The 72,089-nt window shown below is 27.0% G+C and overlaps 7 protein-coding genes across 7 annotated transcripts in view; 5 read left to right on the top strand and 2 right to left on the bottom strand.

The window, feature by feature from the left end:
* The first annotated feature begins 6,076 nt into the window (after positions 1 to 6,076).
* On the top strand, positions 6,077 to 6,724 carry LOC113373055 (U6 snRNA-associated Sm-like protein LSm7). Its single transcript, XM_026613390.1, has 3 exons — positions 6,077 to 6,218; positions 6,282 to 6,471; positions 6,545 to 6,724. Exons 1-3 carry the CDS (start codon positions 6,195 to 6,197, stop codon positions 6,682 to 6,684), a joined length of 354 nt encoding a protein of 117 aa, XP_026469175.1. The 5' UTR covers positions 6,077 to 6,194; the 3' UTR covers positions 6,685 to 6,724.
* A 209-nt stretch (positions 6,725 to 6,933) lies between these two features.
* LOC113373018 (platelet-activating factor acetylhydrolase IB subunit beta homolog) lies at positions 6,934 to 8,116 on the bottom strand. The gene is made up of 4 exons (XM_026613355.1): positions 7,994 to 8,116; positions 7,727 to 7,933; positions 7,546 to 7,668; positions 6,934 to 7,448 (listed from the first exon to the last, which is right to left on the bottom strand). The coding sequence occupies exons 1-4, from the start codon at positions 8,057 to 8,059 to the stop codon at positions 7,167 to 7,169; spliced, it is 678 nt and encodes a 225-aa protein (XP_026469140.1). The 5' UTR covers positions 8,060 to 8,116; the 3' UTR covers positions 6,934 to 7,166.
* A 2,021-nt stretch (positions 8,117 to 10,137) lies between these two features.
* On the bottom strand, positions 10,138 to 15,253 carry LOC113372595 (protein Mo25). The gene is made up of 7 exons (XM_026612953.1): positions 14,893 to 15,253; positions 14,705 to 14,821; positions 13,358 to 13,500; positions 13,066 to 13,234; positions 12,829 to 12,993; positions 12,613 to 12,717; positions 10,138 to 10,455 (listed from the first exon to the last, which is right to left on the bottom strand). The coding sequence occupies exons 1-7, from the start codon at positions 15,019 to 15,021 to the stop codon at positions 10,270 to 10,272; spliced, it is 1,014 nt and encodes a 337-aa protein (XP_026468738.1). The 5' UTR covers positions 15,022 to 15,253; the 3' UTR covers positions 10,138 to 10,269.
* Positions 15,254 to 16,330: 1,077 nt separating this feature from the next.
* Positions 16,331 to 19,166, top strand: LOC113373317 (transcription initiation factor IIB-like). The gene is given in 8 exon segments (XM_026613625.1): positions 16,331 to 16,408; positions 17,336 to 17,445; positions 17,507 to 17,628; positions 17,708 to 17,886; positions 18,536 to 18,634; positions 18,636 to 18,738; positions 18,741 to 18,892; positions 18,955 to 19,166. Coding segments are annotated over 8 exon segments (1,005 nt in total). The 3' UTR covers positions 19,117 to 19,166.
* Positions 19,167 to 19,441: 275 nt separating this feature from the next.
* Positions 19,442 to 23,602, top strand: LOC113372653 (2',5'-phosphodiesterase 12-like). The gene is made up of 8 exons (XM_026613007.1): positions 19,442 to 20,300; positions 20,361 to 20,500; positions 20,614 to 20,776; positions 20,847 to 20,979; positions 22,885 to 23,040; positions 23,097 to 23,217; positions 23,277 to 23,428; positions 23,495 to 23,602. The coding sequence occupies exons 1-8, from the start codon at positions 19,507 to 19,509 to the stop codon at positions 23,600 to 23,602; spliced, it is 1,767 nt and encodes a 588-aa protein (XP_026468792.1). The 5' UTR covers positions 19,442 to 19,506.
* A 14,441-nt stretch (positions 23,603 to 38,043) lies between these two features.
* Positions 38,044 to 40,503, top strand: LOC113373318 (insulin-like growth factor I). Its single transcript, XM_026613626.1, has 4 exons — positions 38,044 to 38,209; positions 38,267 to 38,396; positions 40,164 to 40,242; positions 40,354 to 40,503. The coding sequence occupies exons 1-4, from the start codon at positions 38,044 to 38,046 to the stop codon at positions 40,501 to 40,503; spliced, it is 525 nt and encodes a 174-aa protein (XP_026469411.1).
* An 11,446-nt stretch (positions 40,504 to 51,949) lies between these two features.
* LOC113373319 (torso-like protein) overlaps positions 51,950 to 72,089 on the top strand; it is a 49,373-nt gene continuing 29,233 nt past the window's right edge. Inside the window, exons 1-2 of the mRNA XM_026613627.1 lie at positions 51,950 to 52,060; positions 52,126 to 52,228. Coding sequence (XP_026469412.1) covers positions 51,950 to 52,060; positions 52,126 to 52,228 — 214 coding nt within the window. The remainder of the gene's footprint in view (positions 52,061 to 52,125; positions 52,229 to 72,089) is intronic.

Here is a 72,089-nt window from a genome sequence, read left to right on the forward strand (position 1 = left end):
AAAATTATTAAATTTTAGTGAAGTTAGGGTACATATAATGTCTTACATAATTATTTTTAAGACAGAAATGAAGATTTAGTCTAAATCCTTTATTCTAAAAATTTTTTTCTATCATTTGTAGTAAGATTTATTATTAAAATATAAAGAAAAATGATATAAATTTTATATAAACATATCAAGAATAAATAGTGTAAAAAATAGTGATGTTTGTTCATATTTCTAAATTAATATCTAACCACTCAGAATACATTTGTTATAATAGGAATAAGTAAACCAAAACAGTTAATTATCCAATTGTTTGAATTTTTTATTTATTCATGAATGAATAAAGTAAAGAGTATAGTAATAAATACTTTATTATATAAAAAGTACTATTTATTATAATAGGGTAATCATAATTTCAGTATGATTTTTATATAGATGAATTTTCAGAAGAAATTTATCATTGACTCTGACTATTAAAATTAACAGTTGTTGGTTGATATAAAGTTGAAATTGTTACATAATTGGAAATAATTATAATTTTTGCAGTTTACATATATCAAATTGAATTTACAAAAATCTTATTCTAAAAAAAATTACGTCACTTACAATTTTAGAATGTTGTAAAATTATTTTGTCATAAAAAGCATGGTTTATTTCTTTAAAAGTTTATGAAAATTATTTATTAAATCAGTTTAAAATTAATCAGAAATTTAAAATATACTTCACAACCAATTTTTGTAAATTGTAATTTGTTGATAAAGTATATAAATGTATTATGTAACTTTTAATTTATGACATTATTTTTTCTATAAACAAGTCTTTAAATTTGTGTAAATTTTTTCCTGGTTTGAATTTGTTATGTGCTCAATGATGACACACATACAGGGACGAAACGTACATAATAAATAGATGAATTATTTTTTGTTTTTTATTTCGACTGTGTCGATATTTTTAGAATATATTTTCAACAAAAAAAAATCTGAAGAAGAGAAAATTTACATCCCTGAAACACAAACTGAATGATGAAGATTTTTTTTTAGTGCCCAAAAGTACTTAATAAATAGTTCAATTATTTATTGCTTTTTATTTTTACTATTTAGCTAAAAATGATCATTTTTAGTTAACACAATTTACATGTTTTAACGTCGAATAAAAAAAAATCTGGAGGAATTATGAAGATTTTTTTTAAATGAAAATTATTTTTTCATTAAATAAAGAAGGCATGTAAAATAAAAGTCTGTATTAATTTTTAAGACGTTTTGTTTTATTAGCTGGTTTTTTTATTAGACAATGTCTTTTGCATTTAATTTCGACTATTTGAAGAAGTTTACTCGTATATCCCACATCCCCGAAAAGCCGAATAAAACTATGAAAACATAAAAAAGAAAATAATTAAAAAAAAAATTTAAGACAAAAAAGAGGTTGTAATATGTATGTATAAGAAATGTAAAAATTATAATATTTATATGTAAATTATCCTACATCCCTAAAGAGCCGAATAATTTTTTCTTAATTTTTAATTTTTTTTTAATCTTTTTTATTTTTATTATTTTGTCAATCAAGACTCAGTTTTATAATATAAAATTGTTAACATAGATAATAAAAAGAACAATCAAATACAAAATCAAAGTATACAATATTCATAATAAGTAACAAAAATTAAGAAACTAAAGGAAAATAATAGAATGAAGTAAAGAAATAAAAAATATAAATGAAAAAATTGGTCAATGAAATTATGAAGAAATTTAAAAAATATATATATATTTTTAAGACAAAAAAAGGATGTAAAAGTTATAATATATATATGTAAAATAACTCACATAGCTGAAAGGTGGAAAAAAATCATGAAAAAATTAAAATATAATAAAAATAAAATAAATATTTTAAGTCAAATTTTAATATGTATGTATAAAGATGTAAAAATTATAATATATATGTAAAATATCCCAAATCCCTAGAAGACCTAATAAAATTAAGAAAAAATAAAAAAGGACATAAAACGAAGCTGTAAAAGTTATAATATGTATTAATCAGGATGTAAAAATTGCAATATATATATATATATATATATATATATATATATATATGTAAATTATCCTACATCCCTAAAAGACTTAAATTATGAAAAAATTAAAAAAAAAAAAAAACATAAAAAGAAACTGTACATGTTATAACATGTAATAATGAGGATGTAAAAATTATAAAATATATATGTAAAATATCTCAAATCCTTGAATTTTTTTTTTTCAAAAAAGAAAGCATGCAGATCATATTAAATCATAAAATATATATGTAAAAATCAAAATATATATGTATAAAATAAAAGTCTGTACTACTCTTTAAAGCATTTAATACAAAATTAAATAACATAAATATAAATACAAAAGCATGCTTCTACAATGTACCTTTTATTTATAATAATCCAACAAAGTTAATCCTCAACAAACACAAAATTTCTTATCAACACAGCACATTAACATCATCGAACACTACACACACATTTCAAATTCAATATCACACAACACTCGAAAAATTCAAATCACACATTTAATTAATATATTATATATTTCCTTTTTTCTCAAACCGCGTTATTACCGGTGGTTTCCCTCCGCGTTATAGAAGAACAACCTCGTCGGCGATCGACGATTCACGATCTACTAACCGAACCGTAGACTGGAATGTGCCGGCAGAGTCGGCCCCATACGTTCGTACGAAGCCGAACTTAGTCGGCAGTCTACGTTTCCAGCCTGTGTCTGCTGGACAGTTATATAGGGCGGCTACGGTGCGGTGCGGTGCGGCCTGGGCGCCGCGGTATAGTAGAGTATTGTAGAGAGGTGATATAAGAGTTTGATTCGTTACTTAACCAGGTTGGTGTCTCGAATTATTTTTTTGATATATTGAAATGGGTTTATTGGAGTGTCGTTACTTAATTGGTGACTGCACTGTGGTTTGTGTTAGGTTTTTTGAATTATGAAAATTACTAATGGCATCGTGTCTTAAGGCAATTTACTGGAACCACCCGTACCAAAAATTATAATTTTTCAAAAAATCTTTGAAAGTTTTTAAAATTTTTGGAAAAATTAGATTTTTGAGAATTTTGAAATTTTTGAACAAAAATTGACTTTTGTAATTTTTCCCATAGCGTATGTTTTTGTAATTGTCCAAAAATCTAAAGCGAACATTTTTGCATTTATTCACGTTTTTAAGGTTTCTGAACATTTTGGCATACCTTAGAAAAAATGGATGTGTGTGTGTGCGGATACCTTTTTTCATCAAAATTTCAAAAGTTTTGACTTTCCGTAGGATAAGTTATAGTAATCGGAAAAAATAGGAAATGAAAATGTTTATATAATTTTACATTTCGGAGGTTTATGAACACTTTGGCTTACACTAGAAAAAATAGTTGAATGTGTTCGTGTCTGTATGTGTGTGTGTATGTATGTGCGGATACAATTTTTTACCTAAAATTTTTTATCACATCTTAGAAAAATGGATGTGTGAATATGTATGTATGTGTGTTCGTGTATGTATGTGTGTTCGTGTATGTATATGCGGATACATTTTTTCGTCGACGATTTTTTATCTTCACTGGGAAAAAATAGATTTATATATATGTACTTCCTTATCGTACCAAAAACTACACACTTTTAAACAAGCTTTGAATATTTTTCAATCAATAAAAAAATTGGATTTCTGAGAACTTTGAAATTTAAAAAAAAAATGACTTTTACAATTTTCAACTTCCCGTAGGTTAAGTTATAGTATTTTCCAAAAAATCGAAAATGCATCTTGTTGCATATTTTCATGTTTCAAAGGTTTCTGAACATTTTGGCATACCTTAGAAAAAAAATTATATAAGTGTGTGTGTCGGTATGTGTGCGAGTACATATGAGCGGATACAATTTTTCGTCGACAATTTTGTATGTATGTATGTATATATGTATGTATGTGTGAATACAATTTTTGTCGACGATATTACCTTACATTGGAAAAAATTTATGTATGTATGTGTGTGTGTGTATGTAGCTGCAGATACAATTTTTAGTCAACGACTTTTTATCATATCTTGGACAAATGGATGTATGTATGTGCGAATACAATTTTTTGTAGACGATTTTTTATCTTGACTTGGAAAAATTGATGTATGTTTGTGTGTGTATGTATGTGCGGATACAATTTTTTATCGATGATTTCTTGGCATACATTGAGAAAAATGTATTATGTATGTGTCTGTGTATTTATGTGCGGATACAATTTTTATAGATATTTTTATAGTAAACATTGGAAAAAAATGAATGTATGTATGTGTGTGAGTATGCATGTTTGTGTATGTATGTGAGGATACAACTTTGATTGGACACGACTTAGTATCATACCTTAAAAAATGGGATGCATGTATGTACGGATACAATTTTTATTGGACGACTTAGTATCATACCTTAAAAAAATGGATGTATGTATGTATGTTCGTATGTATGTGCGGATACGGTTTTTATCATATCTTAGAAAAAAATGTATGTATGTATGTGTGTGTGTATGTATGTACGGATACTATTTTTGTAGACGATTTTTTATCATACCTTGAAAAAAAAATGGATGTATGTCTGTGTGTGTATGTATGTGCAGGACTTGTGGTTTGGGAGATCTAGAGAAAAAAGATATAAAAAACAAGAATATTCAAAATTTTAAGAAACAAACAAAAATTTAAAAAAAAAACAGATTTCAAAAAAATTTGAACTTTTCCAACAAAATCATTATTCAAAAAAGAAATTTTTTTAAAAAAAATTAATATTAAAATTGTTCTGTTTTCAAAATTTTTAAAAATGTTAGAACCAATTCAAAATTTTCCGAAGAATTTTGTTCATTTCTGAATTCAATTCTTTTAATTACTTTAATGGAATTCCATGTCTAAATGTCTAATTACGACGTTTTGGATTTATATACGTTCCATCATCAGGTCTTTTTCAAGTCAAAACCAATTTTATATAGAGACCAACAATATTAAAGATGATGATTACAGAAAAGTCCAAAAATTATCTATTGAATATATATATATATATATATATATGCATGCCCCTATAATTTTAAGTTGAATGACTTCATGTATTCAATTTCAAGAATGTTTATTAAATAATAAAATGCTCTCCATTATATAAGGGCAATCGAATTAAATATATATAGAAATATATATAGAAATACATCATTTAGATTTAAGTTGAAATATTCATTTTCAGTCAGAAGTAAATCTATTAGTAAGTACGTTTCGACACTGTATGTGTGCCATCATCCAGCAACTTAACTAATTGTAATAAAACTAAACTTATTGACTGAAATGAAATATAAAATATACCAAATGCCTTGCAAATACCAAAAAACATTGTAATTTTGGTTTTTGAATCAAGTCACCAGAACCTTCTATTTTTTTGTATTTCTAAGAATTTCTTCTGAACTTCTGAGTTTTTTCCTGGTTTAGTAGTATGTATTGAGAAGAGTTATATTAAATTTGTTATAGGACTTGTTAACTTGCTGAATGATGACACACAGAAAGTGTCGAAACGTACAGGTTAAATAATTATTGGATCTTAACGCACGAGTTGTTTTATTATTTTCTCTACTTTGTCTTTATATATATAAATTAAAAAATAAGATTAAATTTAGTACTATAAGACACTACATTGAGATTTTTTTTGTTAGTTTTGAGAGGTGTAAGAACCTGGATATTAAAAATTAAAATTAAAAAATTTAAGAAGTGTGTTTCTGTAAGAATTTTTGTGAATTTAATATTTTGACTAAATTAAATTTCATAATAATATTACAGAATTAAATTAAAAATAAAATAAGATTAAATTTAGTACTATAAGACGCTACATCGAGATTTTTTTATTATTTTTGGAAAGGTGTAAAGAATCTGGATATTAAAATCAAAATTACAAAATTTAAGAAGTGTGTTTGGGTAATAAGTATAAACTTAATATTTCGATTAAATTAAATGTTATAATAAATTTATTTTATTAAATTCCGTTAACTAGTTTCATTAACGGATGGCAGATGCCATTACAAATTATACGCCGCAAAAACCACCATTTGTAGTCACGACTTGACACATAACCTCAAAATAAAAACACCGTCAAAAACTTTGTTTTGTTGAACATATTCGCAAATAAACGCTTGAAAGCGATAATACAAACTTATATTTGTTAAAAATAAATATGTCTAATCCTGCAGAAAAAAGGGTAAGGTTAAAATAGCTACTTGTAACATTTTTATTTATTATTCTAACCAATATATTTTTCCAGCCTGGTAAAGACCAAGGAGGCGGCGATGGTAAAGAAAAACGTCGCAAGGAATCTATTTTAGATCTTAGTAAATACTTAGAAAAAAGTATACGTGTTAAATTTGGTGGGGGACGTGAAGCTGCAGGTATTCTTAAGGGATACGATCCTTTGCTTAATTTGGTGCTGGATAACACTACAGAGTTCTTAAGAGGTAAAACATAATTTAAACTGAAAGTTTCATATTTGTTACATATATAAATTTAATACATATATTTTTACCTCAGATCCTGATGAGCCGTACAAACTTGTTGAAGACACGAGAACGTTAGGTTTAGTCGTGTGCAGAGGGACGTCCGTGGTTTTGATTTGTCCTCAAGATGGTATGGAGGCTATTCAGAATCCCTTTATTGCCCAAGACGGTTAAATTTAAGTCCATTTCTTTAATTTATAACTTTTGTTAAGTACTCGCTATGAATAAATAAATACATTTGATTTCGTAACAGTTGTTTTACATATATTTGTGAGGATGGGGGATTAAAATGTAATTAAGTATATATTATATGTTTATTGCAATAAATACAAAACTACATGAATATAAAATCACATTTTACAAAGGTACATCATTAAGTACACGTTTTGATAACTTATATACATATTTTTATTATAAGGGGACTAACTAATAAAGCATTTGTTTTATTTAAATAAATAAATTAATTTTTTTGCAAAGAGTGAATACTGTTAATTTATTTTGGCAATTTTGTTTAATAAATATAAATAAATATTGTTCTAAAAACAAGCACAAAAGCAACATGGAATGTCTAAAAATATTTTTCTTAATAAATGCAACTTATTTTAATTACCTAAGAATTTTAATAAGGCATTATAAAGCTTTACCTTTACCTTTACCTATTCGGATGGAGTTAAGTCTCTCTCAGGTTCCTGTTCATTTATAATTTGCGTTAGGAGTTCATAAACCGGTTCAAAGGCTTTCATAGAAGCTGAATTTGTTAGTAATAAATAATCGTGCATGTCGTGGTGGCTTATAGACCCATCATTTCTTACGAATCCGTGATGTATTGGAACCGTTTGCACTAATTCCATATCTGTAACTGCGGTTTTGACTAAACTATTCACTTGGTCATTTAGTTCTCTTAATTTGTTGGGGAATTGACCTCGGGGTAACAGAGTCTGGAAAATAAATTAAATATATACATATATATATATATATATATATATATATATATATATATATATATATGTAATAAAAATATCTACATATACTTACTGGTAGTACTATATAAGCATTGGGCAACTTATTCCTTATAACCTTAACAATTTCCAAAATACCTTCAGCAATATTTTCAGGCGTATCCTTTACATTATTATTGCCTACATGTAACACTATAGCCTACAAAAAAATACTAATAATTAACTATAAACTACATAAATACATCAACCCTTATTACCTTTGGTTCAACATGATCCAATTCCCCATTTTCTAGCCTCCACAAAACATTCTGCGTCAAATCTGAATGGATACTAAAATTTAAACAATGTAAAGGTGCAAAAAATTTATTCCACATCTCAGTATGCTCTAAAGCTTGCAAAATACAATCTCCTATAAATATTATTTCAGGATCTTTCTCACGAGTCTCTGATAGAAACCTTTTATGCTGCAATAGTAAATGAAATTTGTATATATTTATTTGTTTTTGTTAGATTTATTAGCTTACTATAGATATCCATCTGTTATCTCCGTCATTGTCTATTACTTCTGTAGGTATTGTACAAGGATTCATAATTGTTAATAAATAATAAATAAATAAGCTTTTATAAACAATTCGTGAACCAGAACTGTCAACAATCTGTCATTTAGAATTGCCGCCATAGAGACAAAATTTAAAGATGGTAGTAAAGGAACACAAGCGCCGTTAATAAGTAGCGGATAGTTTTGGAACAAATCGGGACGTTAATGTTTGAATTTATAACATTTATTTATAACAAAAGTCTTAAAATATTATTTTAAAGCTTAATTATATAATTTTATTAAAATTTGTGCATTATAGTAAATGAAATTACATATATTTAAAAGTCTGTTTGAAAGATATCGATTTAGAAATCGCTTTTATATGTTTTTAGTGAAAGCAAGAACTTTATTTTTAAAATAAACTAAGCTAAGTTTTAATTCTTATTTGTTCTTATTGTTTTTATTGATTGTTTATACACTCATCGTTATTATTTAAATTGCAATCACCGGTTTCGATTACAAATGCAGAATGAATGTCCATCCAAACGATTTAGCCAAAAGAATAAAAGTATATATATATATACGAGGTGTGTTCAAAAAGTACCCGGAATTACTAATAATTAAATTTCGCGGGTCTGGAGTGTCTGATTGTCAAAATTTTTTTTTATTGTGTTGGTATACATGCCCCTAAAGTATGATGAAATTTTCAGCTATATTCACTGTTTACTTTGTCTGTGGTAGTCGCTAAGGTTCGACGTGTTTTTCTGAGCTCGGCGATTTTTACAATGGAAGAATTGAAAAGTCAAAGAATTTGTATTAAATTTTGCGTAAAAAATGAAATAAAGTGTTGCAAAGTGCAAAAATTCACCAGATATGGCTCCGTGTGACTTTTTCCTATTCCCAAAGTTGAAGAGACCCAGAGACCCCCTTTGAATCTAGTTTTTGATGCCTTTAATATATATGATTTTTTTAAATTTATTATTTTTATATTCATTAATTTTTTATTTATAATAAAATTAATTTAAAAAATAAAATTATAGAAAAATTAATTATATTTTTTTCTAGTGATAATATGTAAAACATATTAATAATATGTTATAAATTACATACATGCTGTCTGTATGTATGTATATGTTATTATAAACCACAAAACTGATAAAGCTAAGTTTCACCGAATGGCTTTTAAATTTTTAAAATCGGTTCAGCCGTTCTTGAAAGCAAAAAGTCTACGTGAGGTAAAAAATTAGCTAAATTTTTGAAGATTGAATAGATATTCAAAGATAGATTAATTATAATAAATATTATATTAATGTATAAACAAATGATATGTAAATAGAAAATATGAAATTTGTTTTCATAATCTCTCACACCAGACACCCTTGACTGAGATTTGAAAATAATATATAAATAAATAAAAAAAATATTTAAAAAAAGTAATTTTACTGTAAAAAGTATGCAACATGTACATTACGTAATAATTACATAAGCTTTACGTTAATCGTCGGTAAAGAAAATATTACATAAAAAATAATGGATTCTATTCCACATATTTTTTCCAAAATTGGTATCAAACGATTCAGAATGACTTGAAACGTCAACTTAAAAGTAATTATCAAAAGAAAAATGAAACAAAAAGATTTAAATAATAATACTTTTGAAATGTAATTTATTTTCTTTTATATTACAATTACAGTATGCAAGTATCTTTTATTTACAAATATTTATATAAAAGCGAAAAGCAATTTCTCAGAAAAGCAATAACAATCGATAAATGATAATTTACACATGAGATGGATAACCAATAACAACATGAAAAATATCAAAAAGTCATATTCAACATTTGGAATAATGTAAAACTACATTTTTTTTAATATATCAATAAAAGTATTTTGATTTAAAAAGTGCTGATAATTACACTCCATTCAAAAACAATAATAATAATGACAAAGAAATGTTTTAATAATTTTTGATGCATCTAATACTAGGCATAAATAAAATGATCAGTGTTGGTTTTGTTTATTAATTTGCTTAAAAGTATAATCGATCCCTGTCTATTATTATATAGCACTAACTAATCGATCCTTTTCCGCGATTGCTTAAGAACTGTCTAAATTAGTCTATATCTTATCCTTTAATTTATTATTGGCATTACTAGAAGTATTTTAAAAACTCAAAAAATACTTTGATTATCTTTAGAAAAGAGTAATGCAAATTTCAATCCTCGTTTAGATCGAATGATAACGATCCTTTTATCGATGATTGCTATTGTGTCTCCGCAACTGGCTTCAGTTCCTTAATTTGTTTTATTAAATAGGCTTTTTCGTCGTTGAACTGTTCGTCCTCGGATCTGTCTGTGTGGAACTTTGTTAAGAAATCAACGAGCTTGTCTTGATTCCTTAAAAGTATGTCCAGGATTGGTTTTGGCTTATTTGGATTCGCTACAAACACCTAAAGGAGAAAAAATAAACTAGATTGTCCCAAAAAAAAAATACTAGTCCGCATTTCAACTATGAATTATTCAAAATTTCTATATACAAGTGTATATAACAGTTTTCTCTACGTTGTTAGTAAATTTTATCTGGTATTTACTAATGTAAACAAATTATTATGTCCAGAATAAAAATTAAAAGTTATTTGAAAAAATGTAAAAAATGTCTAGATGCATATAACGCAAATAATTAAAAGTCCCCATTTCAACTAAGAATTATTCAAAATTTTAGTATGCAAGTGTACATAACAATTTTTACTAGATTTAAGTAAATTTTGTCTGTAAACTACGTATGAATACGTTTCGACACGGTATGTGTGTCATCATCCAACAATTTTTTAAATATTTAATAACAGTATCTAAAATAAATGTAAATGTATTGTAAAATGATGTCCAGAATTAAATTTTATAGATATTTGAAGAAAAGCAAAAAAAATGTACCAAATCCATGTAGCGCAAACTATAAAAATACTAAAGTCCGCATTTCAACTACAAATTATTCAAAATTTTAATATACAAGCGAATATAATAATTTATACTAGATTTTAGTTAATTTTATCTAGCTTTTACTGATGTAAACAAATTATATTGTCGAGAATAAAAATTGAAAGCTATTTGAAAAAAAAAAGTAAAAAAATGTACCAACTCCATGTAGTGCAAACTAAACTGTATAAAAATACTGAAGTCCGTATTTCAACTACGAATTATTCAAAATTCCAATATACAAGTGTATATAACAATTTTTACCAGGTTTTAGCAAATTTTATCTAGTTTTCACTAATATAAACAATTTATAATATCCGCAATGAAAATCCAAAGTTATTTGAAGAAAAATAAAAAAAAATGTCCTAAATCCGTATATCGCAAATAGTCAAAATACTAAAATCAGCGTTTCAATTCCGAATTATTCGAAATTTCAATACTAAAGTGTATATAACAGTTTTTGTCTTATTTTTGTAAATTTTATCTAGTTTTCACTAATGTAAACAAATTATAATGTCCAGAATAACTAGCTGTAAGTGGAATTCTGTCTTGAGGCAATTATGGCATCGTGCCTTGAGACAAATTGCTGGAACTTCCCGTACCGTAACGAAATATTCGAGGAATACTGAATGTTTTCAAATAGATTATTATAAATATTGTAACATTGTCTAATATTTATAAGAATTATATAAACTGAATTGCAGAGTTGAAATTATTTATAAAGTATATTAGAACTATAGTCAGAATTAAAAATAAAATCTGGAATATTTTCGATATACAAAAAAAAAAAAAAGTTGGTACAAATTTTTGCAAAATCAATTATTTTGTTAAGACAAGCTGAAAGTTCTTTGAATCATTTAAATCGGACGCTTATTTCTCTCAAAAACTGCCATTTTTTACATTTTTAGCTCCGTATCTTCGAAATGACTGGGCCTGCCTTTGCCAAAAACTAATAAACACTTCTCCCAATCATTACTAATTGAATGTTTTTTAGATCATTCAAATCGGATACTCCGTTCTCTCAAAAATTCGATTTCTATTTTCTGCACTCTTTGCTCCGTATCTCGGAAACGGCTGGACCTGCCTTTGCCAAAAACTAATCAGCTCTTTTCCCTATCAATAGGAATCGAATGTTTTTTGAACCATTCAAATCGGTTGATCCGTGCGCCCTAAAACGTGACTGGAAATTTGTATCCACACATACATACACACACACACACACACATCCATTTTTTCTGAGGTATGCCAAAACGTTCAGAAACCTTCAAAACGTCGAGAAATGTAAAAATTTTCAATTCCGATTTTCGGCCCATTACAATAACTTACCCTACGGGAAGTTAAAAATTAAAAGTTATTTGAAGAAAACTGAAAAAATGTCCTAAATCCACATATTGCTAATGATCAAAATACTATAGTACGCATTTCAACTAAAAATTGTTCAAAATTTCAATATCCAAGTGTATATAACAGATTTTACTAGATTTTAGTCAATTTTATCTATTTTTTACTAATGTATACAACTTAAAATGTTCGGAATAAAATTTTTGAGCCATTTCAACAAATGTAAAAATATGTCCTAAATACACATAATGTTATACTAAATACCAAAATATATAAAATCATCAAAAATTTACCTTAAACACATGAAAAGCTTCAAACTGAATATTCCTTGATTTCTCCTTCAGCATATTCATCATTAATTTCAAATTATCAGGATTAGATATATATCTTGTCATAACCTGAAATTTAAAATAAATCATATGTATATATATATATATATATATATATAAATAATATATATATATATATATATATATATATATATGTATATAAATAATTTTTCTACTTACTGTGAAATTATGCCTATCCAAAAGCAGCTCACCCAATAGCTTTAAACTTTGACGCCTGGTGACATAATTTTCAGAATTTAATAATCTTTGATAATGATTAAATACTTTATCATAATTTGTTTCAAGAAATTCGGCACACAGCATTTTGTGACGTGTTAAAAGCTCCTAAAAGATAAAAAAAAAAAAAATAATACAGAAGACAAATATAGATGAGATAAAATAATTGGTTGTATTTACTTTAAATGTGGAAAATGCATCAGATGCAATATCAAAAGTTGAAACCTCAACATATCGAAAGAAGTTGAAGAAATCTTCAGAATGGAGCATTATTTTGGCAAGCGCTTCGTATCTTGCACACTCTCTTAACATTGTTCCACAATTCAAGGCGATTTCTTGGTGCTCATATCTAAAATAAAATAAATATAAATAATTGATATAAATATTTTTATAATATATATCAATATTATATATATATATATATATATATATATAATATATATAATATTGATATAATTATTTTATAACTTACCCGGTCATCAATGTGAATAAAATCTCTGGTTTGGTACAAATGTATTCCACTGTGGGTGATCTTGTACCAATTTGTCTGCGTAAGACATTATTAAAAACCTGAGCAACATCCTTTTTGCCTTCGAAGTCAATTCGGCTTAGATTCTGTAAAAGATACATACACCATAAATACTTACTGAATTATATATATTACATATATTATATATACATACATATATTGTAGAGCTTCAAACAAAGAATCCGAAAAGTAATAAAAAACAAAAAAGTTTTTTAAAAAACAATTTCATTATTTATTTACTTTGACTTAAAATCTGTGTGTATATGTGTGCGTGTTGCTTTTATATATCAGGATATAAATACTTATTATTAATCTCAAATGGACGTCGATATTAATTATTAGTCAAGAAGTGTAAAAAATTTAAATGAGAATCAATCATGTAACCAGTTGTGATCTGATCTAATTTTATTACTATTAGAAGCATTCATAAGTATAAGACAACTTTTCGCAAATGACTTCTTAAAGATGCAATTTTCATGATATAAAATTTTAGGAGTGAAGTTAAACAAGTGGGCATTTTCGACAGAGTGTTGTACTAGGGTACATTTGAAATTTTTTTTGTTTATGGTGAACCACACTTAATTCATGTTGCCTCATTCTTTTGTGTACATTGTAAAAACTTTTTTGTTTTTTATTAATTTTTGGATTCTTTGTTTGAAGCTCTACAAAATATTTACAAATCCAAGACTACCATCTAATACATACATACCTACATACATATACATACATATACATATATATATATATATATATATATATATATAATATTATATAGTGAATTTACAATATATCGAATGTTATCAACTTTAATTCAAAACTAACCCCAAAATAATAAAATGTAGACAACTTGGTTTGTAAAAATAACTATTATCTACAATTACACAAAAAAATACTTAATAAACTTATGTTCAAAAAGAAATAATACAATAAAAATGTATTATAATGAAAATGTTGAACATAACCTCAAATTTGAATTTTTAATTTTATTCTCGATGACTCATAATACTGATTTCCTTTACAGTAAATGTATAATTTAATTATTTATACTGTTATGGGTCATCAAATGATGCTAACAAAATAGTATTTTCAGTATATATCAGATTTATAAATTATTAAATCTGAGCTGTCACTTCAATGGAATATTTGCAAGTGCAAAAATATCTTCATAAGGACAAATGTCACACTTAATATTATTCTAAATACGGTCATGAAAGTAAGACAGTATATACAGTTGAGATTTATTCGTGATATTCAATTGTATCAAATTTAATTGAAATGACATTCCCATACCTGAATTAACAAGAGCAATAAATTGCTGTTATACAATTCCTGAGCTAATTGTGCAACAATTATATCTGTTTGCGGTTCCGCATCTGATGTTCCGTACAACATATTTTTAATAAGCACCTGCAGAAAACGAATAAAAATTAATTAAACCATCGTCACCGAAAAACTTTCCACTTTTCTTTGTTACTAACCAAATTTTTGCTAACATCATCCTGAGCCTTTTCTGCCTTCTTGTCGCCCCGTTCCAGCGAATTGACCGCTTCTTTTAAAGCTTTTACCAATTCTGCCGGGCTCTTTTGCGATTTTCCAAACAGGGGCATTTTTGAAAAAATATTTTATATAAATATGTAACAGCAGCAGAATTAGATCAGTCTTGGAAGACTGTCACAGTTGAATAGTTTAAAAGGTTTTTAACACTTTGTCACTGATTCATAGGTTCGGAATTGATTGGGGGGAATTATAGAAATTATTAGAACACATCACAAGTCGACCAAATAAATCGTATTTTAATTAATTTCTTTATATATATTTACAAGTTATGAAATATGACGTCTACTAGTTGTAATAGTTATCATGTTGTCGGACATTACTGACAAATAAGTCGGTCGGCGGAATGCAGAGGTGAAGAACTTCATGTTGGCGCAAAATTCAAAAATGGTAACTGATCAAATTTATCATTTATCACATTAACAAAATGAGTTTTAATATATACATATATATGTTAAAAATGCCTACAATTTGATTAAAAAAACATATTTTGGAAAATATATACAAATTTTAGCATATTAATGTGATAGGAACTCCATTACTATTTTGCAATTGCTATTTAAACACCACATTAGCAATCAGTTACTAACTTTTATACTAAAAATAAAAAAAGACTAGTAATAATGTTTATGGCCAAATAACGTTTGCCGGGTCAGCTAGTATATATATATATAAACATATATATATATATATATATATATATATATATATATATATATATATAATATATATATATATATATATATATATATATATATAGCAAAGATTTAAGCAAACAATATGTTTAAGAAAAGCTTTTTATAAAGTGTTTAAGAAAAGCTAAGATTTTTTTATATAAACTGAATAAAATTGTGGGAAAAATAATGTACAGAAATATGACAATTTAATCAAAATAAAAATGATAAAAATAAATGTGTGGATTATATAAAAAAAATATTAAAAATGTTAATAAATGTAGATAGTTTTAAGTAAAGGTTACTGAAAAAAACATAATTAATTGCCGGTATAATTGATTTTTTACTAAATTAAACTATAAAAGTTTTTATCAAAAGAAGTGATTTTATAAATATCTTTTTAGACGGAGAAACAAATTTTGTAATTTCTTTAAATTATGTCTTTTTTGAGTTTGGTATATGAGAATAGTTATCTTTTTTAAAAAAAATATATCTTTTTGAAAAACTTTTTTGTTTTTTATTACTTTTTGGATTCTTTTTTGTGAAGCTCTACAAAATATTTACAAATCCAAGACTCTACCATCTAATATACATATATAAGATTTAGATTTTTTTGATTTCGGAACATGTCATTAATTTAAACCATACTTTTAATGTTAAAAATCCTTTATTTTACATAAAGAAAAAAATGGTGCCCTCAGAAAATTTTGCTGAATCTGTTTTATCTTTTTTAAACCCCGTTAATAAACGAAATTCTGCTCTTTTAGTAAATGACACTTATCATAATATTATCATTTTTTTTAATAACAATTCTTCGAATCTTTGACCTTTTTTTAGTTTTAGTCATTTAATTCTATATTTTCATATTTTTAAAATTTAATTTCTGTATTGTGTTTAACTGTCTTTGAAATTCCACTCCTGCATCAACTTTCGTGAACCCTTCGGCTTTTATCGGGTGTTTTATTATTATTTTTTACTTATTATTATATTTTTATTTTCAATTTGTTAGTTTAAATTTTGTGATTTTTTCGCTGGTGTGGTAGGTATCAATTTTTACTTGGTTGATTATTTTATTTATTATATATATAAACTTATATTTTTAAACTTTGTAAAAATTCTTTTAGATACTGTATAAATTTTAATATATTGCTGAATGATGACACATATACCGTGTCGAAACTTATAAATGAATAGTTCATTATTTATTGTTTTAATATATATATATATTAATATATATATATATATATAATATATATATATCTCTTCTTTTATCTATGTATATAATATATATATATATAATATATATATAATATATTACCTCTCAACTGTTTACTACCTCTGCAAGGAATTCAAATTTCCCACCAAACTTTACATTCCTCTATTGGTACTTGCATCTTGTCACCATATGTCATTTATGCTTTTTCTTATTTATGTTTGTCGGTTTTGCTTTACTCAATGTTTTATTTAAATAAAACTCTAGTCAAAAGCAACATTTTGATTATTATCACATAAATATAAATGAGAACCATACACATACAATTAGTGACTTGTTAGTAAAATAGTATAAGACTGGTATTTATATATTAATTAAATGGCTTCATCTTCAAGGTAGACTCAAGTCCATCCATATTTTTATTGAAATTGTTAATAATAATAGAGTAAATGGGTTATTTGGTATCTTTTGCAGGCATAGGGGTACAGCAATAAGGTCTGTTGCCCTGCACACCCTGATGCACATTTGATTGAAGATTATCGAGCCGGGGACCAAATTTGTTCAGAATGTGGTCTTGTAGTAGGAGACAGGTAATAAAATTAAACTAGGGTAGTTTGACAGCGAGTTTAATGTATTGAATTTATTCTGAAGGGTTATAGACGTCGGTTCTGAGTGGAGAACTTTCAATAATGAAAAAGGAGGTGCTGATCCATCTCGTGTCGGTGGTCCTGAAAATCCTTTGTTGAGCGGAGGGGATTTATCAACAATGATAGGTAAATGACCACTTTAACACTCTTACAAAGGTAAACATTTCTGGTTTTATATTCCTAAACCTGTTGTTTTTATTTTTAGGTCCTGGAAGAGGTGACGCTTCTTTTGATGCTTTTGGCGCTTCAAAATATCAGAACCGTAGAACAATGAGTACATCAGATAGGACGTTAATAAATGCCTTTAGGGAAATTAATAACATGGCTGATAGAATTAATTTGCCGAAAACAATTGTAGATCGTGCTAATAATTTATTCAAACAGGTAATATATATAATATATATATATATATATATATATATACATATATATATATACCAAGAATGGTGCTTTGTGGAACTCCAAGCTCTATATTTTATGATTTTCTTAAATAATTTTAAATTAAGGCTATATATATATATATATATATATATATTATATATATATAAATTGTAGTGTCTGTTTGTAATTTGAATAGTCCTTTTCAAATTAATTTTTTTTTTTAATTTTATCCACCCATGTGTCTGATGCTAAGAAGTTCTAAGTCCTATGACTGACATACGAGATAATATTAACAAATAGTTCCACAAATTTAGCATGATTTCCTCATTTTTTTAATTAATTCATTAATAAATACAATAAATAAAAATGGTTTGGTCCAAGAATAGTGCTTTGTGGAACACCAAGCTCTATATTTCATGACTTTAAATTCAAGCTATATACTATATACTATATATAAATAAAATTGTAGTGTCTGTTTGAAATATTGAAATAGTTGTTTTCAAATTGACAATTTTTAAAATTTTGTTTGTATGTTTGTTTGGGCTAAACTCCAAAACGGCTGGACCGATTTTTCTAAGTATTTTTTGTATATATATATATAATATATATATATATATATAATATATATATATATTTATGTGTCTATTACCAGGTGCATGATGGTAAGAATCTAAAAGGCCGAGCAAATGATGCAATCGCATCAGCTTGCCTATACATTGCATGCAGACAAGAAGGTGTCCCCCGTACCTTCAAAAGAAATTTGTGCTATTAGCAAAATAAGCAAACGAGAAATAGGAAGATGCTTCAAATTAATACTAAAGGCTCTGGAAACATCCGTTGACCTTATAACAACAGCAGATTCATGTCAAGATTTTGCTCAAACCTTAGCTTGCCGAATATGGTACAAAGGGCTGCAACCCACATTGCTAGAAAAGCTGTAGAATTCGATATTGTGCCTGGTAGATCACCAATTTCTGTAGCGGCTGCTGCTATTTACATGGCATCACAGGTATAATAATAAATCTTACAATATCATAAACTTGCGTTAATATTCAATTATCCTTTACCCAGGCGTCTGAGGAGAAAAGAAGTCAAAAAGAAATTGGTGACATTGCTGGTGTAGCTGATGTTACAATAAGACAATCTTATAAATTAATGTATCCGTCAGCATCTAAACTGTTCCCAGAAGACTTCAATTTTGCTACACCCATAGATCAGTTGCCGCAGATGTAATAAGTTTTATTATTAGAAGGGTTTTAAGAAGATATTTTAGGTTTCAGCAATTAGTGTATACAATTTCTTAATATTTGTTTAAGTTGAAGTTGAAGGAATCTTGTTAATATATAACTATTTATTTCTTTTGTTTTACAATTGTAAAAGGATACTGTATTTGTTATAAATAATTATGTTTAATCAACCGTTGTTTTTTATTTGAATAATAATTAATGCAGATGTGCACATTTAAGCAGCTATCAAAAACTGCAAGAAAGTGAGGTTAGGTGTCAAATTGAAGATGTCAAAGTTTTGAGGTTATGTGCTACTAAAGTGTAAAATTTATGGTTATAACTAGTGTATTTATATTATTAGTGTTAATTAGTTGATAATTTACATTACTATTTATTAATGCTGAGGTTAATATGCGGTATTCGTTTCCAAATAATAAATTTTCATGACAAACGTTCCATACACAAAATGATTCTAAACATGGAACACATGTACCTCAGGCAAGAAGAAAATTCTGAAAATGTACAAATATCCTTTAGATACACCAACGACAAATTTGGTGTCGATAGAGAATTCAATTTTAGTCGAAATGTATCCGAAAATATCACAGTATGTACAGCTAGAATGAACGCAAATTTAGAAAAAGCCTTTTGTAAAAGACTTAAAAAGAAAAAGAAATCTGTGGAACCAGAAGTTACACTACCTGAAATAGATGTAAAATTCTACAAAAACGAGGAAGTTCTAGGTCCTGATGATACTTGCAAAGATGTAATTCATAATCATCAATGTATAACAGCACATGTAATCGATAGAACGTACAAAATCATATACAATCCTCCATGGATCACAACGTTACAACTACCTACATCGATACTTGCAGACTTTCCTGTGTACCCTAATAAACTGGAACTACAATTTCTAACTATGGATAAATGCAAGTTTTTGTGGTACAAAGGTATATATGACCCGGACAAACATAAACCAGAGAATGTAAATTGGATTAGTATAGGCGAAGGCTTTATTATAAATACAACGAACGATGAAATTGGTCATAAATTGAAAGTTGTTTGTGAAACCACTGACGAAGGACCTAAAGCTGAATGCATTACTGCAAATAATGTTGAAGCTGGTCCTGGATTGTGTCCGTTTGATACTAGACATCTTTATACGAAAGAGAAATTGTCCGGTGATAGGTTAGAAGGGAATTGTATACTGTTTATATAATATTTTTTGTTAATAAATATGTATTGCAGTTTTCGTGTATGTTCTTATAACATACTAGCTGACCTGTATGCTGATAGTGATTTTACTAGAACTGTTTTGCATCCTTATTGTCCGCCCTATGCGCTACAAATTGATTACAGAAAACAATTGTTTTTAAAAGAATTATTAGGTAAAATGTAATAGAATATTTGCAAAAGTTTTTCAAGTGTATATATATATATATATATACATACATATATTTATATATATATATATATATATATATATATAAAATTTCCCCAGGTTACAATTTTGATATAGCTTGTCTGCAAGAAGTAGATTGCAAAATTTTTGATTCAGATTTAACACCGATTTTAAACACCATTGGATTCGAGGGTGTGTTTAAAAAAAAAGGTGCAAGTGTTGCAGAAGGTTTAACAATATGTTATAATAAAAATCGGTTTAGGTACAAAAAAATATAATAACTTTTAATAAAAATATTGTACATACATATATGTTTAATATCTATTTTTTAGTAAAATAAATAAGTTTGGTATTATTCTTGGGGAAGAAATAAATAAACAGGATATTTTTAAAGATTTGTGGTGTAAAATTGAAAATAATGCTCCTTTAGTTGAGAGGATTTTGCAAAGGACAACAGCAGCTCAGGTAACATAATTATTATTTTGTACATAAGAATATTTTTTATTATATAATATAAAACTAGTGGTGCATGGCATCGTGCCTTAAGGCAAATTGCTGGAACTTTCCGTACCGAAATCTAAATTATTAAAAAAAACTTGGCAAAACTTTGAAAAAAAAAATAGATTTTTGAGAAATTTTTGTAAAAATTCGTCTTTTTTGAAAAATTGGATTTTTTATATGTCGATTTTTTTGTATTATTAGTACGAAACCCATATAAATGTACTTATTATAATAATCTTTATAAAATATCTGATAATACGATGTACATATATCTAATGTTCATTTTTGACAGCCAAATCGTATTATTTTGTACATTTTTTATTAGATCTCCGAAACCACTAGACCTGCCTTTACAAAAATTTGATCAGTTGTTCATTTCGTCAATATAAGTAAAATGTTTTCTGAATTATTCAAATCGGACGCTCCGTTCTCTCAAAAACTCGATTTCTATTTTCTGCACTCTTTGCACCGTATCTCCGAAACGGCAGGACCTGCCTTTGCCAAAAACTAATCAGCACGTCTCCTTATCGATAGGAATCGAATGTTTTTTTGAATTATTCAAATCGGTTGATCCGTGCGCCCGAAATCGTCGACGAAAATTTGTATCCGCACACACACACATATATCGATTTTATCTAAGGTATGCCAAAATGTTTAGAAAATTCTGAAACGTAAAAACTTTCTAAAAATTTAGAACGATTTTTTAAGGTATGCCAAAATGTTCAAAAACCCTTGAAACGTAAAAAATTTCTAAAAATTTAGAACAAAAAACTCTTTTTTGGGAATTTTGAGTTTTTATAAAAATTGTGAGAATATTTACATAATTTCAATATTTTTAAACGTTAAATATGCAAAAAAAAAATTTTTTGATTGTTGGACGATTACTATAACTTACCCCACGGGAAATTAATAAACTAGTAGTGCTTGGTATCGTGCCTTAAGGCAAATTGCTGGAACTTTCCGTACCAAAAACTAGCTTTACCAAAAAAACCTTTAAATTTTTTTGAAATCTTTGAAAAAACTGAGATTTTTGAAAATTTTGAATTATACTTTGAATTTTTTTGAAAAGTTTTTTTGAAGCAATCATACATTTTTTCGAAGGTATGCCAAAATGTTCAGAAACTTTTGAAACGTTAAATATGCAAAAATTATTACTCTCGATTTTTGGATGATTACTATAACTTACCCTACGGGAAATTAATAAACTAGTGGTGCATGGTATCGTGCCTTAAGGCAAATTGCTGGAACTTGCCGTACCAAAAATTAAATTTATCAAAAAACCTTTACAATTTTTTGAAAAAGATGAGATTTTTGACAATTTTGAATTATACTTTGAATTTTTCTAAAAAATTTGAAGTTTTTTTTAAAGCCATCATACATTTTTTCGAAGGTATGCCAAAATGTTCAGAAACCCCGGAAACGTAAAAATATGCAAAAATTATCATTCACGATTTTGGACGATTACTATAACTTACCCTATGGGAAGTTAATTTTTAAAGTTTGTATAAAAAGTCTTTGTCATCATAATTTATTTCATGTCATTCTCTGAATTTTAAGAAAATTTCTGATATGAAGATCTATTTTTTTAAATTTTTTAAAAAGATTTCTTTCATCAATGATTCATATCGTTCTTTAAATTTAGGAAAAAATCGGTTTAAACATCCCCCAGCTTTTGAATTTTGGTAAAAACGTTTTTTCATCGCAAATTAATGTTTTTACTTAATCAATTTTCCTAAAATATTTCCTAAATGTTTTCGGCCTATGAGAAGTATTTTCTTCAACACTTTTTAGAGTCATTTTCAGTTCTAGACATTTAATTTTTAAAATTTGTTTAACAAGTCTTGTTACTTGAATAATTATTACTTCCAGGCAGTTTTATTCGACTATTTAGATAAAAAAGACCACATGCTCTTAGTAGCAAATATACATTTATATTTTCATCCGGATGCAGATCACATTAGGTTACTACAATTTGCTTTTGCTTTGAAATGGGTTCATAATATTCTTTGCGAATCAAAACAACAGGTAAAAAAATACTAAAATACTTTTCAGACATATTTAAAATTAATATACGAATTCAGTTTGCAGATAAAAAAATTTCCTTAATATTTTGTGGCGATTTTAATAGCACCCCCGAATGTGGCATTTATAAATTAATGACTCAACAAAGTGTACCTGAGGACGTACCAGATTGGAGTTCAAGTAAAAATAATATTCAAAAAAAAAACGTATATTTGTGTATTAATTATGTTAATTTTTAGACGTAGAAGAAGCCGTCAAAGGTGTATCTTTATCCCAAAATATAAAAATGGGGAGTGCCTGTGGCACTCCTCAATACACAAACTATACCGTCGGTTTTGCTGATTGTCTCGATTACATATTTTATCAAGACGATTCTTTTGATGTACAACAGGTTAGTATCTACCCCCAAATTTATATTTACAAATTTATAAACTTGGTACTTAATTTTTTACCTCAGGTGGTTCCCTTTCCAAGTTTAGAAGAACTTCAAGCAAATACTGCTTTGCCCAGTATAGTTTTTCCATCAGATCACATTTCTTTAGCTGCAGATCTTAGATGGAAATGAAAATTTTAAATAAAAATACGAAATATATATTTGGTATGATTTTGTACTTTAGTAATAAAATAATGAATGAATCATAGAAAATAGTTGATTTTTTAAACTTTTTGTAGGGTGAGTTATAGTAATTGTATATATATATATATATATATATATATATATATATATATATATTTACCAGCATACCCGGCCACGCGTTGCTGCCGCTTTTATTAAAATTTGAATCCGTCAGAACCTTTTGTTATAAAAATTTATATTAATCAAATTTATATTATAAGATAAACATATTTTGTCTACATTAAAATCTTCAATTGCGAATTCTTAGAAAATTACATTAGCAATTTAATATATTTGTTTTGAACGAAATTCTAGTGAATTATTTACGAAACTATCACTAAACCGTAATAAGGTCAATTAATTTATTAGCTATTTCTTTATATAGTCTTTATAAACAGTATCAAATGTTTATGATTGAATAGACAAGAACCAGAATTATTAGTAAAATAACTTTAACATAAACTCGTGGTGTATGGTATCGTACTTTCAGGTGAATTGCTGGAACTTCCCGTACCGTAATGAAATATTCGAGGAATATTAAATGTTTTCAAATAGATCATTATAAATATTGTAACTTTCATTATTTTTGCTATCTTGTTAAATCTGAGCAAATCAAATGTAAATCATAAATCAATTTATCTCCGTCATTTCATTTCGAATTCAATTTAAAAAAAAATAGTTGCCTAATTTACACAAAATTGTAAATGAACTGTCGGATATGACTCCGGTCGGATATGACACCGGTTGGATATGACGCCGGATATGACTCCGGTCGGATATGACTCCGGTCGGATATAACTCCGGCCGGATATGACTCCGGTCGGATATGACTCCGGTCGGATATGACTCCGGTCGGATATAACTCCGGTCGGATATGACTCCGGATATGACTCCGGTCGGATATGACTCCGGTCGGATATAACTCCGGTCGGATATGACTCCGGATATGACTCCGGTCGGATATAACTCCGGTCGGATATGACTCCGGTCGGATATAACTCCGGCCGGATATGACTCCGGTCGGATATGACACCGGTCGGATATGACTCCGGATATGACTCCGGTCGGATATGACTCCGGTCGGATATGACACCGGTTGGATATGACGCCGGATATGACTCCGGTCGGATATGACTCCGGTCGGATATAACTCCGGCCGGATATGACTCCGGTCGGATATGACTCCGGTCGGATATAACTCCGGTCGGATATGACTCCGGATATGACTCCGGTCGGATATGACTCCGGTCGGATATGACACCGGTTGGATATGACGCCGGATATGACTCCGGTCGGATATGACTCCGGTCGGATATAACTCCGGCCGGATATGACTCCGGTCGGATATGACTCCGGTCGGATATAACTCCGGTCGGATATGACTCCGGATATGACTCCGGTCGGATATGACTCCGGTCGGATATAACTCCAGTCGGATATGACTCCGGATATGACTCCGGTCGGATATAACTCCGGTCGGATATGACTCCGGTCGGATATAACTCCGGCCGGATATGACTCCGGTCGGATATGACACCGGTCGGATATGACTCCGGATATGACTCCGGTCGGATATGACTCCGGTCGGATATGACACCGGTTGGATATGACGCCGGATATGACTCCGGTCGGATATGACTCCGGTCGGATATAACTCCGGCCGGATATGACTCCGGTCGGATATGACTCCGGTCGGATATAACTCCGGTCGGATATGACTCCGGATATGACTCCGGTCGGATATGACTCCGGTCGGATATGACACCGGTTGGATATGACGCCGGATATGACTCCGGTCGGATATGACTCCGGTCGGATATAACTCCGGCCGGATATGACTCCGGTCGGATATGACTCCGGTCGGATATAACTCCGGTCGGATATGACTCCGGATATGACTCCGGTCGGATATGACTCCGGTCGGATATGACACCGGTTGGATATGACGCCGGATATGACTCCGGTCGGATATGACTCCGGTCGGATATAACTCCGGCCGGATATGACTCCGGTCGGATATGACTCCGGTCGGATATAACTCCGGTCGGATATGACTCCGGATATGACTCCGGTCGGATATGACTCCGGTCGGATATAACTCCAGTCGGATATGACTCCGGATATGACTCCGGTCGGATATAACTCCGGTCGGATATGACTCCGGTCGGATATAACTCCGGCCGGATATGACTCCGGTCGGATATGACACCGGTCAGATATGACTCCGGATATGACTCCGGTCGGATATAACTCCAGTCGGATATGACTCCGGATATGACTCCGGTCGGATATAACTCCGATCGGATATAACTCCGGTCGGATATAACTCCGGTCGGATATGACTCCGGTCGGATATAACTCCGGTCGGATATAACACCGGTCGGATATGACTCCGGATATGACTCCGATCGGATATAACTCCGGTCGGATATAACTCCGGTCGGATATGACTCCGGTCGGATATAACTCCGGCCGGATATGACTCCGGTCGGATATGACACCGGTCGGATATGACGCCGGATATGACTCCGGTCGGATATGACTCCGGTCGGATATAACTCCGGCCGGATATGACTCCGGTCGGATATGACTCCGGTCGGATATAACTCCGGTCGGATATGACTCCGGATATGACTCCGGTCGGATATGACTCCGGTCGGATATGACACCGGTTGGATATGACGCCGGATATGACTCCGGTCGGATATGACTCCGGTCGGATATAACTCCGGCCGGATATGACTCCGGTCGGATATGACTCCGGTCGGATATAACTCCGGTCGGATATGACTCCGGATATGACTCCGGTCGGATATGACTCCGGTCGGATATGACACCGGTTGGATATGACGCCGGATATGACTCCGGTCGGATATGACTCCGGTCGGATATAACTCCGGCCGGATATGACTCCGGTCGGATATGACTCCGGTCGGATATAACTCCGGTCGGATATGACTCCGGATATGACTCCGGTCGGATATGACTCCGGTCGGATATAACTCCAGTCGGATATGACTCCGGATATGACTCCGGTCGGATATAACTCCGGTCGGATATGACTCCGGTCGGATATAACTCCGGCCGGATATGACTCCGGTCGGATATGACACCGGTCGGATATGACTCCGGATATGACTCCGGTCGGATATGACTCCGGTCGGATATGACACCGGTTGGATATGACGCCGGATATGACTCCGGTCGGATATGACTCCGGTCGGATATAACTCCGGCCGGATATGACTCCGGTCGGATATGACTCCGGTCGGATATAACTCCGGTCGGATATGACTCCGGATATGACTCCGGTCGGATATGACTCCGGTCGGATATGACACCGGTTGGATATGACGCCGGATATGACTCCGGTCGGATATGACTCCGGTCGGATATAACTCCGGCCGGATATGACTCCGGTCGGATATGACTCCGGTCGGATATAACTCCGGTCGGATATGACTCCGGATATGACTCCGGTCGGATATGACTCCGGTCGGATATGACACCGGTTGGATATGACGCCGGATATGACTCCGGTCGGATATGACTCCGGTCGGATATAACTCCGGCCGGATATGACTCCGGTCGGATATAACTCCGGTCGGATATGACTCCGGATATGACTCCGGTCGGATATGACTCCGGTCGGATATAACTCCAGTCGGATATGACTCCGGATATGACTCCGGTCGGATATAACTCCGGTCGGATATGACTCCGGTCGGATATAACTCCGGCCGGATATGACTCCGGTCGGATATGACACCGGTCGGATATGACTCCGGATATGACTCCGGTCGGATATGACTCCGGTCGGATATGACACCGGTTGGATATGACGCCGGATATGACTCCGGTCGGATATGACTCTGGTCGGATATAACTCCGGCCGGATATGACTCCGGTCGGATATGACTCCGGTCGGATATAACTCCGGTCGGATATGACTCCGGATATGACTCCGGTCGGATATGACTCCGGTCGGATATGACACCGGTTGGATATGACGCCGGATATGACTCCGGTCGGATATGACTCCGGTCGGATATAACTCCGGCCGGATATGACTCCGGTCGGATATAACTCCGGTCGGATATGACTCCGGATATGACTCCGGTCGGATATGACTCCGGTCGGATATAACTCCAGTCGGATATGACTCCGGATATGACTCCGGTCGGATATAACTCCGGTCGGATATGACTCCGGTCGGATATAACTCCGGCCGGATATGACTCCGGTCGGATATGACACCGGTCGGATATGACTCCGGATATGACTCCGGTCGGATATGACTCCGGTCGGATATGACACCGGTTGGATATGACGCCGGATATGACTCCGTTCGGATATGACTCCGGTCGGATATAACTCCGGCCGGATATGACTCCGGTCGGATATGACTCCGGTCGGATATAACTCCGGTCGGATATGACTCCGGATATGACTCCGGTCGGATATGACTCCGGTCGGATATGACACCGGTTGGATATGACGCCGGATATGACTCCGGTCGGATATGACTCCGGTCGGATATAACTCCGGCCGGATATGACTCCGGTCGGATATGACTCCGGTCGGATATAACTCCGGTCGGATATGACTCCGGATATGACTCCGGTCGGATATGACTCCGGTCGGATATAACTCCAGTCGGATATGACTCCGGATATGACTCCGGTCGGATATAACTCCGGTCGGATATGACTCCGGTCGGATATAACTCCGGCCGGATATGACTCCGGTCGGATATGACACCGGTCGGATATGACGCCGGATATGACTCCGGTCGGATATGACTCCGGTCGGATATAACTTCGGCCGGATATGACTCCGGATATGACTCCGGTCGGATATAACTCCGGTCGGATATGACTCCGGTCGGATATAACTCCGGCCGGATATGACTCCGGTCGGATATGACACCGGTCAGATATGACTCCGGATATGACTCCGGTCGGATATAACTCCGGTCGGATATGACTCCGGATATGACTCCGGTCGGATATGACTCCGGTCGGATATGACACCGGTTGGATATGACGCCGGATATGACTCCGGTCGGATATGACTCCGGTCGGATATAACTCCGGCCGGATATGACTCCGGTCGGATATGACTCCGGTCGGATATAACTCCGGTCGGATATGACTCCGGATATGACTCCGGTCGGATATGACTCCGGTCGGATATAACTCCGGTCGGATATGACTCCGGACGGATATAACTCCGGATAGGAATCCGTTCGGATATGACTCCGGTCGGATATAACTCCGGCCGGATATGACTCCGGTCGGATATGACACCGGTCGGATATGACTCCGGATATGACTCCGGTCGGATATGACTCCGGTCGGATATGACACCGGTTGGATATGACGCCGGATATGACTCCGGTCGGATATGACTCCGGTCGGATATAACTTCGGCCGGATATGACTCCGGTCGGATATGACTCCGGTCGGATATGACTCCGGTCGGATATGACTCCGGTCGGATATGACTCCGGTCGGATATGACACCGGTCGGATATGACGCCGGATATGACTCCGGTCGGATATGACTCCGGTCGGATATAACTCCGGCCGGATATGACTCCGGTCGGATATGACTCCGGTCGGATATAACTCCAGTCGGATATGACTCCGGATATGACTCCGGTCGGATATAACTCCGGTCGGATATGACTCCGGTCGGATATAACTCCGGCCGGATATGACTCCGGTCGGATATGACACCGGTCGGATATGACGCCGGATATGACTCCGGTCGGATATGACTCCGGTCGGATATAACTTCGGCCGGATATGACTCCGGATATGACTCCGGTCGGATATAACTCCGGTCGGATATGACACCGGTCGGATATGACGCCGGATATGACTCCGGTCGGATATAACTTCGGCCGGATATGACTCCGGTCGGATATGACACCGGTCAGATATGACTCCGGTCGGATATGACTCCGGTCGGATATGACTCCAGTCGGATATGACTCCGGATATGACTCCGGTCGGATATGACTCCGGTCGGATATGACTCCGGTCGGATATGACTCCGGTCGGATATGACACTGGTCGGATATGACTGAATTACAAAACAGGAAAGGACTCTACTGACAAGCAAGTTGTGACAAAAAAAGAAAAGAATGTGAATGTAAAAAAAATCTGGTTGTTTTTTAAATTATTTGAGTGTTTTATGCACTAAAAAAATCGAACTGGGTCTCAAAAAGTTGGAGAATTCACAATTTTTTACGAATTACTCAATTTCTTTTTTAATAGCTGGGTGAATGCCTGTATAAAATCTTTGTTTTTTATAATTATATATCTAACTATATGTATACTTGGTATAAACTATTAACGATAATTTTAATATATAGTAAAAGAGAAAGAAAAATTATTTAATTGCACAAATACAACTCTTTATATATATATATATATATATATATATATATATATATATATATATTCAATAGATAAGTCCTGGATTTTTTCAATATATTGATTGTTTCTTTTCCGAACAGTAAATCCAATAATAAAAAACAATTTGTTTTTTGAAGATGTTTAATACGACGTTTCGGAACTAGGTACGTTCCATCATCAGGTTTATTCTGTCAAATACAATGTTTTTTAAAATACTGATTAACATTAATTAACAATGGTCAATACAGATTAATTAGAAAAAAATTTTGTTATAAAGGAATGGATTATGTACCGGATAGATAGTAATAAGACTTAACTAAAAAAGGTTTTATATAAAATTGAGAAGCAAAAATTATTTACCTGTAATTTATATATCCATATCACTAATATTTTTTTGTTAAAAACACTCGATTTTTTTTGGAAGATATTTGTAGATGTTACGACTACACAAGCTTAAACACACTGATATGGATTTCTGTCTGCCAGATGTAAAGGACAAAGCACGGAACTCTTGGCAAAAATGATTTTTTATGGCTCTTGTTTGGTAATTTACGAAAAAAGGAAAAATATTGCTTTAGTAAATGTTGAGAAATATTATGTATATATATATATATATATATATATACATGTTTAATTTGAGTCCAACATTCGGGCGTAACATCAATAAAAATAGTATGAGTTTTATTGATGTTACGCCCGAACACTAAACTCAAATTAAACATATATATCAACATCAAATTCAAAACTATGTGAAAAACTAGTTAAACAATTAAAAAAAGTTGATAAGAGTTTCCAACATATTCATCTTAAAAGACTACACAAAGATATAGCGGAGACCAAATTATTCATTAAATCTAATAATATAATTGTTTGTCCAGCAGATAAAGGCAATATGACGGTAATTCTTGACAAAGAATTTTATACTAACACTACATTACGAATGCTAAAAGATGATACTACTTACAAAATCATTACAAATGATCCAACACAACAGTTTTCTAGACAATCAATTAAATTAATTAATGAATTAAAAAATAAAAAATTCATTTCTGACAAATTTGCCTATAATTTAAAAGTACAACATCCTATTTCCCCAAAAATGTATTGTCTCCCCAAAGTCCACAAACCTGAATGCTCCTTTAGACCCATTGTATCCTACGTTGGCTCCCCATTCTATAATATCGCTAAACACATTGCTAATATTTTAAAAAATGTCACAATTTCCTCTCCTCACTATGTAAAGAACTCTTACCAATTTGTGGATCTAATCAAAGACCGAAACATTACGGACGATCAAATTTTTCTAAGCCTTGATGTAATTAACCTTTTCACATGTGTTCCCCATGATTTAATACTTGATTCAATTGAAAAACGCTGGCCCACTATTTGTAACTACACCGACTTGCCCATAACCACTTTCAAACACATCATTAACACTGTCCTGAATTGCTCTTATTTTAATTGTTTCAATAATTTTTATCTACAAATCAAAGGTACTGCTATGGGTTGCCCATTATCCCCTGGCATCATAGACCTAGTTTTACAAACCCTTGAAATTTCCGTTTTCTCCACATTAAATTTCCAAATATATTTTACGTTAGATATGTAGATGACACTTCTTTTATAATAGACAAAGAACAATCAGATATAATAATCGATACCTTTAACAATTACAATAAGAGCATTCAGTTCACACATGAAACACAAATCGACAACAAATTAAACTTTTTAGACGTGACTGTACACAAAATTGACAACATTATTTGCACAAATTGGTACAGAAAAACTACATGGTCCGGGAGATACCTTCATTACGCGTCATATTGTCCCAAAAATTATAAAGTCAATACAATCATTTCTTTGATAGACCACGCAATCATGTTGTCTCACTCTCTTTTCATACCCAAAACACAACATTAGTAACTAAAACTTTATTAGAAAACGGATATCCCCTCACCCTCATCAATTCCATTACCAATAAAAGACTTTCCTATCATAAAAGTAACAATTATCAATCCATCTCCAAGTTATTCCAAGACAACAATATTAAACCAACTTTTCACAGCATGCCTTACATTGAAGGCTTATTTGATTATTTTGCCAAATTACTCAAAGAAGAAAATATTTTCATTTCAGGAACAGCTCTATATTCTTTTAAAGAAATGTTTTCAAAAATTAAATCCACCACCCCTCCTAAATTCAATACTAACATAGTTTATTCCATCCCTTGCAAAAATTGTCAAAAACAATACATTGGCCAAACATCACAGTACATTCATAAGAGAATGAGACAACATGAATTAAGCGTCACTCATCATAAAAGCCGAAATTTCCAAAGTACTCTTGTTCAGCATTCCATCGAAAACTCACATAATTTCACCTTTGAACCCAATATTTTATATAGAGAGGATTGTACTTTTAAAAGACTTTTTTCTGAAAGCAGTTTAATCTTTTTGAATTCGTCAAAAAGTGTTAATAAAAGATCAGATCACAATATCATTCATGACTCATATTTAAATTTTTTAAACCTGATTAAAAATAATTAATCCTAATAGTTTTTGAATATGTGTATATATATACATGTATATATGTTATAATATATGTACATCCATATATATGCTTATATGTATGTTTTTGGGTATACACTATACACATACACTTGCATATGTGTTCATGTGTATAATTGTGGATACATTAATATATAGATATGTGCATATGTATGTATGAGTATGTAGGTGTGCATATACATGTTCATGTATGTATGTATATATATATATATATATATATATATATATATACTCAACATTTACTAAAGCAATATTTTTCCTTTTTTCGTAAATTACCAAACAAGAGCCATAAAAAATCATTTTTGCCAAGAGTTCCGTGCTTTGTCCTTTACATCTGGCAGATAGAAATCCATATCAGTGTGTTTAAGTCTTGTGTAGTCGTAACATCTACAAATATCTTCCAAAAAAATCGAGTGTTTTTAACAAAAAAATATTAGTGATATGGATATATAAATTATTACAGGTAAATAATTTTTGCTTCTCAATTTTATATAAAACCTTTTTTAGTTAAGTCTTATTACTATCTATCCGGTACATAATCCATTCCTTTATAACAAAATTTTTTTCTAATTAATCTGTATTGACCATTGTTAATTAATGTTAATCAGTATTTTAAAAAACATTGTATTTGACAGAATAAACCTGATGATGGAACGTACCTAGTTCCGAAACGTCGTATTAAACATCTTCAAAAAACAAATTGTTTTTTATTATTGGATTTACTGTTCGGAAAAGAAACAATCAATATATATATATATATAAAGAGGATATATATATCAATATATATCCACGTTACCCATTACTCATTTATATCGGTTGCAAATTATATGTAAGATACCGCGTTTATCACAAAAATTGTTTTTCGATTTATTTTTATAAATGCACATTTTTTCAATCGACATTTCTCATAACCGTCCCGGATCTCTTTCTGTTTGAATCATATATAAATATTCGATATTTGAAAGTTTAATTTTAATATTAAATGTGGTTCCGAAAAGAAGAACATTTTAGTGTAATATAATTGTAATTAGTGATTTAGTTCGTTCGTTGATTGTTGGAATAAGATTATTGAAAAACATGTAAGATAATAAATATACATAACTTATTTATATATATATATATATATATATATATATATATATATATTATTATATATAGTTTATATTACAAAGCCCAGTAGTCTGACATTTTCGTGACCAATTTTTATTGGAAATTTTAGGAAATTTATATATATATATATATATATAAATAAGCCTAAGTCGTACCCCTCTGACTAACCATTAATGATTTTTTTTACTAATATAGGTGTTTTTACTTTTATCAAAAATGTACTTTCGGAACCAGGCATTTAGTCAGTTATTTAATTGTATTTATGGAGCACTCTTTATTGGACCGGTATAAGTAATCAGTATTTAACTAAACAAATGTCTAAAAAAGATATACAAAGTAATGAATATAAAACATCATCAGTATCAGTAATGAACAAAATTCAGAATCAAAGTCTTGTAATAAATGACTTATAACTGATAAATAAAAAGTAAAAAATATTAATATGTGGAAACTTTACAAAAAGCTTACTTACCAATTTTTTCTATTTTCTCAAAGTCTTCCAGTCTTCTAATTCTTAAAGTCACCCAAAATAGAATTTCTTTGTTTTTGTGGTACGACTTAAGGAACTCTAAGTGAACCGAAAAGATCCAATACAAAAAATTAAAAAAAAAAACAGAACAAAGATTACACTTCATTTTGTCTATTTTTATTTGATTATTATTCCTTACTCTAAAATATTTGGGAAAAATTGGGCTTAATTATGTTTTTGGACTTTTTATTTATTTATTTTCTATCTTTATTATTTACTAGGTTTTAACCATAGTGAAAAAATTTAGTGTTATTTATACGAGTGAATTTCTATTATTATTTTATCTATTTTTATTATTAGGGTTATCAAATAGTAGAACATGAAACAATGGTGAATGAAAGCTAGGACTTTTTTTAAAAAAAATTTTTTTTATTGATATATATATATATATATATATATATATATATAAATATACAAGACGAAACGCTTTTGGGGCAGCAATCCAATAAAAATTAATATTAAAATAAATTAAATAAAATTAGCGATGCCTGGCATCGTGCCTTAAGACAAATTGTTGGAACTTCTCGTACTAACAATTAAAATTTTTACAAAAGATTCAAGTTTCTTTTAGAACTCGATTTTTCAGATATTTAAATTTTTGAAAAAAGTTAACCTTTTTGAAAATTTTGATTTTTTTATACTTGGAAATATTTTGCAAAATTTGAACATTTTTTCAAAACAATCCCCAAAAAGTAATCAGCACGTCTCTTTATCAATAGAAATCGAATATTTTTTTAATTATTCAAATCGGTTAATCCGTGTTCCCGAAATCGTCGACGAAAATTTGTATCCGCACACACACACACACATACATCCATTTTTTCTAAGGTATATAAAATATTCAGAAATCTCTGAAACGTAAAGATATATAAAAATTTTCATTATCGATTTTTTTGCGATTACTATAACTTACCCTACGGGAAGTTAAAAATATGAAAAAAAAAAAATCAAGAGAAAAAATATGCTAGATAATTATTATCAAACTAGTTGCTAAAAAAACTATTAAATCAAAGATTGTTTTAAAGAAAACTACGTCTCACACCAAGTTTTATTAATAATAACTTTTTGACGATTTTTTTACTCAGTTGTAAAAGCCTTTTATAGAATAATTCGATTTTAATATTTGTTCCCTACTCATGATAATGTAAAAATTTTAGGCAAAATTAAATGATTAGATGAATTTGTTTAGTTAAAAATTCCTTACTCGTACCGGTTTAAGGGGGTATTCTAGTGTAGAAATTCAAAAAAATCGATTTTCAAATCATATTTTCAAAGTTTAACTATCTAAGAATATGGGTACGAGAAGGTTTTTGAAAATTTGAATTATTTTCGGAGATATAGGCATTTTACTGACTCGGTCTCCATACTGGTTTGGCTTCACGCAAAACTTTAAATGCGTTTTTCTCAAAACAGACTTTTTCAGTACTGTTGGCACGATTTCTCGAGTTTTAATCGACCGATTCACTTGAAATGTTCAGAGAGTCTTGTTTATAGACCTATCTATAGCCCAAACTATTATTTATCTCCAAATTGCAATTTTTACTATTTTTAAAAAATTCGAGAAACTCAAAAAAACAGTAAAAAAAACACTTTTTTTCAAACAGTCGGAAATTTGTAAAAAAAAATCTATTTACTCATCGCTAGTTCGGGTGATTGCGACATCATTGTAGATTAATAATTTTTTTATTTTTTGCATTTCCGATGGCTAGGAGGGCTGAAATCATGTCAAGACTGAGGTGCCAATATTTTGAGACCACCGACTTCATCAGCTGCCATTTTTTACAATTTTCAACTATTTTATTTTTTAATTTTTGTTTTGTATTTTAATAATATTAATAAACAAGTGGTAAAAAAATGGATAGTAAAAACATTCTTTGCTTTCTTTTACGACACTTTAAAAATGGCCTAAAATACATCGCTCTACACTAGAATACCCCCTTAAGAGGGAAGCCGAAGAAATATCGCGTTTTTTGAGGAATTTTTAGGGAAGGAAATAAATATTTAACTGAAACGAAACTTTCAGGTCTTATTGTTATATATTTCAACATTCTTCTTAAATTTGTTCATTAAAATATATGTTGTAATATGCCGGGTACAAGCATTTTGCCGAGGGTTAATACTAAATCAACTAAAAAGGTAGACGAATGACTAATTCCCTGATTCGTATGACATTAGTCTTAATCTATCGATTACATGTGGGTCATAAATTCGAATCACAATCATATAATAAGTTCATTTACATTAAACCACTGATCGTATCTTTTGGAATAAATCTCCTTGACCTACTTATCCAAAATCATCACCAGACTGATGATTTACTTATCTTCCTGAAAGTCTACAAATCAAAATTGTACCATGTTGCATAAATCGAGAGAGAGAAAGCCATCGTTTTATCTATTAATAATTTTAATTGAAAATATAGTTCTATTACGTAATCATAATTAGTAGACATTGATTGCTAATTAGGAGATAGATTATCGAAATTGGATATCTCATGGTTAAAAAAATATGTCTGATTGGAAAAATTCGATATGAAATTTGAGGTCAAAGGAAAAGTTTTTGGGGGTCAATAGACGGCCAATAACTTATATATATATATATATATATATATATATATATATATATTTAGGTTCGTCGTATTATTTCTAATTTTAGAGATGATGAACCTCCATTTGTTTATAACGTGTTGTTTTTAATAACAAATAATCTATCGAAGTATAATGCACATTGGCACTTTTATTTATGAACTCCAAGTGCATAAATAAAATAAAGTATCGATTGCAAATTCTTTGAGAGGTCAACAAATGATTAAATTTTGCAATCTGAGTAGCAACAAATTTTGTATTGGGATAATAATAAAAATATGGACATATTATATATATATATATATATATATATATATATATATATTCATTTTAGAAAATAGTGGGGCACATATAGTGTAAAATTTTCAAAAAATCAAATTTTAAATTTTTCCATATTTCGATAGATTATACCTATAAAAATAACATACCAAAATTTTAAATCGATATCTTAAATAGTTTTTGAGTCACAGTCATTTAAAGAGTGTATATCTAGTATATAGTATAACGATCATTTAATCTTCAAACGCGTTTTTCTCGAAACAGCATTTTCCGAATTTGCTGCAGCGATTACTCAAAAACAAATGATCCGATCACTATCGAATTTTTTTTACATGTTCTATATATAGTTCTCCGTAAAATGAACTATCGATTTTTCGATCGAATCAAAAATCGAATTTTGGCAGTCCAAAAACGACCAAAATTTTGGGTAAAATTCGACTTTTTTTTAAAAACGCCGTCATATTGTCAATCTTTTGATTTTTTTCTTTATCGTAGTTCATTTTACAGACAATATTATCTAGTTTAATGAACATTTTTTTTTTTAAATTTCATCCACGTAGAAGGCCGGAATCACTGCTGCAGTAAAGGGCCTTTTTGTGTCGCGCCGTTGGAGATCGATGATAACTTGAAAAATATTTAATTTTTTTCTTCAAAAATTTTATTATGTATTCTTAAAACATGTATAAATATATTTCTAAAATTTTGAAATGATTGATGAAGTAGTTTTTTTAATATAAATTTCCAAAAATCACCTTTTTTTAAGGCGGTTACACTAGTTGTGCCCCTTAAAAAATCAATTGAAATTTTTGATCTTACGGTTTATCGATTGCCATAGTAACCGGTTTAAACAAAATTTATTTATTACAAATTTGTTGTAAATTTCAGATTAGTCAAAATGTCGGCTAACAAATCCTTAGCAGTATTATTAATTATTTTGGGTTCGGCCCTTTTGGTGTCATCCAGACCCGAAACTAGGAGCCACTATTGTGGCTCCAAATTGGCGGATGCCCTAAAAAAGATTTGTTCGGGGAGATATAATGGACAAAGTTATGGACATACAGGTAAATAAATATATATATATTAAAGTTAATTGTCTACAATTATTATATTTTTTTCAGGTTCAAGTTTAAGCCTAGGTTCCTATTCAAGAAATCATCAGAGAGGAGTTGCCTTCATGTGTTGTACAAATCCTTGTACAATAAGTACTTTGGCATCTTATTGCGAAGGAGGCCACTCAGAAATAATAGAGTAAATATTTATTAATTTATTTATTTTAATATATATATATATATATATATATATATATAAATATATATATTAATATATATATTATTTGTGAGTTATTTGGCAAAAACCACAAAAATGTCCCAAATTTTCAATTAAATCCTAAAGAATATGTAAGATCGAATTCAATGTCGATTTATTCCAAACGTTTATATCGGAGGTTATATAACTGTTGGTATGGAATCGTAGTAAATTTTATCAAATTTATCCCTACCTAACTGAAAAGGAGTGCTTTCCCCTGATATTTATGAGTAATTTGACAAAAACCAAAAAAATGTCCCGAAATTTCTATTAAATCCTAAAGAATATGAAAGATCGAATTTAATGTCGATTTATTCCAAACTTTTATATCGGAGTGTATATAACTGTTTGCATGGTATCGTAGTAAATTTTATCTAGTTTCTGACTGAAAAAGGGCGCTTTCATATGATATTTGTGAGTTATTTAACAAAAACCAAAAAAATGTCCCGAATTTTCTATTAAATGCTAAAGAAAAATGAAACATCGAATTCAAAGTCGTAGTAAATATGTGAATACATATACATAAAATTTTACATAAGGAATAACAATAAACCGTCTAAAAAACTGTCATATCTAAATTTTCAACTAAAAAATTGCTAATTATGAGAAAAAAGCATTTTAAAAAGTCCGGCGTTTTCAAAATGCTCCGTTGCATCTTTAACCTGATTTGACGCGTCGGTCCAGGTCAAATGCATTTTAGGGAAAACCGCCCGAGAAACGAGCAAATTTTAGTAGAATTAAATTTTTTTAGCGAATAATAAATAATGCAATTATGAACTCAAATCATTAAGTAATATAGTAACGCCGAATATTTTCAGAAAGCAATTAAATAACTGTCTAATGTAATATTTAAGAAAACATTTAACATGTCGATGAAATCCGAATTTATATTATTTTATTAAGAAATTTTTGAAATATATAAATTCCGATGTTCTCATTTAAAACTATGATATATTAAGAGTATTTTAGCAAAATTCAGACTTTGTCGCTTTGTTAAGTATAAAGAAATAATTATATTACCATGATAGAAGATTTTCTTGAACATGTTGCTGCAAATATGTGAATTATACACGAAAAATTACAATAAATCGTGCGAAAACTGTCATATCTTGTACATCAAAGTATAAGTAATGATTTTTTATCTAAATTTTTAACTAAAGATATTTCTAGTTATGAAAAAAATGGATTTTAAAAAGTCCGGCTTTTTGAGATCGGCTGTGACTTCAACCTGATTTGACGCGTCGTTCCAGGTCAAATGCATTTTAGGAAAAGCCGTCGACGAGCAAATTTTAATAAAATTTAAATAATAAATAGTACAATTATGAGCTCAGACCATAATGTAATATAATAGCACATAATTTGTTTACATAGCGATTAAATAGCTGTCTTATTTAATATTTAAGAAAACATTTAATCTGTCGATGAAATCAGAATTTATATTATTTTATTAAGAAAATTTATAAATATATAAATTTCAATGTTCTCATTTATAACTATGATATATTGAGAGTATTTTAGCAAAATATCAAATTATAACTTTGAAATGTTATATTTTTATACACAGTTTTTCATTGATTAAATATTTCACAGTTTCATAAAAATGACGTATGAAAATAAACGTATTAAATTCATATATTATTATTTCTGTTCAAAAATATGAAAATTATTCATTTAAATATTGGGAATATTAAAGTCACAATTATTTTTCAGTTCTAAAGAAATCACAAATCCATTTTGGCAAATGAAAAAATATGAACGATCCGTTGAACCGGTTGCTGAAAGTGTTAAGGTAAAGAAATTATAATTAATTAATTTATTATTAAATATTGTCCAGGCCAATATTGACTAGCAATTTTTGTACCTATACTTAGAGTTTTTTTTTTATTTTTTAATTTCTTAGACTTCTTCCGAAGAACAAACAGAAAAACAAAAATCTAAAACCCATCGAAACTTTCCGATGAGTTTCGATGAAGCCATAAGAAATGCTCCAGTAATTGTTACTGTTTCTCCTGAATTTGCAAGACCAGCTATTTATCCTGGCAGGATATAAAAGGATACATGAAAGCTCGAAAAAACATATTGTGAAAAGAATAAGTGAGAAATAATATTTGTGTTACTAAAAAATATTAAAACACTTTGACAAATAATAAGGCTTACTGTTTACTAAGCCAATTATTTAAATGTAACTACAATGTAGTGATAAATATAATTGAATTATTAATACTAAAAATTATTGCCCAGGAAATAAATTAAAAATAAATCATGGCAAGTGCACGCAAAATTCCACGAAAATTGCAATTTTCTAGATTATGATAGAAAATATAAGACTAATTAACAAGTATAAGTTTTTAATTAAAAATTGAAGAGAAAAATAGGAAAATTTATTCATCTTGTCCGAAAAAAAAATTATTGCTTAAGTAGTTATTTTTCAATTTCAATATTATTTTTTTGGACGCTATTATTTTGATTTCTTATGAACCAATTTCTTATTGAAAATATAAAAAAAAGAAAATATAAAGAAATATAAAGTTTCGTGGAATTTAAGTAATTTTTATAACTTAAGTAACTTTTAATAAATCATTTAGATTGTCACAAATGCAATACAAGTTCCAAATCCTGGGTCAAAATTTTTGATAAAATTAATTTTAGTTTAAACTATTTAAAAGATTTTATGTGATAGTGATTTTTATATGAAGTAAGTTATATATAATTTTGATTTGTTTATAATCATATTTAATTGTTAAAATATTTAATTTATTTTGTACTGAATAATTTATAAAATTCATTGATCTTGTTGTGACTATTGTGATAATAATATAATATTAAAAATTTAATTAACTCTTCTTCTGAATCGTACATATATTAATTATAATTTTAATTAAATTATAATTACAATATTTGATAATTTGATATATATATATATATATATATATATATATTATATATATATATATCAAATTATCAAATATTGTAATTATAATTTAATTAAAATTAAAAAAAAAAATAGTATAATATTAAACGAAAAAACGTTTCGGTATTTTACAAATTTTGTTAAAAAACATGGATATATATCATTGAAAATTTTATAAACTTTGTTAAAAAAACCATGGATATTTGAAAATTTTATAAACATTGTTACCAAAATCACGGATATATATTTTTGAAAATTTTATTAACTTTGTCAAAAAAAATCATGGATCTTTGAAAGTTTTATCTTTGTTAAAAAAACTTGGATTTATGTCTGTGAAAATTTTGCAAACTTTGTTAAAAAAAAACGTGGATATATGTCTGTGAAAAATGTATAAACTTTGTTAAAAAAAACCATAGATCTATGTCTTTGGAAATTTTATAAACTTTGTTAAAAATTTTTTTACAAAAATAATATATGTATATATAAAATTTATTATTAAGAATTTCACATTTTGTTGATATATAATTATATAAATTAAATAAATAATTTTAAATTACGATTAATAAATATTTATGTTATTATGAAATTCTTGATAAAAATATTTATTATAAATATATATATATATATATATATAATATATATATATATATTTGACTAAATATAAATATATATATATATATATATATATAGTCTGTATAACTAATATTTATATTATGAAACCATTTATATAATTATAAGAACAATCGAATTGTAACTTAATGAAATAATCCTTTATAATCGTAATCTGATATTGATTTTGTTTAAACACAATTGTTCCTTTGAATTGTAATAGGAGTGTCGAAAACCAAATGCAGTCAGTTGAATATGCAATTGCAAATTGTTTATAATAATTTAATTCCAAGTAGTATGAGATGAGCAAATCGAGAAATCGTATAAGCAACTTTATACTTATGTATTATGAAATCTCCAAGATTTATTATTTAGCATTTTATATGATACCTTGAAGAGGTAAGATTTCTTGAAAATCGATTCCAGCAAAAAGTTTATTATTTTTTGTCTATTTCTAGACAAACCGTAGTTTTATCTATTACTAGAATTTACGCCAAGGAATGTGTAAATAAATCTCGTACCTTTTTAGAATTTCGATTAAAGTACCTATTTGTATATTTCAAAATACAAAATTTAAATTCCGTCGGTTCATAAAACCTCATTTCGTATTCCGAACGGTATTGATTGTATTCAAATGTGGATAGTGTAATATAATCAACTTATTATTATTGTTGAAAAAAGAGCGACGAACTTGAGAAGAAATTGATTTAATTCAGTAAATTTAAATTATATCGATATGTGGAATAATAGATATTTTGTGGTGTTAAAATTTGCAACCTGTCTGTATATACATATATATATATATATATATATATATATATATATATATATTAAATGGTAGAGTCTTGGATTTGCGTACATTGTGTAGAGTTTCGAACAAGAATCCAAAAGTAATACTTTTGGATTCTTGTTTGAAACTCTACACTATATATATATATATATATATATATATATATATATATATATATATCTATCTACAAATATATAAAAATAAGTCGGGTTTTCCTTTCTGACGAATAACTCCAGAACGCACGAACCGATTTCGACAATTTTGCATTCGTTGGAATGTTCTCGGGCTCAGCAAGGTTTATAGCTAGAAAAAATTAGTAGTGCATGGCACCGTGTCTTAATGCAAATTGCTGGAACTTCACGCACCGTAATTGAAAATTTGAGTAATGACATTAGTAAGAATTAACAGAATTATGCTTGGTTAAGTCAACGAGCAATTCTTGCCGCAAAGAATAATTATGTACACGCACCGAATTTCACTATTCAATCAAAAATTGCTGGCGATTTGGTGACATACCAATTATTCCGACTGGTCTTCCGTTTGACTTCAAACGATTGCAATTTCCAGTTCGCAATAACAAGTCGCAAGGCCAATCGCTTAGTGTTTGCGGGATAAATTTCAAATATATTATTTAGAAAATCATTGTTTTTCACATGGGCAGTTATACGTTGCCTGTTCACGAGTTGGAAAACCATCCCGCTTTGTTTGTGTTAACGTCAGACCAAAAAACAAAAAATGTGGTTTATCAAAGAGCACTTCAATGAAACGGATAATTTGCGGATTCACTTTCATTTACTTAGAGAAGTTCAACTAAATAACACTTCATTTTTGTAATCAAAATAAATTCATTACTGTTGTGTAATAAAATCAAATTTTTCCTTTTCAAATATAAAACAAACAAAAAATTCCTTCAAAGACGAAACCATCTGGTGGCGAAACGGAATTCGTCGGGTTTGCTAGTATATATATATATATATATATATGTGTGTGTATAAGTAAATGTATATTGAATATTCCTTTAATAAACATTTGTTTTATTTTACTTGCATTCAACGAGATTACGAGAGTAAAAATAGCTCAGTTGAAATTAAAGAGAAAACATATCGCGACGTTTGTCTTAAATAGACGCCTAAACAACTGAACCGATTTTAAATTTTATTGTCTCAACGTGTGATTTATATCCAACTTAGGTTATAGGCAATATTAAAAATCTCAGTTTAATTCGAAATATTTCACAAAGTTTAAATTTCAAATTTGAATTTCGCGCTTTAAGTTGTACGAGTGACGGCAGCCATTTTAACACATGTTGATAACTTCAAATTGTTCAATTGTCAAACAGATTTCCGTGAATTAACATGCTGTCGCGTTAATTAACGTTTTTTTAATTAAATCCTTGATTAGTTTTAATTAATTTATGCGTTAAAACGTGTAATTAATTTAGTAGATCATTTTGATATAATAAATTTATCGTGAAACGTTAATTAAAATCCAAAAAGTGTATGTGTGTGGAAGTACATTGAATAGTTTGATAAGTATCTCTTTCAGGGCCTTCATTTTGAGTCAATTTTATAAGTAAACAGTTCATTTACAGCGCCAAAGTATCCTTTAATTATATACATGCAATTGTGAATTTGTATAATTTATATATGTGCTTTTATAGGTTATTAATTCATTTACAGCGCCAATGTATCCTTTATTTATATATATGCAATTGTAAAATGTATAATTTATATTTGAGTACTTCCAACACATATCTTTTTATTATCGAATTCTAAATTCACGAAAGTCTCTAAGTAAGTCGTGTGTCCTATATTGTGTAAAGACTTTACTCGGACAATTGCAACAGGTCGAATAGACTTGTAAAAGACTAAAGTTATGTAGTGGTTCTAAAGTAGTGATTTTGTGTCGAGTACTTAAGATTTCTGGCAGATGCTTCAGAGGTGGTTCGTGCATTGGATTTGTGTTCTGGGAGCTGCTATAGAGGATATCGAACAATGTAAGTGCAAAGCATGTTTTATACAAAGCGAGTCAAAGGATATATTTCTGGAAATATATACAGGCATTTATCGTACCATATCTGTTGTGCCTATAGTGTCTTAAATATTCAATATTTAACTTATGTATATATATATATATATATATATATATATATATATATATGCCCATAATTATGAAAGTGGTCTAAGTCATATATTTCTTGTTTCAAGATATTTAATGATTTTCATTTGAATAAATTAAAAAATGTTTTTACATTATGCGACATTCTAATTTTTAATTTTATTAGTCTTAATTAATTTAAATTTATTATGAATATGAAATTTTGTGTAAATTTCATACGATAATATTGTTTTTAAAGTTTGAATTGACTTAGATGATTTTCAAAATTAACTGAATGTCCTATAAATGACTTAAAGCAATAAAGAACTTTGAGTTTTATTTGAAACAATAATTTCATTGAAATAATTCGTGAGCATTTATTAATTATTTTTAAACGGTAATCCATTTTTATCATTATTTCGAGTATTTAAGATTCTTAAAATATAAATGCATTAAGTTTTTCTGAATTTTGAATTTAAAGCAGTCAAATAATTTTTAAAATCTTTATTTCGACTCAATATTGTTTGTAATCTTTAATAAAACTATAATTTGAATAGAAATAAGTAAGAAGATATTATTTATAATTTATTTTTTGAACAGAGTTTACAATTAATGACAAAGTTTTTATTACATGCTACTTTTTATGCATACAATAATAATATTTCTCAATAATAATATATTTTATGCTTGTTTTTCATATTAATTGAAATTAATTGAAAGATGCTTTGAGAACTCTTTTCTTATCCGATATTATTTATAAAGCAGTCTGTATATATTTTAGTAAAATATATTCTGGCTCGTGCATTATTAATATAGTTCTATACATATATCTGCTGAAAATATTGTTTATATTATAATATTTGAGTCAATATCATTTTCTTTAATAAGACATACTTTATTAATTTTTAATGCCTTAAATACAATATATTCTTTGTTCATTCAACTACAACTATTATGCTAATAAAAGATTTTAAATAAATTTGGCAGACATATGTATAAAAGACTATGTTCATATTTAATTTGCTATGGGGAAAACATGTTGATTCAGTTTTTTTTTTTACATTTATACAAGTGCATTTTATACTTGTTTTTAATATATATAAAAGAAAAAAGTTTATATTTCTCTTATGTATCAAAGACATTGTAAGTAATTTATATTATTACAATTCCATGAATAGTCTATCAAAAATTCTTTTGTTCTATAACAACACTATGAGCTGATTTTGTGTAGAATTCAAAATTCTTATATATTAAAGTTTTGTTACCAAATTATTAGTTAACCAATACCGCTTTGACTACTTATTTGTTGAAGGGGCCCTAGCATCCTTCCTTAGGTAACTCCTAAATTGATGGTATTTTATTACAAATTACAAATTTACTTTGTTACAAAAGTCTCTTTTTTTTGGTGACACCTCTTGTTCATTATTCTTCGGAAACAATTTTTTAAATTACATTTCCAGTATCAAGAATCATGTGTTTTCCCTGTAGCGATATTGACTGCATGTACATTCTTATTTATGGATAACACGATTGTTCGTTTTGATCAAAATATTTCAAATACTCAATACGACTTACCAAATTCTTAATTAAATGCAGCTTTTAAAAGTCTTTTACTGTAATTTTATTTTAAATTTATTCAATCATATCGCTGCATAGCTGAATGATAGATTTTTATTCTTTTGTTGCTAAAAACAATTTTGATCAAGACATGCAATCGAAGTTTCAAAGAGTTGACTTGAATGATTCGACAAAACATAATTTTGTTAACAAGTTTATTATTCGATTCAAGTTGTAAAAATGATTTAACTCGATTTCTAAAGGATAACAATGAGCTTTATACAGTTTTGAAGTTTTTCATGTTCAAGTTTTCGAACATTTGTCATTATTTCATTTTACAAGTTTTATTGAATTTCTTTTATGGCTTTTTCCAATAATTTGTATATTATTCAAGTCAACTAAATTTGTTTTCTTGTCTCGATTAATTGTAAAGGTTTCACATGTTTTATCAAGTCTTATAAACAGTTTTGATTCGATTAATATCATTTCATTTCATCGATTAATTAAATAATTCTCTCGAATATTTTTTTTTTTTTTTTTTAAGTCCAAATTTTCTGATTTTAATTCTTTCGAATAATTTTTTTTTTCTAAGTCCTTTCGGATATTTTTTTTTCTAAGTCCAAATTTTTTGATTATAATTTTTTCAAATAATTTTTTTTTTCTAAGTCCAAATTTTCTGAAACCTTTTCAATTAAGACAGACGAGTTATTTATGCATGCTGTATTATCCCAAAGCCAACATTCGAATGAATGAGGCTCACATTGAATATTTCACAACGAGAAAATTTTATTGGGGCAAAGTTAAATATTTTAACTAAGTCCCAGTAATTTTTTCTCGTTGTGAAAATTTCAACGTGGACTTCATTTCATTCGAGTGTTGACTTTGGGAATTGGTGTGAGGGAACACTAAAAAACATAAAAAAGTTTCAACGCTGAACAGAAAAGAGAAAAATTGACCTGGGACTTAAGGGGTTTTTTTTAGGCTCCCACCTCCCCCTTCTCCCTCCTCCTCCTCCTCTTTCCCCTTTTTTTCCCTTTTTTCCGCTTTTTTTCACATTTTTTTTCTTTTTTTCCCTTTTTTCCGCTTTTTTTCACATTTTTTTTTCTTTTTTGGTGTTGTTTTGGGCAGATTTTTGGGTTCGGCATGCATCTTCCGCAATGTGTCTCTCTGCGTGTAACCTCTCGCATCATGGACCTCTGGTTGACCATCACTTTGCGTGTTCGTTTCAGGACCCTTTGCGCTCGCCAACAGCCAGCAGCCACCAGCACTGCTCCATTTTTTCTGCTTCCGAGTTGGTCGTCGTCGCCTTCAGCCGGACTCGATCCGTCTCACCTTGTGCCTGCCTCCAGAGCGATTTCACCGAGTATGCGGTCACTTAAACCGCTCGGCTATTTAAGTTATTGATGATAAAAGTTATTTTTATTCCTATATTGTATTAATATTGAATTTTAATAAAGAATATGTATCATACACATCTCTCTTATTCATCATCTGCCTCTACCCCTCTCTTTCCCCAGGTCTTCCTCTACTTTTTTTTTTTCTCTTTATGTATCTCTCTTACAGTCAAGTGCGAACCTTGAATTTTTCAGAAATATTCTAAGTGTCAAGGTCGAAATGCGACACCTGAATTTAATATTTTGAACTAATATTTGATAATTATGAAAAACTATACACTCGATTTTTTGTACCTCTTTTGGAATCGAACCGAGACACGCTGAGCAATCTTAGTGGTCACTTAACGATCTCGGCCAATTGGTTACATGAAACCGTAGTCTTTTGTAAAATTATAAAGTGTTATTTCCAAACTGAAAGATATAAGTTTCCTAAAAATGTTCTGTGTCAAATGTGCGAATGGCCGAGGTCGTAAAGATACGGTTTAGGCCAGAATATCAATTCGAGATTCGCCAGTTCGAACCCCATTTGACTGAAAAAAATATTTGGAACCAATAATTTTTCAAACTGTGTAAATAAATAAGACATATAGATAGAATTAAATTTATTGAGTGACAGTATTACAAAAATCGACCTTATATATATATATATATATATATATATATATATATACGCGTGTATGTATATATATATATATATATATATAAAAGATAAGAAAAAGTAGGAGGATAATTTTTAATAAATTCATATTTACGCCTGGTTAGCAGTAAACCAAACCTACTTTGGTGTAATTTAAAAATCTTATTATTTTTCCGATAAAAAGACAGTCTATCAGGAGCAGTCAAAATTGACCAAAATCGTGACTTTCAAATGCAATTTTAAGGCACTTAATGAATGCAATTAATAATTTTAATTAATGCTTTGTGTAGACTAAAGTACAATCTTTATACCAAACCAAAAAAAATACAAAAATAGCATCGTCTTCATAGTTAAAATCAGCTTCAAAGTTGGCAATTTTTCAAACTTCAATTTGGTACCAATGGCAGAAGAATTTTTTTTTCCAAAAACTGATTCCATATTCGGTATCAGCGCCTCGAAAACTATCAGAATCAGTCAAAACATTTTGAAAATCGCGAAAAAAAATTTTCAATTCATTAGTAAAATTTTGATTATGCAACCAAAGATTTCGATTTTTCGGGGGGTGTATGTGGATTTATTCAAAAACGGATAATATTTTCGAAATCAGCGTCCCAAAATCAATCAAAACCAATCAAAACATTTTGAAAATCCCGAAGAAAGCCGATTTTTTTTAAAGAAAAATCGATTTTGCAACCAAAGATTTGGATTTTTCGGGGAGTGTATGTGGATTTATCCAAAAACGGATAATATTTTCGAAATCAGCGTCCCAAAATCAATCAAAACCAATCAAAACATTTTGAAAATTGCGAAAAAAGCCGATTTTTTTTAAAAAAAAATCGATTTTGCAACCAAAGATTTCGATTTTTCGCGGGGTGTATGTGGATTTATCCAAAAATAGATAGCATTTTTGAAATCAGCGCCCCAAAATCTTTTGGAATCAGTCAAAACACTTCAAAAATTGCGAAAACAAATCCATTTTTTTGCTAAAATTACGATGTTGCAATCAAAGTTTTTGTTGTTTTCCAGTGGTACACTCCCTGAAAACTCGTACACGCTCATCAAACAGGATAATTTTGTCCTTTTCATCAAAAACACTTTATCCAATTAGTTGTTGATTATATTTTCCTTTTACTATAAAGGAGACGCAGGTTGTGAGGTTCCTTAACGGCATCCTTATGAGTCATAAGCACCTGTAATAAAAATCAAAATTTATTCTAAGGATATACATTTAAAATAGGATTTTATGTTACTTAATACTAACTTAATAAATTTTATCTGGTTTTCACTAATGTAAATAAATTAAATTGTCCGAGAAGAAAACTAAAAGTTATTCGAAGAAAAGTAGAAAAAGTCACAAATTTACATATTGCGTTTAAATTTGCGGTTCAACTGAAAATTATTCAAAATTTTGATATGCAATTATATAAAACAATTGATACTATTTGATAGTAAATTGTATCTTAAAAGTTATTAATTATTTAGTAAACTACGACAAGAAGTAATATTTCATTCAAAGTTAAATATTGTAATTTAACAAGAATTATTATAATGTATAAAAAATTGTTCATTTACCCAAATTATATCACTTTTTTATACATTAAGTTTTCATAAAAATTAAGACATTGACATTGACCAAATAACAAAAAAAAAACGCTTATATGTTGTAAATTTTGCACTATTTACACAATCTATTATTTATATTTACAAATTACATTAGCGTCATTTTTGTTAAATGTACAAATTTTATACAAACCTTATATTTGCATGTGATATTATATAACATTAAAATATTCAGAAAAGTTAAAAAATAAATAATTAAATACATTTAAAATCAAATAAAATTTTTAAAAGTTATAAAAATAAAATATGTGTAATAGTTATAAAAAATCTGATTAAATATAAAACACAATAAATAATAAAAAAATAATTAAATTAATAAATAAAAAATACCAAAAAATAGTGGATTTTGAAACGAATTTTATTACAAACATGATTATAAAATTGCAAGAGTTGTTAAGTACATTTTTGCAAAGTGAAGTAGTTTTATTAAAAAATATACGTACTTATATTTAACTTTAGTATTAAACTAAAGATTTCATCATCCAAGACACACTGAATTGTAAATAATAAAAAATCATAATATAATTATTATTATAGAACTTTACATTCTTCATATCACTCTCACACACAACTTAATTTTAATAAGATTTTTGTGAAATATATTATCACAATTTTAATAATATTTCATCATAAGAAATATTTTATATCAAAATATGTCACTTGATTTGTCTTGAAAAATTGTGATTATATAATATTTAGACAGACAGCTGGTAAGGCATTTTTCCAACATATAAAATTTGAATATGCAAAATAATTTTAGATTAAATATAAATACTATTTATAATTTGTAGCAAAAATTCAGAATAATTTTAGATTTTTTTTTTAAAAATAATTACAGTTTTTGATAAAACTTAGAAAATTTCAATTATAAATATAATAAAAAAACTAATAATTTTTGTTGCTTTATATCAAAAAAATTTTTTTCATACAAATGCCTCACCAGCTGCGTGTCTAATAATATTATATAAACTCACATTTTTGGGACTATTCGATTGGCATATTTAGTTCAATTTTTACTCAGTCTGCAAGCAGTACATTTAATTATTTAATTTTAAATATATTTCTCACAAAATGTCTAAAAGTAAAGAAGAAATAAACAAAAAACTAAACAAAATTGAAAAGTGTCTTGAACAGAATATCCAGAGTCTCCAGTACATTTTTAAAGAATTGCAAGAAATAAAAGAACTTTTAAAAAATTCAGAGGTATAATTGTGATAAAAAATTTAAGTTTAAATTAAATTTATGCTAATGTTTATTTTTTATTGCAGACACGTGAAAAGGAACAATTTTTAAAAGTTAATAATAATTCGTATGTTGATAGGCGAAGTCCCCAAAGATATCGGGATAATGTTAGAAAAACTATATATCCAGATAAAAAATGCCAAAGTGATGATGATTCAAATATTGATTAAAACTTGTAAATTTAATTAACACAAAAATTAGTAAGCATTATTTATAATAATATAAAATATCTTTCAGTTATATTTTATTTAAATTTTACTGCAAAACTTAAAATTTATTCATGATTTTGTCTAACGATTTTCAGGCACATGCGCGATAGTAAATAGAACATCAATTTGTATGAAGAAGTGTTTGTCATATTAAATAAAATAGTGAAAAAATACATTTATTTTGATGGGAAAATGTAGATAAAACAGGAACATTTGTATTAAAATATTTAAATTAATTGTCTGAATAAAATTGGATTTTTTGGAGCCTAAATCAGTACAGTGATATAAATTTATTCGTGAATGTGATATCAAAGTTTTTGTTAATTTAATAAATAGTAAAAAGTGTTTAATAAAAACTGTAGTATTTTTGTATCAAATAAATAACTAAAAATGCGTATTTAATTTTATTTCTAATATTTCTTTTATTAAAATGTCTCAAATAAAAGAAGAAATTCAAAACAAACTCCAAACAGTTGAAAGAAATCTCAAAAACATTGTTTTAGAAATCCAAGAAATTCGAGCACTTTTAAACAATTTGGAGGTATAATTGTGTTAAATATTGTTTAAACAAATTTTTGCTATTATTATTATTAATTTTTATTTCAGGTAGATGAACAACAATTAAAAGTTAATAATAATATTTATGTTGATACAAGAAGTCCTCAAAGACATCTAGATCATGTTAGAACTATTATATATTCAGATAAATGTAAAAATGAAGATGATAATTAAAATTACTAAATATTCTTAAAAATAGTGCTACTTTTGTATATATTACTTTTGGAATTAAAATTGTGATATCTCACAAAAATCTTATTACAATATTAAGTTGTGTGTGAGAGTGATACGAAGAATGTAAAGTTTTATATTAATAATTATGCATGATTTTTTATTTTTATAATGCAGTATGTCTTGGATGATGAAATCTTTAGTTTAATACTAAAGTTAGATATAAGTACGTATATTTTTTAATAAAACTACTTCAATTTGCAAAAATGTACTTAACAACTCTTGCAATTTTATAATCATGTATATAATAAAATTCGTTACAAAATTCACTATTTTTTATTATTTATTAAATTATTAATTTAATTAATCAAATTATTTTTTTATTATTTATTTTGTTTTATGTTTAATCAGATTTTTTTATAATTATTACATGAATATTTTTCTTATAATTTCAATAATTTTGTATTTGATTTTGAATGTATTTAATTATTTATTTCTTAATTTTTCTGAATATTTTAATGTTATATAATATCACATGTAAATATAAGGTTTGTATAAAATTTGTACTTTTAACAAAAATGATGCTAATGTAATTTGTAAATATAAATAATAAATTGTGTAAATAGCGCAAAAGTAAGCGTTTTTTCGGTTTTTGCAAGTTCAATGTCAATGTCTTAATTTGTATAAAAAATTTATGTATAAAAAAGTGATGTATTTTTTTAGGTTTGTTATTTGAAATTTTTGAAAGTTAAAGAAGTTTTGAATAATTTCTTGAAAATTAAAAGAATCTGAGTGTAAATAGTTTAATTTGGATTAAAACTTAGAATATATTAGAATATAGAAATATAATTAGAATATACTTCTTAATAAAATGAATAAAATGTACTCATATTTAATTATTTTTGCAATATACACTATTATTTAATATTAAGGAAATTATTCTATGACTAATATGAGTCAATAATTTATTTAAAATTTAATTTACCTATTAATTTATTAATTTAGTTTATTCACCCTTTTTTACGGTTTATTATTAATTTTTTACTTTTCGATTTCATTAAGAAATTTTAAAAAATAGCAGTTTTTATACTAAAGCATTTTTTATATTTTTATAAAATTAAATATAAAAATAAAAAAAATTTGTAATTAAATAAAATACTTATTTACTATCTTATAATTCAAGTACTTCTTAAATAATTACTAAATACCTTTTAATAAATTACTAAATATCTTTAATTTACTTAGTCTTGAAATAATTAGATTAAATTTAATATCTTTTTCAATTTAACTACTTCTAATAATTTAAAAAAATACATTTTCAGTATATAATTTTAAAGACTATTATTAGTATTCTTCACGATTTAATAATTTCTACTTCTCTGTTTATATTTATATAAAAAAAAAATGGGATCGATATAAAAAATTATATAAGTATAAAATAAAAATATCAAATAAGACATTGAATATAGTATACTACAAAGAGTTTTTATTTAAAAAATAAAGTAAATTATTATATAAATAATTATAAAGAAATAATTAGAAGCATTATTAGCAGTTTGTTCTAACAATTTTGCTACACAAATTTCAAATATTTAATTTCCAAAGGACAAGTTTATTTTTTTGCTAAAAAATCCGATTTGCTAATTTTGTTTTCTTGACGATTTAGGTCATTCTGAATTGAATGAGACTGAATTTCGAATCGAGCCATTTCTTAGTAATTAATTATTAGAAAAAAATTCGATGAAAACGAAAGATTCGATTTTTTGACGAAAGATATCATGGTTTTATAGAACATACTGAAATATTACGGTCTTACGACAAGTAGTTTAATTTTAAAAATTCATCAAATTTTGAAAAAATCTTATAGTCAAAATTTGTTTTAAAGGTCGCTTTTGTGATGTCAATAAGGTCAATAAAGTCAATTACAAATGGCTTTGAAATTAGCAAAAAAGTAAATGAACAGTTTACAAAAGTTCTCTAATTGTGTAAAACATATTACTATTTAAATGAATAAACATATCAATAACTATGTACACGATATCATTATTATTACTATTATTATTAAAAAATATCAATAACTATGTACACGATATTTAAGTATTTTCTTAAGGGGTTATATACACTTAATCGTCCGAAAAATAGCCAATTTCTATAATTTTTTCTGTGAAAACTATTAAATCTATCGACACAAAAATTTCTACACATATAAAGTCATCTTTTACCTATTTTTTTAAAAATAATTACGCGTAAAAATATTCATTAAAAAAAAGTTACAGCTGTTCTTCGGGAGCACCTCTCGAAAAACACTTTTTCGAAAAAGATTTCATTAAAGAAATGATAAATTTAGTAATTAATCGAAAATAATAATTTTTGATAAAATGGTGGTTTCTTAAAAAATTGGATTTTCGTCAAAGTTTTGACCTTAAATTGTTCATAAAAAACAAAACACTTAATGCCTAATATTTCACAAAATAAGTTATTAAGTTTCTTGAGTTTATTATTATTATTATTATTATTATTATTATTATTATCTTACTATTTCTATTATTGTTATTTTGTTATATTTTATTATTTTTCTAGTATTATTTTATTATTCAGAAATTTTATTTATATTATTTATTAATTTTATTTTTATTATTATTTGCTTTTATTTTATATTAAATCATCATATTACGGATATTATTTTCATGTATCCTTCGCACTCTTATTTATTTAAATTTATATTATTATTCATCAATATTACTAGATGTTAATTATTTAACAGTTGTAATAATTATTGAAATTAAAAAAAAAAAAAAAGTTTCTTGAGAAGAATATTTCGACGTTTTTCATGAAATTTAACATGGTGATAAAGTTTATGCACAAAACAGTCTTAGGAAAATTAGTTGAATTATATAAATTAATTAAAATTTGAAATAATAGACCACAATTTTAGGACATACAGGCAAGCACGTGTGTCTATCTAATTTTTGAAACGAGTCAGAAATATATCAGTAAAAAAAATTAATCTAAATATCGAAATCTCAATTTCATCTTATGAAGTCCATTATTAAGAAATTCATGCAACTTGTCTCAAGGCAAAGCGCCACTTGGGAAAATTTTTGCCAAGTACGAGGTAGTTTTAGTAGACGTCCCAAACCCTCAGTGTACAATTAATTCTATTCTTTAAAATATCTCTTATTATTTCGTTCGAAGAAGTTCGATTTTCAAAGTGGGGATACCTTGATGACTCCAAAACCACAAATGGTGGGATTTCACACAATCAAGTCAACAGCATTCGCCTCAGTAGATTACTGGCAGTCTTACAGAGAGCCAGTAGAATTAATAATAATAATAAAATAATATAATATTTAATTTAATAAAAAAACTAATTTTTATTAGTATTTTTTACTAGTTAGTTTGATAAAATATGTACGCCAAAGATATTATTAGAGATTTTTCGACGCGGTTTTTCGAACAAACTTTCTGTGGAAATCGAGTGATGAATAAAATAGAGTGATTTTAATTTTGTTGTGTTGAAAGTGATAAAGTTTTTTAAATTATTTTTGTGGTAAATTCTAAGCTGTTTTTATAATTAAACATATATTGTTTTTTTGGTTGCACATTGTTTGGAACTATAGGGTATGCCATCTAACATTTTTCATTTTCATTTTTTTTCAACGGTCTGCCGAGGCTTTTTTTTTCATTTTTGAATGAAATTATTATAATCATTATAAACTGAATTAATTTCATTATTAACTGAAAGGATTGTACTTTCAAATAAAAAAAGAAATTTGAGAAAATATACATTAGTTTTCCAAAAAAATAATTATTTGGCGGACCCTATATAAGAAATAATTTCTGAATAATTAAAATAAATAACTAATTAATTAGGATTTTAAAAAATACTTAAATATCTCAAAAAGTGGTGAATTAAAAATTGTTATTAAAATATAATATATTCCATCAGTTTTCTACGCGTTAAGAATATATGAAATAATTAAAATGACAATCTAAAAAATTTTACTATATATCGTGATTGCAGCTAGTCTAATTTTTAATAAAAAATTTGGTTTCAAATTATTATGATTAATTTGGATTTAAAATATTTTTTTCCAAAACATGGTATTTTTTTGATCTCTACATTTTATTATGAATTACTTAAATGTAAATGAACAAATAAATAATGAAAACAAATAACTAAATTTGAAGAAAAATAGAAAATTTGGTCTCAATTAATTTTTTGTTTAATTTAACAATTACCTGAGGTGTTACTGCTATTATTTTTAATTATAAATATTCATAATAAACGAATAAATTTACCTATATTTTTTATACCACAATATTCCAGTGTATAAGTTTTAAATATATTTATTATAACAAATCGTAGGAATTTTTTAATATAACAAAATAAATATTTAATTAAAAATATTTACTAGGTTTTTCAAAAATAGCAGTAACTTTGGTATTTAATATTTTTGGTATATTCAAATAATCTTTTTAATTTAACTGTTAATTTTGATTAAATTTATTTACAAAATAATTATTTGTAAAATAAATTTAATATAACAATATAAAAAATGTTATCATTTAATAAATTTTATATACTTTTAATTTTGAATTATTTTGGTTAATTCAAAAATAAACTGAAGAGTCTTAATTATTATTTTTGATTATAAATGTTTATACTAAATTGAAATAATAAATTTAAAAAAAATATAAAAAGTAAAATAAATAAATTAAAAAAAAGTTCGGTAATATATGATGAAAACGATCGTTTTGTATTATTTTTTAATTTTAATAACTATTAGAATATTTTAATTTTTTGTTTAATAATTTTAGAAAATATATTAATATTATTTTTATGATTGCTTCCCAAATTACAAAATATATTTAACATGTCATTACAGTTTTTATTAAATTATATTAAAATATTAATAATTTTAAAATTTTTGATTTCCTATAATAAATAAAACTTTAATTAAATTCGGAAAAAAATCTCTGAGCCCTAATAAATTATTTGGTAAAATGAAACTAATAAAAATGTTTATTTGCAGTTAAAATTTGCCAAGAAAATAAAATGTTGAAATTTATAAATTAGTTAAATAAATTAATGCAAAAATATTAGAATAATGTCCATGATTCACGAATTTGAAGATTTTTTGCAAATTTTAAGCATTTTCTTCACAAAACTATATTTTTATAAATAGAGAAAAAATTACTAAGAGTAAAAACGTTGAAGTTGAAAAAAGTAGACTACAATTTTTTTTAATATAAAAAATAAATCTATCGTGAATAATTATATACATGATATAGATGTATATTAAATTTTAATTCACAAAATAATTGAAGTAATTTTTATTATAAATGAAGATGTGTTTTTTTAAGATCAATATAAGAAAAATCAATAAAAAACAAATTTAGCATTGACAAAATTTGCATAAATAAATACAGAAAAAATAGAGTTATGCAATCTTTCTATTTTAGTTTAAAAATGGTTTACATGAATTATTTAATTGATATACATTTTTTTGAAAAAAAAATGAGTGGAACTAAACATCATGCAGGATTAAAAATATTTTTTATATTAAAAAAATAATTAAATAGTTGTTATATATTAAATTCAATAATTTAAATTAATTAAAATATAGATAAAATAATTAAAAAATTAAGTTTTCTATATTTTCTGAATGCCAAATTAATAATAATTCAAAAGAACAAAAATTTATTAAATCATTGTTATATGATGAAATTATTTGTAAATAATGTAATTACTTATGTCTTTGGATACGATTTAAAAATTAACCAAAAAAATTAAAATTTCAATAACAATCTTACACAAGACTGTTGTCAAATAATTATTAACAATTTATTAATAGATTCAAAATAAATAAACAAAATATTTTAAATAAGATTAATTCAAGTCTCTTATAAACACACAACTTAAGACTAAAAAATCAATAAAAAATTAATTACAAATAATTTTGTACAAAAGGCTGTTATCAAAATTAATAAAAACAAATTCTTTGAAAATTTTAGCTCTTGAATATTAACTTTAAGATAATCCAAAATCCAACCAAATTTTCTTATAAAAAAAAAACAAGAGTAACATTTCATTTGTTTTATAACTCAGCGACAAGTGAATCAAAATTTTGAGAATAACATTGTATTTGCTTATTTTGATCATAAATAAAAAATTAGGATAAAAATTTTATATATTTTATAAATTAAGTATTTACTTAGGAAGAAGAACAAAGAAACTTTGGTTAGAGTGCGGACTATGTTAGAGTTAATATTAAAGGCTAAAATTTTCAGAGATTTTGTTTTTATCAATTTGGAAGCATTTGAGCCCCTGGGAGCAAGAAAATTTGAAAACATCCATATTAAGGACCACCCTAATATATATATATATATATACATATGGCTCGTGTCGCCACAATTGAAGACAAACGAGTCCTCATGTCGGGGTCACCAATTTTGTAAATTTTTCGTCAAAAATAAATAATTATATATGAATGAACAATTGGATTGAATTGTATTTTTTTATCTAGGCTATATGTATATTAACAATAATGTATTATCGCAATCGTCTTTAATTCCTCAGATATCGTTTCATTCGTGTCGTTTCTGATCTGACTCTAACAAATGCAGAAGTTTTGAAAGTGGAACAATGGGGATTCTGCAATAATAATAATGTTAATAATAAAATTGGCAAATGCATAATTAGCCGAAGCCAGAAGCCAAACAACAAACGAACAAGGCAATCGTCATATTAATAGTAGTTGTAGTAGTCGTCGTGTGTGATAATTTCTAAATAGAATTTCTATATGTGAATTATAATAATAAAATAAAATAAAATAAAAGATTCGACTAAGAGACTAAATAAGAATTGTGCTGAGGATTCTTTAGTGGTTTCTGAGTTTGAGATAAGTGAAATTATAATATTTAAAGATTCTGCTAAGATTCAACTAAGAGATTGAAAATTATGATGAGGATTCTCTAGTGGTTTTTTGAGTTTGAGTTTGAGTTTAAGTTTAAGATAAGTGAGTGCTGAAGGAAATTTTTTTGGAGGAACGAGATGGATTTTAATAAAATATTAGGTGAGTGGACTAAAGAAACTTGAATAAACTGATGTACTGATGTACTGAAAAATCTATTCCTTATTGATTTAATTATACAAATGCCAATTTTATTCTTCATGAAGTTTCATATAGAATAAAATTGATCATATGTAATGGTAAAATAGTAGTCTGTACAAATATTGACTTGTATATATTATAAGATTTTCTATACTGTTAATTCATCATAAAAAATTAAGAAAAAAAATCTCTATAAGTCGAAAACTTTTTACACCACCCTTGTATATACATACATTATTTATTACACTTTGTAAGATCAAATAAAATTAGATTTTTTTGTTGATAATAGAAATCATATAAAGATAATTTTTATTACTCTGTTTAAAAACGTGTTTTTTCAATATCGATCTATAAAAAATATGAAATCAATATTTCACAACAAATTTTGCATAAATATATACAGAAAAAACGAACAATTGTGCAATTTTTCTATTATAGTTATGATACTATTAAAAATTTCTATTTAAATTTCAATTTATTAAAATAAAATTAAAATTAACTTATAACTATAATTAGCTATTAATTATAATACTAGCTGATATATTAGTTAATAATTATATTAACTATAATTTGGCTAAGTTTATTTATGCAACTAGTAGGGATTTTTTATTCACAAAATAAAATTAACAAACATCTAGAAGGGACATTCATTAATTAATTCTATTGTAAATTAAAAAATTCTATAAAAATTACTCTATTATGAGAAAATTTCCTGACAAAACGATTTGGATTTTAATATTTTCTAGATTAAAAAATTATTTTAAGGTATTTAATTTGGTAAGAAGACTAAATTACACTCATATTACACCAAAAAATTTTTTTTTCAAAATTTAATTTACAAAAACCAGAACTTCTATTTGATTTGAGATTTTTTTAAAAATTATAAACTTAAAAAAAGTAGAATAAAGATATGTTAAATTAAAAATACGTTTGGACAAAAATATATTTTTAAGTATCATTTCTAATAATTAATATATTATATATAAAATTTTATTAAAACTTTATATTTTCAAATCAATTATTTTGTAAATGAGAATTTTTGATAAAATTTAGTAATCTACACCTTTTTAAAAAAATAAATTAAGAAAATTGTCTATTTGTTATTCAGAACCTAAAATATAATTGGTTATTTAAAAATTCAATAATGAAAAACTAATAAATACATAAAAAAACTATAAATTAGAATGATATCTAACTTAATCTAAACAAATATTTGTTTTCAAAAATAATTTATTTTCAACTACTGGAATGAAAATGTGATTTATTTTTCAATGAGTTACGTTAATAATTATTAAATATATAAGAAATAGTAAATGACTGAAAATGATTGAAATAAATAACGAAAAAATCACCTTTTTTAAATTATAAACAAAAAAACTTTGAAAATTGTATAAATTCGAATTTTGAATTCGAAATTAACTTAAATATATTATTTTTTTTTAAAGAAATAATCAATTTTCGATTACTATATAATAACTTTCAATAGAATTCATTTAATAATTAGTATTTTTAATATTATTTTTTGAAGATATGATCAATTTTCTGTTGCCTAATGATTTTTATTCAGAATTTGTTATTTTGGATATGTAAATAAATACAATTAAAATTTCAAAATATATTTAATAATTAGAACTTCTTGCTTAATTACTTTCTTAAGCATTTTTGATAATTCAATTCATTATAGCCCATATAATTTTTATTTTTAATATAATTTTATATTTTTAAAATATAACTAGAAGTCAAGAATTAGATTTATTGAATTAATTGGGAATATATATATACACATATATATATATATATATATATATATATATATATATTAGGTTGTCAAATATCTCCCTTCCGCTTTTTTGCTCTTGGTTTATAATACAAAAAGGCGGAAGTGAGATATTTGACAACCTAATATATATATATATATATATATATATATATATATATATATATATATATATATATACAAATGCATATATAATGCTCTTAATTTCATAGAAACAATTCGGATAAATAGATTTCGTACATAGAAATAGTTAAATAGTATTTATTTTTGATAAAAGCGATTCAAGATAAAACTATCAAAATTCAAACATTTTGTCAATATTATGTCCGCAACAAATACTCCAGATAAAATGAAAGTTTTAAGATAATATCTTAAATTCTAGACATAATTTTGGACAAAATTTTACATAAATTATAATAAACTTTAAAAACTTAATAATCATAAATATAAATATGTGTATACATATTTTTCTTGTTTTTTTTTTATAAAATCTTAGATCTTTTTATAATGGTTCAATGAAAAATGCATTAAGGTATACTACTGTAGGTCATAGAACTCAATTATAATTTTTTTCAGGTTTCGAAATATACCGTTTGTATAATTATAAACACGTTCGATAAGATTAATGTTATATTAATATAAATATTCAACGGTAAATATGTACATCAGAATAATCTTTATCATAAAAACTTAATTCAAAGTAATGCTCTATATTTAAGAAATTGTTACTTGTGGAGCAAGAATAAACATTATATTTAAAATTTATTAGGTTACACTAAAAATTATTCGTGTGTCGTAATAATTATTGTTAATCTGTAACATTCTCTAATTATTATTTACCAAATTGTTTATAATATTGCGTATTACTAACAATTTAATCATTCCGCTGGCATTTCCGACTCGACAAATTCTTACCATTGAGCATTTCCGAATAATAACATTAATTTTAAGCTAATGACCGGTTTTTATTTATTTTGGTTATTGAAACAGTCAATCATTGCCATATGGTAATTACTAGAATAAAAATAACCAGAAAAAAAATAGACAGCCTTGATCAAACGACGATTTTGTGTCTATTTTTATTATGTGGGACAACGTAATTAGTAAAGATGTAAATGGTGATTAGAATTTTTGGTAAATAAACATTAATTAAAATTATGTAATAGAGTGGTTAATTAGGAATTTAATTATTTTAGTCAAAAGCCATTAAATGATAATCTGGGTGTGTCGGTTTGTCTTGAAATAAAATTGTAATATATGGAATTGCATACAAAACTTTAACGAATTTCTATAATTCAACCAATTTTCGTATACATAATATTTTAGGATGATTGTTTAGTTAGATCGAGCTATTTAAGCTCCATAAAAACGCAAAAATTAATTTAATATTTAATTATTTAATTATTAGAAAACCAAAAGTTGGCCGACCCATCTTTGCCCAAATTTTATCAAATATATTTTTACCAAAATTAATGAAACTTTAGCATTTTCTAATTAATTTAGAAAATGGTTTCAATATATATATATTTTTCAAATATAGATAGATTTTGTTATAGTTAAATAAAGATTTCTTTAAATATAATTATACCAGAAAACCAAATTTTAATCATGTGCGTGCTTTTTTGCATAAATAATAAATTAAATAATTATAAACAAAAAAGAACAATGACTTTGTTGTACGCATAAATAAAAACAAACGCATTTATTTTGAATGGAAAATAAATAAACATTTTATATACTTTGACATAATTTATAGTTTTATCAATAAACTTTGGTAAAATGTTACTTTTTTCTTCACAACTTACAAAAATTATTAACAATTGAAAAATAAAATAATTGAAATAAAATATAAAATTAAAATAAAATAATTGAAATAAAATATAATATGAGATTTAAATTTAATAATGATAATAATTTGATAAATAATAATTGCGTAAATTGGAAATTAGTGTAAATGTAATTATTATATAAAATTCAGATAGTTTTGCTAATAATAAGTCAATTTTTTTCGGAGAATTTAATCCAATTTATAACTAATTATATATATATATATATATATATATCATTCAAATTTAAAATTTACTTCATCTTAAAGATTTTTTTTAATTATCGCTTATCAAATTTTTCGTTAAGAGTTTTTTTTGTTAATTTGAATTTCAAAATAAATGTTAAATATAACGTGATCCATACTTAAATATCTTAAATACGTTAAATTATTTTTAACATTTTTGAAAATTGTAAATGCAAATAGTTAACAATAAAAAAATGGTTTAAATATTATAATATATTTAGGAGATTTAAGTATGAAAAGAAACGAAATCACTATTTCATAACAAACTTTTCACAAAAAATACACAAAAAATCTAATTATGCAATTTTTTTTATATTTCTTTTATTGGCCTCTGAATGCAATTTGTCTATTTAATGTAGTTTTATTAATTATTTCATTTACACCGATAATAAATAATTTAATAAACAAACAAAACTCGATTAAAAATAGCTTTTTTCGGATATTAATCCAAAATAAATTAGAAAATTCAAAATTTCTATTAAGAACTACAAGAGATTTTTTTTATTTACAGAATAGAGTTTATTACTATCAAAAATGTTGATAGCTTATAATAAAAAAAATGTTTAAAATATTATAACGTATAAGAGATTTAAAATCTTTAAAAATTCAAATTTACATAAAAAATCTCATAGAATTTGGTATGCAATAATTTAAATAAATTCAATAAGATAAAGTAAATTTTAAATTTGAAATATATATATATATATATATATATATATATATATATACATATATATATACATTTATATATATATACATTTATATATATATATATATAAATATATATATATATATATATATATATATATTATATATATGACTAATTATATATATATAATTAGTTATAAATTTTAAAAGAAATATTTTTGTATAGATAATTTCGTCACTATAAATAAATAACTTTGAATTTTGAATATACTGAATGAACTATAAACATGGGTTTTTTAAAAATACTATTTAAATAATTTAAATAAAATAGATATAATATATATATATATATATATAGATAGATATAGAGATAGATATAATTTAAGATAAGAGATATAGAGAGATATATATAGAGAGATATAGATATTATATAGATATCTAGAAATAAATCTATATTTACTCTATATTATCTATATATATATATATATATGTATTATATATATGACTAATTATTATATAATTAGTTATAAATTTTAAAAGAAATTTTTTTGTATAGATAATTTCGTCACTATAAATAAATAACTTTGAATTTTGAATATACTGAATGAACTATAAACATGGGTTTTTAAAAATACTATTTTAAATAATTTAAAAAATATATATATATATATATATTATATATATCTATTTATAGATATATATATCTATATAGATAATATATAATATATATATTATATATATATATATATATATATATATATATGTATATATATATATGACTAATTATATATATATAATTAGTTATAAATTTTAAAAGAAATATTTTTGTATAGATAATTTCGTCACTATAAATAAATAACTTTGAATTTTGAATATACTGAATGAACTATAAACATGGGTTTTTTAAAAATACTATTTTAAATAATTTAAATAAAATAATACTTGTGATATTTATAATTAAAACTATATAACATGCTCTACAAGGGTACAATAAATTTTATTTATACATTTTGACAAATCTGTCCAATGTATGAAGAGTTACAGTACGAGCAATTGATTTTGCATACTATATAAAATATTATATTTACAATATATTTTTGTTTTAGATAATTTTAAGTTAATAATTTTGCATTATATATGTATGTTAGGTTATTTCCACAATTTAATATCTGTGTTAATTTCCTTTAACTGTACCAAGATGACTTGATAATTATTATTCAGTAATGTAAAATCGTAACTGTACGACTACTGACTTTAATGTAATGGTGATTATAATACAATGGACGTTGTAATAGTAACAATAAAATGCTTTTTATACTCTAATGTCAATATATATATACATATATATATATATATATATATATATATATATATAAATCATTCGAAATGTATTTGATTGACTGAATGAGTTCATTGTTTAATGACATTTTTAGGTATTTCAGAAAATGATCACAAACTTACTCAAAATTGAATAAAATCTTAAAAAAATATATAAATAAAATGTATATTAATCTTTTTTCTGAATCTTTGATATTAAATAGTTTGAAACTGATAAGATTTACTTGTTAATCCTGGTATTAACAAGGTACAATAAATTTACATCAAGCAGAAGTGGGATGACGGAATTGATTGTGACTATTACAAAAAATCGCAAAGTTTTTTTGACAATTACTTTTTTTATTACTCATAACCATCTCTATATCCATTAAGATAAGTTCCTTAAAATTTTATCAAAATTGGGGCAGGTCTTTGGTGTAAGTTCGATGACATACATACAAGTAAAGAGTACTTTTGTGTATAAGATTTTTATATTTCGATATCAATTTTGTCTTTGGCTCTCGGACTATTATGAATGCATGTTTTGAAACTGGATCATCGTTTGCTCAGGTCGTCGTGCAGTTGCAAAATAATGTTATATTCATGTTTCATATTTCATATTTTATATTTCATACGTACAGTTATTATTTTAACATCACACCAGAGATAATTATTCTAAGAGAAAAGGTGCCAATGCAATATTTGTAAAAACAAAATAAGGAAAATACTGTAAATTTTCTTTATGAAATGTACTAGTAAATTTGAGAGCAATATAAAAAATATTTGAAAAATTGATGTCAAAACTATTCTTAATTTCATGTAGAGTGAAGTAAGGCAATAGCAAAAAATCGAAAATGAAAATTTTTATATATCTTTGCGTTTCAGCAGTTTCTGAACATTTTGGTATACCTTAGAAAAAGTGGATGTATGTGTGTGTGTGTCAAATTTAAACAAAAAATCAAAATTCTCAAAAATCTCATTTTTTGCAAGGTTTTCATAAAATTTAAAGAAGGGAGGTACCAGCAATTTTAAAGGTTTTTAAACAAGAGAGGTACACGATGCCATACACCACTAGGTATATTTTAAAATGTTTTTTTAATACATTAAGGCTAATGAATCTTTTAATGTGTATGTGTAAAATGTAGTGAAAAAAATACATTTTTCAATGGCAAAACAAATCAATCTTGTAAACCTGATTTTTATGGTATCTTGTAATACCGGTTGCATTATTCAGTGCATTTTGCATTTGGATGTGTATAAGGTTGTTAGCCTGCTAATATACTCTATATTCATTATATATATATATATATATATATGTATATATACTAGCTGACCCGACAACTGTTGTCCTGTACCCACGTCGACTATTCAAACGCTCAATTCGTACAAATATTTACCGTTTAGTTAAGAATAATATTTTTTTGTCTATGCCAAAATATATGTACATCTATATATTCAATGAAATGAGTCTCAAATCTCATAATTAACCTTTTAATTATATAAAATTGTGAAAACCAAATCAGCCCCATAAAAATATATAACATATCAAACAAATACCAGATATGTTCACTAAAATTGTTTATTAAAATTTATACATTAAAAAGGGTTAGAAAACCAAAAAATTAAATATTTTTTTGGTTTTCTAACCCTCGAGCGAGCAACAACAATTGTTCATGACTAAAACATAAATTTTCGAAACTTATCCTGATTTTATATAGATTATTTATTCCACCTAGTTATATATACAAGTATTTTCTTTTTACTTTACCCTTAATTTTCCATTGTATACCTTAAAAATTATTTATATATTTTATACTGTTTAAATCGTTTTGAAACATTCGTTATTCATTGTTAAAATTTAAGAGATCGAAGCTTGAACTTTATTGTGTGTTTTAATATTTTGTAATATCTAGAAATTTAGATATATATATATATATATATATATATATATATCTAAATTTCTAGATATTACAAAATATTATATATTATATATATATATATATATATATATATATATAAATATATACCTATTCAAACTTTGCTTTAAATTAATGTTAACAAATAATCTAGTCATATTTTTTGTCATTATTAAAAACATAATTAGTAAAAATTATATTGCAAAAGTAAATACTACTAGCTTTTCATATAAAAATTTAACTAGTTGGTTTGGTATTTAGCCTTGAGGCAAGTTACATGAACTTCCCGAAATGTGTAAATAATCGACTTAATGAATAAAAAATAAATTAATTTATGAGTGATTATAAGTATTCCGAGTGGATTTATTACACATCATTGAAAACGAACGAACGAACACGTTAACTCGGAGTATTTTCTAAAAGCAAATTTTCAAAAATCAATAATTTTTATAATTGAACCAGTTTTCAGGACTTTAATGATTTATTATGTTCAAGACCAAGTACTCTATCATTATACCAAGTAAATAGTCTAATTTTAATTTTAACAAGTAACAAGCTACTCATTTTCTCAAACTTTGATGAATTTTTAAAATCAAACTATTTGTCTTAAGGCCGTAATATTTCAGTAAGTTCTATAAGACCATGGTATATATCGCTAAAAAAAATTCCATAAAAATCGGCTTAAATTTTTTTTTCAACAGTTAATTACAAGAAAACGGCTCGGTAGATTTTCACCTAAAACTAATCAGTATCATTCCCAACTAATATCTTTCGAACAGTTTTTGATTTTTCAAAATCGGTTCGGTAGGATGAGCTTAAATGTGGACGTAAAGTTTAACACTTTTTTTCAAATTGCAAAGAAACGGCTTGGCAGATCGTCGCACAAAACTGACAAACGATAGTCCTCCCCGAAATACATCAAATGGCTTTTAAATTTCTGAAATCGGTTCAGGCGCTTTTGAGAAAACGTCGATCAAAAGTCTAATTTTGACAAATGTCAAAAAAACTATACCAATTTTTGCAAACTTTGACGAATTTTTAAAGCTAAACGAGTTGTCGTAGGGCCGTAATATTTTAGTATGACCTAGAAGACTATGGTATCTACCGTCAAAAAAAAAATCATAAAAATCGTCGAATTTTTTTTTTTTTAAAACGTTATTACAAGAAAACGGCTCGGCCGATCTTTACCAAAAACTAATCAGCACGATTCCCAACCAATATCTTTCGAACGGTTTTTGAATTTTCAAAATCGATTCAGAATTGCGGGCTAAAACGTGGACGAAAAAATTTTCACTTTTCTGCAATTTACAAAGAAACGGCCCGGCCGATCGCCGCACAAAACTCGGAAAAGATAGTCCTCATCGAGATACATCGATCGGCTTTTAAATTTTTAAAATCGGTCCATCGGTTTTGGAGAAAACGTCGATTTACGGCAAAAAATCTGTTCACACACACACACACATACTTTTTCCAAATTTGGTCTCATTCGATTCAGAATGGCTTGAAACGTCGAGAAAACATAAAATTAGCCATTCGGATTTTTTGATGAAAACATAAACTTCTCCTTCGGAAAGTTAAAAATATTTTTATACCTTTGATTTAAATAACCTGCAATAAAATTATTGCATTTTTAATATAATATTTGCATTAATCTTACTTTTTTTAATATAACAATAATAAATCAAACAATTCGGATTAAGATTCTCTTTTTTAGATCCTGTATTTTTTATATTTGCCGGGTGTTTTTCAATGACACAATTTTTATTCAAAATTCATAATTTCCGATTAAATTTATTATTAATTGCTTCATAAATTTTAGTAAGTGTTTTTAGTCAATCGATCGATTTTAATTTAAAATATTGAAATTCAAACTGAATCTTCAATGCCACCCACGAGAAAGTCGAAGGACGTGAAATTTTATTGAAGACATTAATAATTTTAATTAATTAATAAAAATTGTTTTTATATCCGTATGATGAAAAATTAAATAATTTTATTATGGCAGTTTTAATTTAGTTTTTTGGTTTCTTCATATTGTTACTAAATTCAATGGTAATAATAATGCTACTAAAAAAATACAATCATGTAGCAATTTTTTATAAAGCAAAATTTTTATTTAAAAATGGTTTTAATATATGTATGATGAAAAATTAAATAATTTTATTATGCCACTTTTAAGTTATTTTTTTAGTTTCTTCATATCGTTAATAAATGGTAATAATAATGCTACTAAAAAAATACTATCATGTAGCAATTTTTTATAAAGCAAAATTTATATTTAAAATGGTTTTAATATACGTATGTTAAAAAATTAAATAATTTCAAAATGCAATTTATTTATTTTTATTTTCTTCATATTGTTACAAAATTCAATGGTAATAATAATACTACTAAAAAAATACAATCATGTAGCAATTTTTTATAAAGTAAAATTTTTATTTAAAAATAGTTTTAATATCCGTATGATGAAAAATTGAATAATTTTATTATGCCACTTTTAATTAATTTTTTTGGTTTCTTCATATTGTTACTAAATTCAGTGGTAATAATAATGCTACTAAAAAATACAATCATGTAGCAATATTTTATAAAACAAAATTTTTATTTAAAATGGTTTTAATATACGTATGTTGAAAAATTAAATAATTTCAAAATGCAATTTAATTTTTTTTTAGTTTCTTTATATAGTTACCAAATTCAATCTTTATAATATTACTGCTAAAAAATACAATCATGTAGCAATTTTGTTATACAGCAAAATTTTTATTAGATATAATTAAATCTTTCAATCCATAAATATGTATACTTTAATTAAATAAAATAATAAAAAAATTCTTAAAAATTTCTGGAATATATTCGTTCTTACAATTTTGTAACTTTGCAAGTCTTTTTAAAATAATAATACTATTCATTATTAAAAATTGTGAAAATGAATAGTTTTATTATCTTAAAAAGACTTGCAAAATATTATCTGGTTTGCACTATTTAAAGATATTTTTTAATACTTTCTCAGAGCAAAAAATATAGGCACAGTAAATATTTATTAAGTAATATCAAATTTCTTTGTAAATTCTCGGCCTTGTAAGTATTTTCTAGTGAAATCTAGAGAAAATTGTCATTCATAAAAGTTTTAGTAAATTTTGTGTAATTTATCTGCATTTAAATATAAAACAAATCTGGAGAGAAAATTTTGTAAGACTGAAAAATTAAATAAGTATAGTTCGAGCTAATAATTATTCAAAAACTATGTCAATTTCTTTCGTCCAATGTCAATATATTTTTATTGATTTTTATTGCAAAATAATCAATCTCGTTTTATTTTATATATATTATTGACACATCACTTGATCCCAATTTGTGATCGACCAGACATGTTTTCAATTGGAATCGATTTGTAATAATAATAATCGATCCAAATATGCATTTCTATAGAAATCATTATTGGTAATGCTTTGGCCTGATTTAAATTTTATTTGAAACATTTTGTATTTGTAAAGGTCACTAGTTAAAAGAACTTCGAAGTATAAAAGATTTATGTTCAAACTATATTAATGTTGCATTTGAATTATTTGCGCTTGTAAATTGTAAATGATATTTAAAAGTCAACTATGACATTTTGTTTTGTATCATACTTTTGTAGTTAGTTTTAGTAATATTTTTATTAAATTTGGGAATATTTTCATTAAATATTATCTAATTACACCTAAGTAAATTTTTTGCAGTAAACTATTCTATTATTATATGTCTTACGTCTATTTGTCCCTGATTTTTTGTTACAATTGCTCTAAAAAATTGGTCTAGTCTCTTAGAATAATAACGCTTGACGTGTTATAATAATTTTAGTAAATTTCAGGTTGAATGTTGTAATTAGTTTTGCAAATATGATTTTTTTCCGGCACCCAAGGTTATTTGGAATCATTAAAACTATTCATGTTTTGTGATATTATCTCGAGTTGACAATGAACACAGAATATTAAACAATGTGGAATTGTTTATTAATAAAATAAATTATCTGTATGAATTTATGAATATATGAATATATATATATATATATATATATAAATTATTTATAATTAGTACAGTTTGGTGTTAGTAGTTGCCCTATACGTCTAATTTCCAGTCACTTCTTGTAAAGTAAAATGAGTCATGGTGCTTATTTTGTAATTTGTAAGAAGTCAATCTTGTAGGTAACTAACAATCCAACTGATATATATATATATATATATATATATATATATATACATATAACACGCGGATATTATGTAGAGCAAAACAATAGATATCAATATTAGCCAGAGAGCCAGAACAAAACAGGATATAATATAACTTTTTATTATTAAAATTAATAATAAATATGTATTTTATATATTGCTTGTGGTAGTCAATTTTCGACAATCATTGCAAACTGGTTCAACACTACTTTTAGAAGTTTTAGATTTCATAGCAAAATCAATTGTAATGATTGTAACTAGTGCTATATTGGTAGAAAAATTCAATTTATTTTTTATCATTATTTTTATAATTCCAACTACCTTGAACAATATAAAACCATGTTTTCTGAACATATTTCTACCTTTAAGCACCTTTTTCTAAGATTAATCATCTCATCATTCTTTATACAGAAAAAATTGACCCTAAACATTTGTTTTAATTTTTAAATTTTCAGTCTACCTATTTATTATTCTTTTTACCTATCAATTTCTATTATTAACGTTTATAAATATTTTATCTATAACTCCATTTTTAGAAGTTTTGGATTTCATAGAGTTGTTGATCCGGTTTTGCAAGATGAATTGTAATGATTGTAACTAGTACTATATTGGCGAAAAAATCCAATTTATTTTTTATCATTATTTATATAATTCCGACAAACTTGAACAATATAAAACCATGTTTTCCGAACATATTTATACCTTTAAGCACACTTCCAAGACGCATCTCATCCTTCTTTATAAAGAAAAAATGTTGATCTTAGACATTTCTTTTAATTTTTA

Source organism: Ctenocephalides felis, unplaced genomic scaffold, assembly GCF_003426905.1.
Source record: "Ctenocephalides felis isolate EL2017-DRISC unplaced genomic scaffold, ASM342690v1 CF-g0.4_SCAFFOLD_01604, whole genome shotgun sequence".
In the NCBI taxonomy this organism is placed as follows: domain Eukaryota; kingdom Metazoa; phylum Arthropoda; class Insecta; order Siphonaptera; family Pulicidae; genus Ctenocephalides; species Ctenocephalides felis.

What these genes read in the sequence shown, in the direction of transcription:
- LOC113373055 (XM_026613390.1), top strand. Translation starts at nt 6,195, where the DNA reads ATGTCTAATCCTGCAGAAAAAAGG. An exon ending in CTAATCCTGCAGAAAAAAGG is followed by an intron (nt 6,219 to 6,281) that starts GTAAGGTTAAAA and finishes ATATTTTTCCAG; the next exon opens with CCTGGTAAAGACCAAGGAGG. An exon ending in CACTACAGAGTTCTTAAGAG is followed by an intron (nt 6,472 to 6,544) that starts GTAAAACATAAT and finishes TTTTTACCTCAG; the next exon opens with ATCCTGATGAGCCGTACAAA.
- LOC113373018 (XM_026613355.1), bottom strand. Translation starts at nt 8,059, where the DNA reads ATGAATCCTTGTACAATACCTACAGAAGTAATAGACAATGACGGAGAT. An exon ending in TGGATCATGTTGAACCAAAG is followed by an intron (nt 7,669 to 7,726) that starts GTAATAAGGGTT and finishes ATTTTTTTGTAG; the next exon opens with GCTATAGTGTTACATGTAGG. An exon ending in ATGCTTATATAGTACTACCA is followed by an intron (nt 7,449 to 7,545) that starts GTAAGTATATGT and finishes TTTATTTTCCAG; the next exon opens with ACTCTGTTACCCCGAGGTCA.
- LOC113372595 (XM_026612953.1), bottom strand. Translation starts at nt 15,021, where the DNA reads ATGCCCCTGTTTGGAAAATCGCAAAAGAGCCCGGCAGAATTGGTAAAA. An exon ending in TTATTCACATTGATGACCGG is followed by an intron (nt 13,235 to 13,357) that starts GTAAGTTATAAA and finishes ATTTTATTTTAG; the next exon opens with ATATGAGCACCAAGAAATCG. An exon ending in AAGCTTTTCATGTGTTTAAG is followed by an intron (nt 10,456 to 12,612) that starts GTAAATTTTTGA and finishes TTTCTCCTTTAG; the next exon opens with GTGTTTGTAGCGAATCCAAA.
- LOC113372653 (XM_026613007.1), top strand. Translation starts at nt 19,507, where the DNA reads ATGCTGAGGTTAATATGCGGTATTCGTTTCCAAATAATAAATTTTCAT. An exon ending in GTTTTTAAAAGAATTATTAG is followed by an intron (nt 20,501 to 20,613) that starts GTAAAATGTAAT and finishes AAATTTCCCCAG; the next exon opens with GTTACAATTTTGATATAGCT. An exon ending in ATTCTTTTGATGTACAACAG is followed by an intron (nt 23,429 to 23,494) that starts GTTAGTATCTAC and finishes TTTTTACCTCAG; the next exon opens with GTGGTTCCCTTTCCAAGTTT.
- LOC113373318 (XM_026613626.1), top strand. Translation starts at nt 38,044, where the DNA reads ATGTCGGCTAACAAATCCTTAGCAGTATTATTAATTATTTTGGGTTCG. An exon ending in ACAAAGTTATGGACATACAG is followed by an intron (nt 38,210 to 38,266) that starts GTAAATAAATAT and finishes TATTTTTTTCAG; the next exon opens with GTTCAAGTTTAAGCCTAGGT. An exon ending in CGGTTGCTGAAAGTGTTAAG is followed by an intron (nt 40,243 to 40,353) that starts GTAAAGAAATTA and finishes TTAATTTCTTAG; the next exon opens with ACTTCTTCCGAAGAACAAAC.